General features: G+C 36.1%; 2 long non-coding RNA genes across 3 annotated transcripts; one reads left to right on the top strand and one right to left on the bottom strand.

Moving 5' to 3' along the window:
* Positions 1-24401: 24401 nt before the first annotated feature.
* On the top strand, positions 24402-39740 carry LOC138348530 (uncharacterized). The gene is made up of 3 exons (XR_011221187.1): positions 24402-24779; positions 36729-36885; positions 39532-39740. It is a non-coding gene; the product is annotated as an uncharacterized lncRNA (long non-coding RNA).
* A 1154-nt stretch (positions 39741-40894) lies between these two features.
* On the bottom strand, positions 40895-41494 carry LOC104647359 (uncharacterized). 2 transcript variants are annotated; one of them, XR_741437.4, is made up of 3 exons: positions 41396-41494; positions 41239-41316; positions 40895-41166 (listed from the first exon to the last, which is right to left on the bottom strand). It is a non-coding gene; the product is annotated as an uncharacterized lncRNA (long non-coding RNA). The 2 variants fall into 2 exon arrangements; XR_003246742.2 differs by lacking the exon at positions 41396-41494 and having other exon boundaries at positions 41239-41375.
* Positions 41495-72089: the final 30595 nt, after the last annotated feature.

The raw sequence follows: 72089 nt of genomic DNA, 5'->3' as shown, positions 1-72089 counted from the left end.
GGTTTACGTGTTCCCCATAGGTTCATAACTTGATAATTCTAACTATAACAATTCTTTTGCTAGTATCTTGCATGCAAAGTGACAAGTTATGTATTTCTAAATCATTGGTCCGGCATCTAGAGAATCTCACTCCGCACCTTGGTCCGGCTACGTGTGTTGCTTTCCTAACCCTTATCTTTACCTCATATTAAGCATCGTATTGGATATTTGACTAAGTTATTACCTCGTACCAATCAATACTAGCCTATTAGATAGTATACACTAAATCTATGCAAATAATTCTTTTCCTATTATCTACCTCCTTGGTCCGGCAAGTAGCATTAAGGCGAGGGTTTATCTCATTATTTGCCTATGGTTCCCACAACCCTAGTTATGGAGTTAAAAAGACTTCTAAGTGAAAGAATTATTAATACATGCAAGACACTATTCTAGAATTTTTATTTTAGCTAGGGTTTATATCATTATTTGCCTATGGTTCCCACAACCCTAGTTATGGAGTTTAGTTACACATAGCCATAAACACAATATTCAAATATGTTATATAAGAATTCATGTACTTACTTCAATGAGAAAGAATAAAGTCCAAAAATTTGCTTGATTAATCACCAAAAATCACTTGTAAGAATCTCCAAAAATCAAACACTAATACACAAAGTCTAATAATATGATGTCTAATCTCCCAGAGTCTAACCTCAAAAATGAGGTTTTTCGAACTATTTATAAAAAAAAAACCTAATTACACAAGGATTCTAATTACTGGAAATTTGCCAAAACGCGGCTGGGTTGGCGGACCACGCGACGGACCGTCGTGGTCACAACGGACCGTCGTGGACACCGTCATCCCATACTTGATGCAATTTCTTCTGCTACTTTCTTCATTCCCCTCGATGACATGTGTGACGGACCGTCATAGGCACAACGGTTCGTCGAGGGTCTTCGTTTAAAAATACTTCAACTCTTGGAATCTGGGTACTGGGATCACTTCTCTGATCTTCGCGACGAACCTGCAGGACGGACTGTCACAAGCTTCGTAATCCCATACTTGGTCAGACTTCCCCATCTTCCTTCAGCATCTTCTCTACGCTACCACCTACGGACCGTCACAAGCACAACAGACCGTCATAAGCTCCGTAGGTGGTCTCTTCTGCATTTTTTTGCTCAGAATCTCCGCTTTCAGCTTTTGACAGATTTCCTGCAAAACAAAGAGAAACTTATATCAAAATTAGCACAAAAAAGGCTTTCGGACACACTAAACTTAAGGCAAAAGTATTAATTATACCGTGAAACCACGGTATATCAACACCCTAAACTTAAATTCGTTGTTTGTCCTCAAGCGACGCACTATGACTCACTACACAATCTTTGTACAATAGTATTCATGTTTTATCCTTTGCAATCATTTGGCTATCAATCCCGATTAATCTCATAAAATCTATGCATGCTATCACTATTAGGCTTGAATTTTGTGGGATTCGAACATGACACAGACTCACCATGCACTAACACCTATCCTCTTCAATTTCTCACCGATGTGCTAACAATTCTAGTATTGCAACTAGTGTCCTCACTTTAGAACAAAATCTCATTTTTCACACAATGATTTCAGTTTGAGTATAAGGATTACTTTTCAACACTCGCTCTCAGAACAAAGTCACACTCATTCATACCAATTGCCATAAGCTTGCTCTTATTTTCACTGCCTTAAGTTCGCTGTACAACCCTTAGGATCACGATAGGACTTTCTTAGCTTGTAACATAGAATCAGAGTCAGGTATGATATATTTAGGTATACTTTAGTGACTTTTTTCCATCCTTGACATATCGGCTAAACCTTCCACTTTCTATCACTTTATCTCGCCCAGTTTCTCCCATTCTTTCACCTTGCTATTTTCCTTTCTTTCTTCATTTGTGTAAGTGACTCTTTTCCCTTTTTTTTCAACGAGTTCTTGAGTCACTTTACTTTTATTCTTTCTCTCTCTTTGTTCTTTCAACCCCACTTTCCAGAGCATTCCTCAAAACAGCCACCCTCAACTCATGGCTTTGCCATGAGTCAAGGTACACAATACCCAAAGTCGGGTCAGGCCGTAACAAAGGTTGTTGATGCATTAGCCACCCTCAACTTATGCTATTGGCATAAGCTGAGGTGCACATGTCCAAGGAGGGACCAGGGCCAACATATTGTTCCCAGAAAAGATAGGCTGGGGTGAAAAAGAAAGGTCTAATTTTAAGCTCAAATTATTTGGATCAAAGAAGGATAACTTTCATTTGGTTTCTTTTATTTAGTCTAGAAATGGGCTATCTTGAATAAGGGCCTATGATCCTTTCCTAATTGTCTGTTACAACTTACTTTTAGCAGGACTAACCAGGCAAGTTCCAGCTCAGTACCAGCAGTGGACTATTCAAATTTCCTCACACTCACTTGACATCTCATCACTATACAAGATTATCAGACACCTAGTTCGACTTGAAGATTAAGGGTAATGCAATGGTGTAACTCTATTTCATGTTTAGAGCCATACAATTATCAGTTACTACGCCTAGTCATGCAACATTTTCCAGTTTTATCAGGATATCATTTTAGCCATCATGCATCAGAGTTAAACTATGTACAAAAGATATAACATGCCGGTTCAACAGAAAAAGTAATCAGTCTTTTGGGGAAAAAGAACACAGGCAAGAAAACCCCAAAAGACGTGCCGGTTCAACAGAAAAAGTAATCAGTCTTTTAGGAAAAAAGAACACAGGCAAGAAAACCCCAAAAGAGGATAGTGAGTTTGGCTACTCAGACTTCACCCTAACACTCACTTTCCATTTACCCCATCCCCAACAAAAAAGCATGCAATTGTCCCCAATGCATAAAAAAATCTAAATATTAGAGTGGTAGGTGAAGCAAACCTATGGCGCAAAGCACCGTCAATTGAACAAGCTGGTGGGTCCGGTTCCCCGGAACCCACATCCTCTGTAATCTGAACACCCTCAGTGGTGTCCTCAGCAAAACCCGCACCATCAGTAGTGCCTCCTGCTATCGCTACAGTGCGGCAGCTAGACGCCCCAGCCGCTATCTGCGATGCTCTGATTTGGTGTGCCTCCGCCTCAGCAAGTGAGGCTCTCCTTGCAGCCTCCATCTCTCGGTGATCCTTCTTCCTTGCTCGCGCCTCATCCTCTGCTCGACCCCTACGCCTCTTTGCACTCTCTTGAGGGGGAGGTGGTGGAATTTCAGAAGTAGTAAACAAGGCCGCCAATACTGTGTCCTCAGCAGGCTCGACAGGAGGGACCTCAGAATCCGGCACCCTCGCCTCTAGTATCGTGTCCATGTCTGCACGAAGACTGTCAACTACAGCCTGAAGAGCCGACACATCTACCGGAGGGGCTGGTCGAGCTAACACTCTAAACTCAAAGGCATCTAGGCGCTGGTTAACCTCAGCAATCTTCCGCTCGGTAAACTGCTGCATCTTCCTCTCTAGACGCTCTTCAGACTCAGTGATCGACTTCTGCATCCACGGCTGGATATGATGCAGAAGAGTGGCCATTTGTTCCTCTAGTTTTTGGACCCTAGCAAGCGGGACCAATAATGGTAGAGGGGCGGTGCGAGATGAGCTCGGGGCTGGGCTACTACCCGGGATAGACTCGACTGGGGTAGTGTCAGTGGATGCCTGTGTAGCTGCGCGGGCTTGGGCCACCGTATCCGCAAGATCATCAGCAAGTGGTGGCAGCTCTGGACGGGGCCCTCGACGTGGAGCCAACTCATTGGCCTCGTCTCTGATGAGGCCGTCGTCAATAGTGCCCTGCGGGATCTTCAACTAATCTATGTGCCATATGGGCACACCTGCGGTCCTGCAAAGGGCAAAGATCATACACGGGAAGGGGTAGGTAGTAGTGACCTTTAACGCTCTCTCATGCATGAATTCCTGGAGAAGCCATGCAAAGTCGACCTCGAATCCGGCTATCATCGCCGCCATCAACACTGCTCGATCCCAGGTGACGATGTTATCAGCAGCTGTGGGGGAAAGGAAGTGATGGACGAGCAGCCACAAGAACTTCGCGACGAACGTGAGGTTGGCCTTCTTGATGGCCCCCTTCGGCTCAATGACCCAATCGACACCCTCTCCATCTACTGACAGGTGCTGGGCCATCCACCTCTTGGTGGTCTCTCTCAGTGCTGGCTCGCGCAAGAACTGTCCATCCTTTACTATCTGCCAGCGGTAGTCAAACTCGGCAGTGATGGGGGTCCTCGTAGCATCTGCACTCTCGCCGTAGAAGAACAGACGGATAGCTGGAAGGGAAATGTCAACCTGCACGCCCCGGACTCGAACCTGCTCCAGTGGGGCCTGTTTAGCGGGAGCAGCCCGCATATCGATCTGTGATTGGAGAGTCGCTACATAAGATGCGTAGAACTCTCGAACCATTTCCTCGCTGTATCGTCCCAACAGACGGGCTGTCCACTTTAAGCGATGCCTGGTGAAGAGGTTGTGGATCTCTGGCATTGATGGGAGACTTCCTGTAAGTACCCGCCGCTCCAAGGTGAGTGTCTTAGTCATTACTCCTTTATCAGTCAGGAATTTGGCGTCGGAGTAAACTTTAAACTGGCCTTCGACACACCACCGGTTTGGCTGGTCAGAGGCTCGGGTTGGGACCTGGGCTGGTGCACCGGGTGTAGAGTTTGAACTGTCAGCCTCATCAGACGAGGCCGACGCTGCAGCAGTGGCGGGTGCGGGAACCTCAGTAGAGCCTGAAGCTTCCTCGAACCATGATACTCCTAAGGAGCCAGACGCTCCTTCCTCATTTGTGGCTGACCCAGAGGGTGTGCTGGTCAGTGTGCGCTCCTCATCAGACTGGGAGGCAGTGACTACGCCGGATGCCACCGTCTTAGGTGTGGCTCTGGGAGCACGTGGAGCACGGGAAGGTGCGGAAGTGCCTGGGGGCACATATTCAGGGTCCCGCTCATCATCAGAGCCGATGATCAAGCGTGCAGATGGGGCAACAGATTTTGATCGCCCGCGTGCGTTGGTTCGGTCTTGCTTGGGTGCCATAGTAGATAGTACGTGCAAAGGATCACTATTAGTACGAGTAGTGGCAAACAAGACAAGGGAGCCCATATGACATAAAACATTGAAAATAGTGTGTTAGTGATATTGAAACTGTATCACACGACGGGTCAGATGAAGGCTCGTCGTGGCTATGACGGACCGTCATGAGGTCTATCCTGTTGTACTTAGTGTATGTATATGTAAAGAACCCTGAAGGAGGGGTCTCTGACCATAATGAAGGTCAAGCACGACGGTCCGTCATAAGAGTCCGTCGTAGGACACTTAGAAAATATTGGGAGACCCTTATCAGCCGGGTCTCTGACCATCATGACGGTTGTGCAGGACGGACTGTCGGGGGAACAACAGTCTGTCGTAAGTGTCCGTCGTAGGACACTTAGAAAATTTTTGGAGACCCTTAGTAGAGGGGTCTCTGACCATCACGACGGTCGTGCAGGACGGACCGTCGGGGGAACGACTGTCCGTTGTAAGTGTTCGTCGTAGGACACTTAGAAAATGTTGGGAGACCCTTAGCAGAGGGGTCTCTGACCATCATGATGATCGTGCAGGACAGATCGTCGTGGGTATGACGGTCCGTCTTAGGACACTTAGAAAATTTTGAGAGACCCTTAGAAACAGGGTCTCTGACAACCAGAACGGTTGTGCAGGATGGACCGACGTGAAGAAAACGGTCCGTCACAAGCGTCATTGGGACAGGGTGCTAGGGCTTTTGGAACGGACCCTACGACGGTCCGTCGTGTGTGCGACGGTCCGTCATCGGGGTCTCGTTTTGAGTAGCAGTGAAAGAACTGGGGCTGCCCTATGCATCCCCGATGAACCCACATGGTCTTGTAGTGTTGTGGACCTATATGTGTCTATCCCAACTACTTAGGAAGCTACCAATACAAAATCACCTATGCCTAGGGTTATCAACATGGCAAATTCAAACATTTTGAGCCTAGGTTTAATCATAATTATATAAAGGAAACAATATACGACTAAGAACTAAGCTAATACTAACTACTAAACAAAAATGCAAGATAAATGAGTATAAATTTAGAGACACATACCTTGGAAATGGAGAAAAAACAAGTGGAGAATGATTCAGTTGGCAAGGTAGACACCTACAGCAGCAGCACCGACTAATAGATGATAATTATAAGGCTTAGGAGGATTTTGGGGGCAATGATCAGTGGGGGGAAATGTGGAAGTTGAAAAGAGAGGGGAGATGAGAGGAATAAGGAAGTAATGGGGTCGAATATGGAGGGGTGGGGAGTATAAACAGTCAGATTTTGAAAAGGGTCCGGCTGGGTCGGGTCGGGTAGAATTCATTAATCATGCGACGGTTCCCCGACGACGGTCCGTCGCAGTTCTGAAGACCCGTCGTAGGTTCCGTCGTGTGTGCCCTAATTTCAAAATGACAGAAAAACGTACCTGGTGTGACAGATGCATACCACGGTCCGTTGCGTGAGCAACGGTCCGTCGATGTATCCGTTAGTGGCTGTTGCGTAGTAGTTTTCTGCAGAATTTCCTGGTGATGTGCCTGCAAATTTAAAACCCATTAATAGAAAAATGCTACCATTATTAAAAAGACGATAAGTATTGTGTTTCCTCCCAACAAGCGCATGATTTATTGTCGCGGCACGACTGGGGCCACTTGATTACTCAGACTTCATCAAGATGGTATGCCTCGATCACTTCATTCGCTGATTCAGCATGCCCGAGATAGATTTTTATGCGCTGTTCATTCACCTTGAACCACACACCCTCCTTAGTTTCCAACTCAACTGCTCCATAAGGGAATAGTTGGGTAACCGTATAAGGACCAGTCCATTTGGACTTGAGTTTGCCTGGAAACAAGCGCAATCTGGAATTGAATAAAAGCACCAAATCCCCGACCATAAACTCTCATTTTTCAATTTTGTTGTCATGATACTTCTTCATCTTTTCTTTATATAGGGCTGAGCTTTTATTGGCTTTCAAGCGAAATTCATCAAGTTCATTCAACCCATTTAACCGTTGCTCTGCAGCTTCGCTCCAAACCATTTTTAACTTCTTCATAGCCCACACGGCTTTATGCTCTAACTCAACCGGATGAATGACAAGCTTTCCCATATACAAGTTGGTATGGAGACATACCTATGGGAGTCTTATATGCTGTTCGGTAAGCCCAAAGAGCATCATCAAGCCTCCTTGACCAATCCGTTCTACTAGCATTCACTGTTTTGGACAATATCTGTTTGATCTCCCGATTCGATACTTCGACTTGCCCACTAGTTTGAGGGTGGTAAGGAGTGGCCACATTATGGCGAACCTCGTATTTCTCCAATAACCCCTTGAACAATCTGTTGAAGAAGTGGGAGCCCCCATCACTAAAAATAGCCCTCGGGGTGCCAAAACGGGAGAATATATTCTTTTTCAAGAATGCAGTGACACTCTTCCCTTCATTGGTTGCGAGGGCTAAGGCTTCGACCCATTTAGATACATAATCAAATGCTACTAGAATGTACTTCATTCCAAGAGAACTCACGAAAGGGCCCATTAAGTCAATACCCCACACATCAAATAACTCCATCACAAGAATAGGGTTTAGAGGGAGTTCCTGCTTTCTTGAAATACCACCATCTCATTGACATTTGTCACATGCTTTAGAAAACCCATGAGCATCTTGATGAAGAGTTGGCCAATAGTAACCACATTTCAATATCTTCTGAGCGGTTCTGGTACCACTGTGATGTCCGCCAACAGGTGAAGAATGGCATGCCTCCAACACACTAAACATTTCGCATTCTGGCACACAACGCCGAATAAGCCCGTCGGCACAACTCCTATACAAGTATGGTTCATCCCAAAAGAACTTCTTCATATCGTACATGAACTTTTTCCTTTGATGAAAGGACAAGTCTGATGGAACAATATCACTAGCCAGATAGTTCACAAAATCTGCGAACCATGGAATCAAGTCAAGTGAAGCAGCCAATACATGTTAATCGGGGAAAGTATCATCGATGTCAGTGTTATCCGCTAACTCTCTCATAGCTTCATCCTCTAGACGAGACAAATGATCAGCAACTTGATTTTCAGTCTCTTTTCTATCCAGCACATCAAAGTCAAATTCTTGCAGCAGTAACACCCAATGAATCAGCCTTGGTTTTGCATCCTTCTTCGCCATCAAATATCTCAATTTTGAATGGTCAGTATGCACTATAACTCTAGTACCTAGCAAATAGGGGTGAAATTTCTCAAAAGCAAAGACTACTGCAAGGAGTTCTTGCTCAGTCAGTGTGTAGTTCTTCTGGGCTTCATTTAGGGCTTTACTAGCATAGTAAATTGGGTGAAGGATTTTTTTTCTTATCTGTCCCAATACTACACCAATAGCCACCCCACTAGCATCGCACATTGCCTCAAATGGACTGTTCCAATCCGGAGAAATAATGATAGGCGCAGACACTAACTTTTCTTTTAGCTCACCGAATGCTTTAAGACAGGATTCATCAAAACAAAATTTACATTCTTTCTCCAGCAATTTGCACAATGGGTGTGCAATCTTTGAAAAGTCTTTGATGAATCTCCGGTAAAAACCTGCATGCCCAAGAAAGCTTCTCACACCTTTTACAGAGATCGGTGGGGGAAGTCTCTCTATTACCTCAACTTTAGCTCGATCAACCTCTATGCGCTTTTCTGAAATGCGATGACCCAACACAATACCCTCTTTCACCATGAAATGACACTTTTCCCAGTTTAGTACCAAATTGCAGTCTTCACATCTCTTAAGAACCTCAGATAAATTGGTCAAACACTGCTCGAATGAATCACCAACCAAAAAAAAATCATCCATAAAAACTTCTATAGTATCCTCCACCATGTAAGAAAATATTGACATCATACATCTCTGAAAGGTTGCGGGTGCATTGCACAACCCAAACGACATTCTTCTGAACGCAAAAGTCCCATATGGACAAGTGAAAATGGTTTTCTCTCGATCTTCTGGTACAATAGAAATCTTATTATACCCCGAATACCCATTAAGAAAACAATACAACCCTTTTCCGGCAAGTCTATCCAACATCTGATCCAATAAGGGCATAGGAAAATGGTCTTTTTCAGTCCATGAGTTTAGTTTACGGTAATCCATACACACCCTCCATCCAGTAACCGGTCTCATTGGAACAAGTTCATTCTTTTTGTTGGGGACCACAGTCATTCCCCCTTTCTTAGGTACACACTGAACCGGGCATACCCAACTACTATCGGCGATTGGATAGATTACTCCGGCATCCAACCACTTGATGATTTCCTTCTTCACAACCTCTTGCATAGGAGGATTCAAGCGTCTCTGGTGCTCAATACTAGGCTTATGATCAGGCAAGAGTTGGATTTTATGAGAGAAAATACAAGGAGGGATCCCAATAATGTCTGCAATGGTCCACCCAATAGCTCTTCTGAACCTTTTTAGTACCTTCACCAAACTCTGAACCTGTTATTCATCCAGGTCTGATGCAATGATTACCGGCAAAGTGTCACCCTTTCCTAAGAATTCATACCTGAGATGAGGTGGGAGATCTTTTAGTTCTAATTTTGGAGCTTCCTCTATAGATGGTTTAGCGGGTGGGGACTCGCGATTCTTCATATCAAGCTCAAATTTCTTCGGTTTAAACCGAACATCACCTCGGTCAAGAGCTGCGACTAATGACTTATACTCTTCAATGCAATCGCTATCAAAGTTCATTATCATTTCCGCTAATGCTTCGACACCTAGACGTTCTTCTATTTGTGTCTCAAATGTCTCACCCATGTTGTAGGATATAGCAGATGCCGATTGGATCTCACCACTCAACCTCATGGACCTAGAAATATTAAAGGTCACTTCCTCATTGTTAAACTGAAATTTCATCTGCCCCTTTTCCATGTCTACTAAGGCTCTTCCTGTAGCTAGGAATGGACTCCTTAGGATAATAGGCACTTCAAAATCAACCTCACAATCAAGAATAACAAAATCTGCCGGAAAGATGAGTGACTCCACTTTTACTAGCACATCATTAAGTATCCCTATGGGCCGTTTTACTATTCGATCAGCCATCAGTAGTCGCATCGCAGTGGGCTTTGGATCACCCAAACCCAACTTCGTGTAAATCGAGAGGGGCATGAGATTTATGCTTGCCCCTAGATCACATAATGCTTTCGCAAAATGTAATAGCCCGATTGTACAAGGAATAGTGAACACACCTGCATCTTCTTTCTTTTGGACCAGAGATCTTGTAGCAATAGCACTACAATGCTGCATTTTATCATCATCCTCAAAAGTAACCGATCTTTTCTTTGTGACCAAATCTTTCATAAACTTGGCGTAACCGGGCATTTGTTCTAAAGCTTCTACCAAAGTGACATTGATAGAAAGTTGCTTCAACATTGTTATAAAACGCCGATATTTTCCATCCTCGGTCTTTTTCACTAATCTTTGAGGAAATGGGGGTTGTGGCCTGGGCATGGGAGTTACCTTTTTAGGCACTTCAGCATCTTTTGCAATGTTATCCTCTAAATCAACATCAACATTTACCACTTTATCAGTACCTTTTGTCACCTTATTTTCATTAGATGGCATAGGTGGGTCAATGGTTTGCTTTCCACTGCGAGTAGTAATTGCCATACAATGTCCATCATTTTTCGGATTTTGGACAGTGTTGCTAGGAAGAGTGCCCGATTGCCGTGTGTTCATAGTTGCAGATAATTGGGCCAATTGTAACTCAAGTTGCTTAATCGATATTGCATGTGTATCAACTTTTTGCCCAATACCCGCTAAATCATTCCTCAACTCTTTATTGTGCTCATCACTAGCATCGAACCTCCTCATCATTTTATGGAACATATCTTCAACTCGCGACATACTACCTCCACCATAACTAGGAGTAACTTCACGATTTTGAGGAGGAACATAGGTTCCATTACTGTCATTTCTATTACCATAGTTACCCCTGTTGAAGTTGTTGTCGCGATTGTAGTTTCCATCTCGGACATAATGACCCTAACGATTGTAGTTACCATAGTTCCGACCTTGGTTCCCTTGACCTTGGCGCTAATTTTCCTTATTAGAGCCTTGGGCACTTGGTCGGAAACCCCCCATCTGTTCATTTACTGCATAGGAATCCTCCTCATAATAACACTCATCAATTGGAGGTGGTGTTTAGCCAAGTAGTTGACTGCATTAATCTTTTCTGCACCCCCAGTGACATGTTTTAGTACCAACCCAAGCTCAGTTCTCATCTGAGCCATTTCTTCACGAATATCATCTGTGGCTGGGTTGTGAGTGGACTGCACTGCGAAGGTGTTTCTCCCTGTATCGGACTTCCTAGTACTCCAAGCTTTGTTGTTACGGGAGATTTTCTCTAATTTCTCAGCAATCTCAGCATAAGGGCATTCTCCATAAGATCCACCTGCTATAGTGTCCAACACCGCTTTATTGTTATCATCCTGTCCCCAATAGAAGTATTCCTTCAGTGACTCATCATCAATACGGTGATTTGGGACACTTCTCAAGAATGAGGTGAATCTATCCCCAAGAACTACTAACTGACTCTCCTGGTAGTGCCACAAAGTTATTCACCCTGTCTTTGTGGTTTAATTTCTTGGAGACCGGATAGTAGCGTGCTAAGAAGACATCCCGTAGTTGGTTCCAAGTGAAAATGGAGTTGTATGGGAGCTCAGTAAACCACATAGCATCCTCTCCTGTCAGTGAGAGAGGAAACACTCTGAGACCTATTACATATAGATCCAAATCAGGCCTCCCCACACAACTTTTAGACACTTCCCTTACCTTAGCTATATGGGCATATGGATCCTCAGAAGGTAGCCCTGAAAACAAACCTCTGGCAGTGAGCATTTGCATCAAGCTACTACTTACCACAAAAGTGTGGTCTGTGGGTAGAGGGGGCAAGACAAGTGGCCCATCCGAGTCTGCTATGTTATCATACCCTCTGTAATATGCTTGGGGCCGTGGAACGGGATTTTGTCCCATCTGTTGATGTTCACCCGGAGCGTTGGGTAAAATCTGACCATGAACATCCACTAGATCTGGGATGTTCTTGTTTGGATCCTCATCATTTATTCCCAAGTTTCGATTCATATTGTGCAGTGTACGCTCTAGCTCGTGATCATAGGGAAACAAGGGTTCTCTTCCTCTTCGTGTATTTGGCATACAAGTAGGATAGTTCTGAAAAGAAATCAAAAACAATAAAACAGAGTAAAACCAAGAAAATATCAACTAAACTTTAGTAATAAGTTCAAGTTAATCTAAAAGCTAAATTCCCCGGCAGCGGCGCCAAAATTTGATACGCTCAAACTTACGTCTCAAATGAGAAGTAAAGCACTCGCGTCAAGGAAATAACCCAACTAGTGAGGTTGGGATCGTTCCCACGATGAAAATAGTCTAGACTTAACTTCAACTTGTTATTACTATTGTTCGGTTGATGACTTCCTTAGAAAATAAAAACATAAAAAGAGGGGTTTTATCTCTAAATAAGTGAAAATAAACAACGAACTTGAAAGAGACAATTAACAGCTTTTAATTTTGGGTTTTAATCAATTAATCAAAGTAACTAGGGTTTACGTGTTCCCCATAGGTTCATAACTTTATAATTCTAACTATAACAATTCTTTCCTAGTATCTTGCATGCAAAATGACAAGTTATGTATTTCTAAATCCTTGGTCCGGCATCTAGAAAATCTCACTCCGCACCTCAGTCCAGCTATGTGTGTTGCTTTCCTAACCCTTATCTTTACCTCATATTAAGCATCGTATTCGATATTTGACTAAGTTATTACCTCGTACCAATCAATACTAGCCTATTAGATAGTATACACTAAATCTATGTTAATAATTCTTTTCCTATTATCTACCTCCTTGGTCTGTCAAATAGCATTAAGGCGAGTTCTAACGTTGATCATCCATCAAAAAGACTTCTAAGCGAAAGAATTATTAATACATGCAAGACACTATTCTAGAATTGTTATTTTAGCTAGGGTTTATCTCATTATTTGCCTATGGTTCCCACAACCCTAGTTATGGAGTTTAGTTACTCATAGCCATAAACACAATATTCAAATATGTTAAATAAGAATTCATGTACTTACTTCAATGAGAAAGAATAAAGTCCAAAAATTTGCTTGATTAATCACCAAAAATCACTTGTAAGAATCTCCAAAAATCAAACACTAATACACAAAGTTTAATAATGTGATGTCTAATCTCCCAGAGTCTAACCTCAAAAACGAGGTTTTTCGAACTATTTATAAAAAATAAAAACCTAATTACACAAGGAATCTAATTACTGGAAATCTGCCAAAATGCGGCTGGGTCGATGGACCACGCGACGGCCGTCGTGGTCACAACGGACCGTCGTGGACTCCGTCGTCCCATACTTGATGCAATTTCTTCTGCTGCTTTCTTCATTCCCCTCGACGGCAAGTGTGACGGACCGTCATAGGCACAACGGTCCGTCGAGGGTCTTCGTTTCAAAATACTTCAACTCTTGGAATCTGGGTACTGGGATCACCTCTCAGATCTTCACGACGAACCTGCAGGACGGACCGTCATAGCCATGACGGACCGTCACAAGCTTCGTAATTTCACACTTGGTCAGACTTCCCCATCTTCCTTCAGCAGCATCTCTACGCTACCACCTACGGACCGTCACAAGCACGACGGACTGTCATAAGCTCCGTAGGTGGTCTCTTCTGCATTTTTTGGCTCAGAATCTCCGCTTTCAGCTTTAGACAGATTTCCTGCAAAACAAAGAGAAACTTATATCAAAATTAGCACAAAAAAGGCTTTCGTACACACTAAACTTAAGGCAAAAGTATTAATTATACCGTGAAACCACGGTATATCATATAGTCTTGTTCATCAGTGATGAGTTGTGATACATCTATGAGTGAGAGGCAATAGGATGATAGAATTTTCATTTTCTTAGTTACTCTTGTGCCGTGCCATAGAGTTGAGGTTATATGTATCTTTTCCTAATATCTTATATTGTGTTTATAGGATACAAATACAAGAAGGACGCCCATAATAAGAGTGGATGAGGTAGTGGTGAATGAGGGAGTTCCTCCCCAAGGTGACAAGTTCCTCAAGGTGGTCAAGTTCATCAATTTGAACAAGTACCTATAGCTAATTGAGGGAAAGAGGTTCTGGTGGTTCCCCCAGACATGACTAATGATAAATTTAGAGAAGCTCTTCTTACTCTATCCTGAGCCATGACTGATCCAACAAATCGATATGTAGGGCCTAGGATGAATGCTACTGAGATTACTATTACCTCTAGGTTGATAGACTTTGTAAGGATGAATCCTCCTACTTTTCTTGTATCTAAGGATGGAGAGGATCCCCAAGAGTTTCTAGATGGTATTTATAAGGTGTTTAGTGCTATGGGGGTGACTTCTAAGGATAAGGCAGAGTTATCTTCTTACCAATTGAGGGAGGTTGCTAAAGTGTGATACACACAATGGAAAGACAATATATCAATTGAATTGGGTCCCATAAAATGGGAAGAGTTTAAGGAAGAATTCTTAGGAAAGTACTTTTCTTGTAAGAAGAGAGAAGTTAAGGTTGAGGAGTTCATATATCATAGTCAAGGTAACATGAGTGTAGAAGAGTATTACTTTAAATTTAACCTATTGTATAATTAAGCCACATATTTAGTGTCTAATCCTAGATATCAGATGAGTAGGTTTGTGACCGGTGTTGCCGACCTTGTGAAGGAAGAGTGTCATACGGCGATGCTCCATAATGACATGAGTCTATTTAGGCTTGTGGTGTATGATCAATCCACTGAAGAATCTAAGCTTGAAAGGAGGGGTAGAGGTTTTAATATAAATAGAACCGATGGGAAAAATTAACCTAGGTTTAAGAAGAGAGCTCCAAACAAATATGTCCCTAATGCTCCTAAGGTTAACATTGAGAGGAGTGGTGGTTCTCAAAATTTTAAGTCTACTTGGTCTACTTGTGGAAGATGTATTTTGGGAAGTGTCTAGCCGGTGCTAGTGGGTGTTGTGGTTGTGGAAAGAATGATCACAAGGTGAGAAATTTTCCTACCTTGGGGATAAAGGAATAGAGTCCAAGAAAGCTCCTCCTAATGGTATGGATGTTAGTGAACAAAAGAATATTCTCTTTTATTTTCTCCAAGCTAATAAGAAAACGAACCCGATTGAAGGTGTCGGTAACTTATAGTTTTCCTTTTTTGTGTTGTTCATGATAGAGTTGATGGGTTCCTTCTATGTGGGGGAGAGTATGGTGAATAGTTGGGTTAACGGATTTTGTCTCTTCTACTATATTATATTCAAGGTTGAGAGTTAGAACTTTCTGGTAGCGTGTGCATGAATTGGGATTGTCTTATGAAAAATGAGTTTCATGTTTCCCTTACTATTTTTGGTATGTTTCCATGAATGTATGTTTATATGGTAAAATTAACTTAAATGATTTTGTCTCTCATGTTTTGATGCATCCATCATGAATTGCCTAAATGTTGCATGAGTGAGTTATTAGCATGTTTGACAGAGACTTTTTGGAAGTGTTGCATAATTGTGTTTTATGGGAATGGGCATAATGTGCTTATAAATAATGTAATGAGCATGATAACATGTAGAGAAGGAAGTTCCTCCTATGTGAAATGAAAAATGTAGAGTCTTATTCCATTATAAGTTGTAAATGTTGTTCCTACTTTCTTGTTGTGTGTTGAGTCCTTGATTTTGTGGAATTGAACTTCCTCAAAGCTATGTATATTTTGCATGTTGTGGTATTGTTATTAGCTTCTAGTCTTGAGTTTTTATCTCTTCAAAGTGTTTTAGTGTCATTTGATGATAAATCTTGTCCAAGTGGGGGAGATTCTTGCAACCCTCAAAATGAAATAGGATAAAATAGAGCCCATCATGTGTTTTATGAGTTAATAAGGTGTTAAAAGGATGAATAATAGTATTAGAAGTTAGTTTGAAAAGATTGGAAGTCAAACATTGAAGAACGACCAAGACGTTCGGAAACTACTCTTGTGTGTGAGTCACTGCATGTTTATGTGTTTTTTTGTGTCTAAAATTATGGGACGGGGATGTAAAATCTAGATAAGCCTATTTGGGGTCAAAAAGTCCAGGTACGACTGCCCAAGGACCACCCTATTAAAGGACCCAAACTTGGCGATGAAGAGGCCGAAGAAGTCCTATCCACGACCCTAAATGACGAATAGTAGGTCATTCGATGCCCCTTAAAAAGGCGGGATAACTCCACACTTAGTTATTGGAGACTATTACCAAAGTGAGGAGTCCCTGAAAAAACCACGGACAAGCAGGATGGTCTGTAGGTCAAGTGACGCCACCTCATAGTAACCATCGTTTGAGACCTGCAATTTCCTGCAGGGTCTCGACCAAGTGCGGGGTAATTTTAGAAATTGACCCCATGTCCTAATTAAGACATAGACGGTTAATTTAAGTTTTATAATGTATATTAAGTTAGTTTAAACACCTAGACCTAAGTTAGACCTAACTTTTCCAAATCAAAACCCTAAGTCCAAATAGAATTCTCTGTAGACTCCATTGAAGCTTGAACTGAAGTTGGAGCAAGGATTGAAAAGACGTTTCAGTGGTTCTCCATCAATCTCCTTGGATTTATACTATTAAGGTATGGTGATTTCATCATTGTCTATTCTTCCATTCTAGGATCCACTTCCAAAGGCTTTTCAAAGATATTCAAAAACCTTAAAAATCTATTTTTGAATTCTAAGCATAGCTTCTTGCATGAAAAGGTTTAAATTGACTTTTTATTAATTGATCAATGTTAATTATTGGTATTTGTATAAAAAAAATAACTCGATGAACTCATTTATTCTTTGTATTCCGAGTTTTGACTCTAAAGTGGGTGAATTGATCATGATCTAATTGTGTTGAATTCATGTTTAGATTGTTAGGGGATATTGAATTATATGTTGATAATTCTTGAAAATATTCATATCTTGTCTTGTAGTATTTATATTCATATTATGTTTTGTTGGATCATTGATATGCCTGAACCGTTTGCCTAGTCTTATCTACATTGTTGTTGGTAAAACCTGTTGTTGTGTGAATTTGTGGGAAAGGCTGAAGAATGTTGATGGTATCTATTGGAAGGTGGTGAGTTCTAATTCCTTTGTTTAGTATAAAATTGATATTGAATTGTGATTGATTGTTATGGTCTACTTATGGGGGCGGTGTTTAGTTGCTATAAATGTTGTGAGCATGACATTGTCATCATTATTATGTGAATTATGGTATTATCATGATATGGTACATGTGAAGGTACAAACAGAAGGTTCTTATGTGATGTCTATATGATCTTGTATGGGTGCTATAGTGATATAATTGAATGAACTTACTCTGTAGTTGTTGATATATGATGATGAAGGACTAGGAAGAACCTTTATACAATGATGTTGTCTCTTGTGTTAGTAGACTAGTTTTCCCTATTAGATACTTAAGTTTTATTGAATGAGTGTATGAATGAAATTCTAGTATTTGTATACCTAAAATTTGTTCCGTTCCTTGAATGATTAAATGAGGTGTTCTAGAGTATTTCTTGAACAGGAAGACCTAAGCATGGTTCCCCTTCTTGATTAGTCTAAAACCATAAGAGAATGTGGAATCCTTAATAAGAAAAGAAGGTTAGGAATGTAAAAACTTGAATATGAAAAAGAAGGTTAATAAGAAGCCTTAAAGGAATAGACATATATGGTACCTCCTTCTTGAGTGGAATGATAGACTTAGAGATAGGTTGGTCGGCACGACGTGTGACCATCTTTAAGAAAGTCATAATAGCTATCCTAATATACCTTGACTGGCAGCCCTAGGGGACATATTCTTGGAAATGGTATTATGAGTTGGTAGAGCTTAGTGATGGTACCTTCTCTAATACACATATGCGAATGAAATGACATCATGAGAACAAAGGCAAAGCACCGAGTGGATATGCTTGTGGTAGTAGCTCTACTTGAGTACAAAGAATCCATTGATATCCCTTAACCATGTGCCAACATGGGATGTGTCATAGTTCTACCCTTGGCAAGTAGAACACCTTCCATGGTACGCGGTATTTATGACACAATATTCCATACCTATCTAATGTTGTCTATGTCGGTTAAAGCTTATTCTCATCATGTGGGATGTACACTCTAGTATTAGATAGGTTCTTAAATGTGTAGGTAGTGGAATTTGATTCTATCCACACATTGCACGAGTAGACTTTGAAGATGCTAGAATAAGTTCCCTAGGTTTTCCAAGACCATTATGTGAAGTCCCCTAATTGATTATGTTGTTTGTTAATGGATAAATTGAACTATGTTAAATTACTTAAAGAACATAAATAGAAAGGTTTTATCTAGGGTAGCTTTGAGGATGATTTAGGCTTTGTTGAACAGGGTGTATGGGTATATTACTCTAATGAGTCTTAGAGTAACCTTAGTTAGGGGATCTAAATTGATGAAAAGGCTTACTTGTTTATTATTGAATATTTCTTATATGTTATTTTTGACTTGTATTATGTCTATTAAACTTTCATGTTGAAGGTTTATATCAAAATAAAATGAAAGTATAAAGTAAATGTCTTTTTTTGCATGGTTTTCTTGCATGTTCACCTTACACAGTGCATTCAATGTACTAATTTGATATGTTTCTCTATGTCCACAAGTGTAGGTGGCAAGTACGGAGTTTCTAGAAGTTGAAGCTTGGGAAGTACATTTCTCTCAAGATTGGTATATCCTCATATAATCAAAGACATGGATTATATTTTAGTTTCCTTTTCTAAAATACTTTGTAATAGACTATGAGTTTATTTTCAAATTGTTGTAAGGGTCGTGACCCTATGATATTGAATTTTGTCTATGATGGATTATGTTGAGACTTAGTTCCTTTTTATGTTTTATAAAGTTTTTGACTATTATTGTGAAAAGTTTTAAGTATGCACTACTTTTCACATATATGTTGGGAATGAATGCTAAATGCTTGTACAAGACCTCCGAGAGGTCAAGTAGGCCACATAGCTTCTAGGGGGTGCTCCTCGTTCATTACGATAACAACCATCATAACCACTCTGACCGTTGACCTCACTTTTAAACCAACACTTTTAAATGAAAACCTTTCTAAGATACTTCAACAATCAACACTTATCAACTAAAACTCAACCCAAGTATATCTTTTCAAATGATCAATACTTGATACAAGTAATCATTTTACACCTTGAAAATTCATACCTTGAAAAAATATATCACCACGAATGTAGACTTCCAATGGAAAATCTGAATTGTAAATTCAACCGTCTAACACAATCTCCATATCTATAAACATTAGCTTATGCATAGAGGATTTTTATGAATTCATGGATCCTTGCTTATCATTGATCGCATACCCATCAATATCACAATATACTTTTCTAAGATTCAATCGTACTTATTACTAAACTCAAAAAAAGCACTTATCATCACACTCAAGCTAATGTTTGTACACTTCTTTCTAAAAGTTCTTTTTCAACAATTTTTGACCAATTTGACAAACTTGTGACCCTATTACCATAGACACATTGTCATGAAATAAAATACATGTCATTGAACTTAATTATTTATGCATCTAAATATATATATCTTTAGCCTTTGCAGTTAATATGATATCCTTACTCTTGCCTCTCTCTAAAGGCTACACTCATCCCACTATTTTTCTTTATTATGACTCTAGCTCTTTTAAATTCTATTCAAGCTCGGTCCTGCCATCTTTTACAGAGTTATGTCATCTCTTATTATACAGTTGAATGTCATCTCCATCTACTATTAATCTTATTACCATTATATCCCGTCATCCCTGACTATCGCTACAAGTCATCATTTTCATCGACATAACCCTTAAACTCAGGTATACTCTCAAATTCGATGGACTAACACAATTTTTTGTATGCACTTTCTAAAACTTTTCATTGCATTCACCTAAATATACTCAATGGGACTTTCTTTATCCATAATCTTGTCATTCAGGTATTAATCCACTCCTTTACGGCTTAAGATAAAATAATGAGTCCTCATACTACCCTCATTCTTCATAACAACAAGAAAGGAGCACTTCACGAGAAAACACTAGGGCGGATAAAACCTTTATGAAGAAGACCTGGGATTTGAGATTTTAAGTCATCTCAATTCTAACTCCAAAAGAATAGACTCAATAGAGGCGGATTTGACCTCAACATCCAGAATATGAGCCAATTATGCCAAAAAATCCTACCCTAATAGTTTCTTAGCTCGAATGAAGTATATGATCTTAGCTAGCTTAGGCTTGTACACCCTTTCCCACTCTGATCTTTCTCTACCGAGGATCTAGAGTTACCATTTTGGCATCACAATTACGCCCCATATAATAGGGGAACAACCAAGTCATGCTTAAGATTATATTGAGTCAGTCATATCCATCATAACCGAATCAACATAAATCTGACAACCCACCACACAACAGGGTAACACGATACATGTGGGTGACTATGACGAACTCCCCAACTATGGTAGAAACATGGATGAGGACATAAAGTATATCACATAATACATCATATCCCAAGGCAATTGAACTTAAATGTATGAATAAGTAAACCTCGAATCGACAACACATTAGTCATTTAGTCGCAACAATTTTAGCACTTATGATCACTACATCCAACCCTCATATGTCCAGATTTTCCACAATTTTAACACACCTCATAAAATATATTTAATTGTTGAAAACTAAGGTACAGTTTGGGTCGATAATTATGACTAGGAAAATAGGGAAAACGGGCAAGGTTCTTCCTCTCCTCATCCTCCTCTAGCAAAATAAATCCCACTGTACCAGCTTTGACAGGTCCAAAACCCCGGAAAAAAAAATTCCTGGGGTTGTTCAATCATCCCTAATTGCACCGTGGTCCCAAATATACTTAGAATTTTTGGAATAATCTCCAAATCTAGGACAATCATTAGTTACCTCGAGTCAATCTAAACACTACACGTTCCACAATTTCCTTTATATTACATTAACTGTTACAACTCACTTGTTCCCAGGATACACCCAAACGTTCATAATATTACGGTTGCAACACATAACAAGATTTCTCTCTTACAAACCACATCGTATTTTATCTAATCCATTGTGCCTAATTTCATGATGATTTCCCTTTTACAATAAGTCCCACAATAATTAAACGGGTATAACTGGCCCACTTTCAACATTTAGACCCATACATTCCACATATAACATTAAGTCATGAAATATTGGGCACCTAAACATATCAAAGCATTCATGTAATACACCCTTTACATTCATAGTTAATATCAGACAACTAGAAGAACACATTCATCGTTCCAAGATAAAGTCAAAATTTTTATTTAATTATTTTGTTCCATAAACGACCATTAGTCATGCTTTATACGGTCCTTAAGGACAGATTCAATTGGAACCCTCTTAGTTCCAATTAACTTGCTTGTGTTCCATCTAGTTCACTTAGTAGAGACACCCATTGGAATCATATCATACCACAATCAAAAAAAATAGCTAGAGAGCCCCCCAAAACTGCTAATTTCAATCATAGAACTTGGTTGAACCAATTCATAATCACCTCAATATTTAACTGTTGGTAACTAGACCTTAACTCAATCTTAGAGAAAACAAATGCACCTTGCAATTGGTAAAAAATGTCATCCATCCAAAGCAATGGTTATTTGTTCCAAATGGTAACCCTATTCAGTTGTTGGTAGTCTATACACATCCTCTCTTGCTAGTGATGGTGTTACCAGTTTAGTTGCTCTAGTTCGTGCCATAGACTAAAGAAATAAAATAATTTGTATCACCCAGATACCAATTGGATTCAAGTAAAAGAATGAAGGAGTAGAAAGAAGTTAGTTTTTCCTAAAGTCCTACAGCCTCTAGAAGAAAAGTAAGGACGTCATTGTACCACTCCACAAGACTCCGTATGATATCAACTTGTCATGACCCAAATCATTGTGATTACACCTACGCACACTCTTCGGTGGGAGAATCACTACTACAACCAAAACTAAGCGACGAAACCAAAACTAAAGCAATTAAAGATACAAAAGCAGTTTTAAATAACTAAATTATTTATTAAGAAACTAAACAAATGACGTAACACGAATGTGAAAATACAACCCCTAGAACGTGAAACTAATTGCACCAAAACTCTACTGACGACAAGCCCAAAAACAAAGGGTACAACTCCAAAACTAAACAATTCCTTAAAAAATAGTCTGAGTCTTAAAAGAGTGGAATTAAACCCAAGAGAACTCAAGTAAACCCCGGAAGAACTAGCTAACCCTTGAATTCAGAACGGTCACTAAGCTTTTAAATGGGGTCTTTCAATAACGCCAGAATATGCCATGTACTCAACAAAATTAAGAGCAAGTGCAAGATCAGCACATAACCACCATGTACTGGTAGGATCACGCGGCTATCCCACTAAGTGAAACATGTATAATTAACCATACCATAAATAAATTAAGCATCTACCAAACATGTACAATATCATTATAATTTACATCAACAAATTGTTTCACCATTCTCAACAATATATAATTAAATAATTTTAGAGCAACAAATAGTTTTTTAATATCAATCATCGTTATATATGAACGTAATAATCATATGTCGATAAAAATACAATGAAATAGTTATCTCATGGAACCCAATTCAATGGTCCTCTAATGAAAGCCAAACCCAAAATGTTAACTTGCCAGAATGTGGCAATCCAATACACTTTTTTGTGGGAATGTTGCAACCCAATCCAATATTTATGCTGGAACGTGGTAATTCGATCCAAGTTAGCTTGTCGGAACATGACAATACGATTCCCATTCACGTAACACAATAACAATCAAAATTACATCATCTAGATCATACAAGAGGTGATTTATGATATATAATTATTCAGTTATCCTCAATCACGATTATGGTAATCAATAATGAAACATTCCCATAAATGTGTGCATTATAACGAAGCAATTACAACTATATATTTTACCAACATGAAATCACAACAATCACCTACCTTTATTTCAATCTTGAACCCCCTACACTTGAATTTTCCCTTCCCTTTCTGGATTTTTTCTTCTTGTTCTTGGTCAACAAAAATTATGCATGAGGATCAACAATCAATGCTCTAATTATTTGAATTATAGCCAAACCAATAACCCTATACCAACCCAAGATCCTAATACCCAAATTATCGCTTTTTCCACCACAATTCTTAGATCAAAACCCTTTCTCATCGATAATAACAAGAAAATAGGTTTTGCGGATCAAAAATCAATTTGGTGTGTCAATTCTTACCTTTAGCCTCAAGAATGGTGAAAAACTGCTAAGGACATGTCTAGGGTTGCCTCCTTCGCCCTATAATTCAAAAAGTTTCAAATATGGTCATTTAGGGGTTTATTAGAAACTTAAAGTTGTGTATGTCCTGCTACAGCATGCCCATCCATCTACAATGACACCGCTACTATGGTCAAAATCCTACTCTACTGTAACAACCCTAGAAATGGATATGCTAAGTAATGCTAATGTGTCTAGAAATGCCTACGATTAGACCTGGTTCACACGAATTAATGCATGTAGAACCAAACCTCTGAATTCTTGCGAAATCTAACCCAACTAACTTGGGGAGTTACTTGATCTAGTATAGGTTGGGTCCATCCATGTAGGGCTCCCGAATATATAAGATTTACTCAGATGAATCTTTAACGGACTTAAAAAGGGGAAATCTTAAGTTTGGTAGAGGTAAAATGGTCTATTTTAGGTTAAGAGTAGTATCCTAATTACCCTAAATATGTAATTAATTATTTAATTTATAAGGTGGAGGGGCATTTTGGGTAAAAAGGGCCAAAATTGCCCATTGAGCAGAATCTTGCTCCACCTGGGTACGAACCTAGGTGGGAGCAATGATTTAACTTGATTATTTAGATTGGTGAATTAATTTAATTAATTAATATTTAAATGATGATTTCAGAAAAAGTAAAATCAAGTTATTATTATTAATTAATTAATTAATTAATGGGGCCGTTTGGTCGGGTCGACCCGGAGGGACGTATTTTCGTGATGGGGACGTCACAGGTTCGAACCCAGACGAAAGCAACATTTGAGTGGATTAAATTGAGGTTTATAATCTAATTTTCTGAGGGCATTATGTTCATTTGACTAAACTAATTAAATCATATTTTCAAAGTTTGAAAGAGTCTTATTTGACTAAGTCTAAACTACTTTACCTAATCCTATGCCACGATAATTAGTAATGAAGTATTGTGTTCTTTGCACATTCATGTTCATTCACTAAAGAACAAAAATAAGGACGGGCATTTAAGTAATTTAATATATAGATTATAATCTGACTTTATCATTTAAATTGCGTAGAATAAGTCAACAACAAACTCCCATGGAAAGAGGTACACGACCTCCACTAGGAGTGTACTCACTGTGCACCCTTAATTCATTATCTCTTCTAAAAACGTTTTTCATCTATATTTTACAATTCAAAAACAGAAAAAAAAAAGCTTACTGATTCTAATGATTTCTAGGTGGCATTCATCAAATACAAAAACGAAAAAAAAATTTACGCCTAAGTTCTTTAAGAAATCACGTAAAGAACTTCACCTTAGAACAAGAATCAAAGATCGAAAGAAAGGTTTGTGTGCAGGTGGAAAGGTGTGGTTATCGCTGGTTGTAAAGGCTGAAAAGGTATGTGTTTTCTTCTCTCTTGGTCCCTTTCGAAAAAGTTCCCAAGGTTCAGTACGTATTTCAATCTAAAAAGTAAAGTTGTCCCCGTTCTATGCCCCTGTCATTAGATCCTGAGAAAAGTGATGTTTGCGTTGGTATGATTGCTGGTAGACAATCTTAGGAACGTTTTTAATTGTGTGAATGTGATGTTTCCGGAAAGCGTAGGATCATTTTATGTGTGTCCGACTGTATGTATGTTTTATGTACGCAATATGCTAATTATCATGAGAAGCATATTACAGATTGTTTTCAAGAAAGTGGTGAATTAGGTTCTATGCATTTGTTGTGTTATTAACATATGATGATTAAATCGTGATGTTCATGAACAAGAAAATAAAAGTAAATTCCTTAACGAATTGTTTAAAAGTTTATGTAAAACTCTAAGCCAAAACGCCTAAGCTAAATGCAAAGAAAGTGAAGTAAAGGCATATGTTAATAGAGTATAGTTTCGGCTATTCTCTTGTAAAAATGAAGAAAAGTATATGCTGCCATTGAGGGTAGAACTCGAGACCTTAAGGTCCTAATATTAAGAGATAAAGCCTTAAAATAAAGGAGAAAAATAAATGTGTTGAGTGGGGATTGAACCCATAACCTCTTGAATAGATGAAAGAGTTAGGAGAAAAAAAAAATCTTGTGAGTGGGGATTGAACCCACAACCTCTTGAATGGATGAGAAATTAACGAGAAAAATAAATGTGATGAGTGGGGATTGAACCCACAACCTCTTTAATAGATGAGAGAGTTAGGAGAAAAAAAGAAGAAAAATAAATGTGGTGAGTAGGGATTGAACCCACAACCTATTGGATAGATGAGAAAGTTAAGATATAAATTAAAAGAAAAATAATGATCTTGTGGGGTATTGAACCCACAACCTCCTTGCCTTAGAACGAAAAAGGAGAGGAGAACAAGAAAGAAATATTATGGGGTTGATGGGAATCATACTAGGGTCTCCCAAATCTGAAAAATGCAATTATCAAATTTAAAATAACATTAAGTGTTGTTCTAGGGATTCGAATTGGGTTCCCTTGCCCGATTCCGTATTGACACATAAGTCATACGTAAACAAATATAAAATGAGTGTTGCCTCTAAATATCAGAATCAATACCTTGGCATATCTACAAGATGCATAAGTCATGTACCACATAAGCTTGGGTAAACATGAATCACTTAGACAAACTATGATTGAAGCCTCATGGCTTATACGTATGGACTCATAGGTATAGCATACGTTTAAAAGTAAGTGAGTCTAAGATGTATGTGATAAAATGATGTAACCCTAGAACGTTTATGTATGAGTGTGAAACACGCTAAATGGCCAAGTGCATTGTCATATGATGATATGAACATTAACGTGAAGGGGTGAGTAATTATGAAGAGCAAATGTGTTAAAGAAAATGAATGAAGTGACAATATGATTAGAGGCCAATAGGAAAGATGAGAGAAATCTTAAATGAGCCTAAGTAAATGTTACCAAAATGTACTCACCTATGAGAGTGTAAAGCTAATGAAGAGATCAGTCTCTATGGACACTCTAAAGAATGTATTGAAGCTAATGCATACTTAATATTAATGATGAGATGAGAAATCATAATGAGCTATGATGTCCTCATGCTAGAAGCCAACTTCCATGATGTATGAGTTGAATATAATTGAACTTTATACTAAGCAATGATAGGCTATCTATGAGCGGTGATGCCTTTCTTCGGGAAGGGCGGAGCTTCACGTAACTCTCATGAGATGAGACTGTCCGGCATGCCTGGTATCCTAGTCCTTGAACCTATACTTCCAATATAGGGATCTAGTAGGGTTCAATTCCCTATATACACTAGCATGTTTTGGTTGACTTTGGCCGGTGATTTCACCTCTTTTCGGTGTGGGGATTACACATTGGATTTCATGATGATCACATGATCTATGTCGGTTAAGGTTAAAGTTCCCAAAGAAAGAATAAGTTCAGACTCAAAGAGTACACATAATTAAATGAATGATACCAAAGGTGTTAGGATAGGATAATCAAGAGGTGAGCTAGACTTAATTAATGACAGTAGGTTATTCATTGTCATTGCATAGTGAACCCAATGAGAGTCTTAAACTACATCCTAGGTATGACTGGTGTTTGCACTAGTATATGAAAGAATGAAGTACTTATGAATGAACGAATCAGACTCTTTGTTTGTTAAAGAAGTCTCCCTAGTTGAGGTCTGATATATTGAGCCCTTATTTTGGAAAGTCATAATGTCAAGGCCATGATTCCAAGGTCTCGTGGCACATGAAAGAATGATATGAACTATGTGATATGATATGTGTAATACGTTATGTGTTGTTTGCAAAATGATAAGTATGATGATGCATGTTACTCTCATAGCATGACTTTCCTAATCCGAATTTGGCAAGTCCACTGACTTGACTTTCCATAGCTCATATTATTAGGACAGAGATTTTCTTAATCATGCATGTCCTTGGTGTGTACTTGCATATACTCATACTTAGTACAAGTGTGCTATTTGCAAAATGATAAGTATGATAATGCATGTTACTCTCATGGCATGACATTTCTAGTCCAAATTTGGCAAGTCCACTAACTTGACTTTCCATAGTTCATATCGTTGGGAGAGAGCTCTTCTTAATCATGCATGTCCTTGGCGTGTGCTTGCATATACCCATACTTAGTACAAGTGTGTACCGAGTATGCTTTCGAGGACGCTTGCCCATTATACTCTAGCTTTGATATAGGTTTGAGTTAGTGGAGTATGTTCCACTAGCTTTTATTTCCCATTTTATTTCAGACATTGTATTGGTGTCATTTTATCAAGTATACACTTTATGCAGTATTAAAATATTTCTTTCATTTGATGATCTTAATAATAGATGGTTGATTTTGAACATTCATGAGTTTAAGTAGAATGTCTTATATGAATGTAAAGTAACAAAAAGTTCAAATTTTTCTCTAAAATTAACCTAGATAAAGTAACGATGACGGATGTAGGCTTGTCTGCGACCTCGGAAAAGTCAACGACACCGGTCTCGTCTGGGGTCTTAACTCTGGTTGTGACATCTAGCGCCCTCGATGGAGGCAGAATGTACCCATTCATGAAAAGATCGAGTTTGATTTCGTAAGGTGGTACGGGTTCCTTATCGTCTTAGCTATCCACTAATGTAATAATGTTTACTATTAGATCTATCATTCATTACTAGATTCCATACAGCTTAATGTCTCTGATTTCATCCAAATCTGGACTAGATTGGGAATTCCAAGTTACTATAAAAAAAATTGGCCCCCATTCTTTCTTCATTTCCTTTCATAACGACGAAATCATTTCATTACATATATATATTTCATGAATCCTTCAATCCTTGTCTTTAAAGGTTCAACAAGTTGGACAATGCAACAAGCCTCGAAGCAGGAAACATTTGTATAGAGTTAAATTTTATTCATAAATCCATACAAAATTTGGATTAAATTTTGAATTCATGATATGTTAATCAAGTCAAATTACTGGTTAATAAAGTCAGATTAAGATTTAAGCCAAAATTATATGATTTAAATCAAGTCAAAATTGTATGATTTAAATCAAGTCAAAATTACATTTGGGTTAGTCTATTAAGTTGACAAGATGAGCCCAACTCATGTTCTTCAAGCCAGGGGTTAAAATTGCTCGGACTAAAATACCCCTAAAATCCTAATTCAAGTCTATATAAAGAGGTCTTCATAAGACCAGAATACACACATACATTCGGACAAATGCATAAAGAATCCTTGATCTTCAGTGGTGATATGCAAGTATTTCACACAAAAAGAAGTCTATAAAGACTGTAAGCATTCGCATATATCCAAATACAAATATTTTTGTTTGCTTTTTATTTTGCTTTCCTCATTGTAGTATTCCGTGGATGAAACTTTAGATCCATACATTATTGAGAAGCGACTAGTGTCCAATACTATATTTTAGCCGTGATGCGCCGCGCCACAACACTATATGTTATCTTATTAGTAGGTTCAGTACATGAAAAGCCTTATTTATGCCCATCATTTAGGGACAAGCTAATAATCTCATCTCTAAAAGTATATGTGTTAGGAATCCTTAATTATATATTTTATTAGGATCAGGTCCCTAAAGAATTTAGTAATGGTTCCCAAATTGCACTTGAAGAACTTGAGCGGGAGATACCTATGCAAAATTCAACATTAGATATTAAAAAAAATTAACATAGTTTATTTAGAAATAACCCAAGAGCCAACACGTTTCATACAGAAGTAAAACAAGACAAACTCCTGTCAGCTCTTGGCAAATTGCTACGGTTTCTCTTGAAACTAGTGAACTTAACCGCACTTTGCGCGGTGATAATTTTTTATATAGTTATCACTTATTAAAATTCAAATTTTAATCTAATCGATTGTTAATAATTTGTTTCCACTGAATTGTATCATTTGAAAGTGTGATATAATTGAAGAAATATTGATCCCTTATATTATCCTATGTCATATATTTACTCTACTTGAGCATGTGAAAGTAAACAGTAATACTTGATTTTTTTCACAGTATCTCTTTAATGGGTTTTTTCTATATAGTTTTTATCTTCCTTTATTCCATATTTTAAAATTATTTTTCTCTCTTTTTTTGTTGACTTTTGTTATCCTTCGCCCTTTTACCATATTGTTCATGATATATTACTTTCTTGAGAGTTAAATTCCGAAAGAAAATGAGGTTGGCAGTAAAAAAAATTATCCTTTAGTAAATTCACTTTAAAGTTGAATTTTAAAATTTTAAAAATCAATAAAAATATATTTCACCTATTCACTTTAAATTATTATAATTTAAAAAACTACTTTTATTTATGATCATAAAACAAATTTAAACGATTAATAACTTTGAAATAATTATTCTTTATAAAATTCACAATTTTCACACTAAACAATCCATTAATCCTTGTCTTTTTTCGCATCATTCTTTTTACCGTTACTTCTCTGTTTTTTTTTTAAAATAAATAAGTATTTCCACAAAATAATATATTATATTGATTACAACATTACAAATTAATGATTTTATCATATGGCTATTTTGTGGGTGTCTATTCATCTACTATTTTGTCCATGAGTATTACTGTACCTTATTCTTTATATAATTATTTATTTTTTAAAAAAATATTATATGACAAATGTTTGTAGCTTAAAAAGATAAAATTGTTAATACCTGAAATTAATTTATACTTCACAAAGAAAGTAGTTGTTTGGTAACACTAAATTAGTAGGATCCGAAGAGAAATCGGTAAAAGATATCGTAATTAATAATATATGAAGGATAATTACCAAAAAATTGAATGATTTTTAGTAGAGTCTTTTTCTTCTTTGCATCTGTTGTAAAATCAAACTTTGTCATCTTTAATTTTTACCTCTCAAAAAATGTTTTGAATCCTTTCACATGTGGTAGTTGTCAATACTTTAACAATTTTAAAGTTTTTGATAATAAATAAAGAACCTTCAGTCAACCTGATTTGAACCTGCTAACTTAATTTCTTTTGACCATATGATTCATCGAATTATAATCATAAGTAATTTGAGAATTTAAAAAGTTTTAAAAAGAATGTGTAGAAAAGTCTGATATTCATGGAACAAGATTCCTTTTTGTCAACAAAAAATTTATTCAAATTGATTAGTTCGTCATGTTCTTGAAAGTAATAACATTCCACAATTTATAAATCCTAACCATTTATCATCAAATTGTCTTTATGTGTAATCTAAGTCTGAAAAAAATATGGCATGCTAACAATCCAATTGAAAGCGAGGTATATAGATTAAGAAAGCTACATTAGGAAAGGATAAACATATGATCTATGTATAGCACAAAATAATAGACTACGAAAAGACAAAAAAAACTAATTTAAAATGTATTTACTCATATATTAATATACACATCCATGGCCATTATAAGTCCTTTTATTTAATAGATTGATTATATATTTAAAAAAAGTAAAAATAAAGATAAATTATAATGGCAATCTTACAAGAAAGTATGACATCAATTCGTCTATGTTTCACTTTATTTTATATATATAGATTTCAACACGTCTACAGATTTAGTATTATAAAAATATGTAATAAGTTATTTTTTTAGTCAATACGAATTATACCCAGATTAATCAATTCGCAACTTTACTTGAAATATATTGCACTTCACGTTCTTCGACTTTTATTACTTATCATCAATTCATCCATATCAATAATGATCTACACTGAAAAAGAAAAAAAATATGTCAGATTAACAATCTATTTAGGAGCAAATCAGTAAGCAAGCTACAACATAAAAAGGAAAAAAAATTCCTTATCATCCAACGATCTATATAAGATCAATACCGTAATAAAAAGGAATATGCTAGATAAACAATCTAATTAAAAGCAAAATAGAGTAAGAAAGTTACAACATAAAAAGAAAAAAGAAATCCCAATGTATATAACATATTTGTTAGTCAATAAGTATTATTGCTAGATTAATCAATTCGCAACTTTTCTTGAAATATATTACATTTCACGCTCTTCAAATTTTATTCCGTATCATCAAATCATATATATCTGTAATGATCAACACTGAAAAAGAAGAAGAATATGTCAGATTAACAATCTAATTAGGAGCAAAATGAGTAAGCAAGCTACAACATAAAAACGAAAAAAAATAATTCTAATCATCAAACCATCTATATCAGATTAATATGGAAAAAAAAGAATATGCTAGATTAACAATCTAATTAAAAGAAAAATAGAGTAAGCAAGTTACAACATAAAAAGAAAAAAGAAATCTCAATCTATATATATAGCACAAAAACATAGACTATGGGAAGACACAAAATTTAATTAACAGATTAATACATATTAAAAGCCATTATATGTACAAATTAAAAATAAGTAAAGGTTGATTGAAAAAACGGAAGAGTAGATACATTTCTTTATAACCATTACACAACTTAATTTGGAAGGAAGGGTTAAATGTTTTAAATGCTGTAAATACTCATAATGAGGGGAGAATATTTTTTTAAGAGATTTTTAATAGAAAAAAGATGATAAAATTTGAAATTATGGAAAAATACATAAATAGTAATACTGGTCATTGAGGTATGACACATCAGCAAACTGAGATTCAGCTTTATTTATATATATATATATATATATATATATATATATATATATATATATATATATATATAGAGAGAGAGAGAGAGAGAGAGAGAGAGAGAGAGAGAGATTGCTTCCTTTCACGGCATCTCTGCCATAATCTCAAAACAAGTGTCTTCTTGGCTCCTTTTTTCTCTTTTATTTATGCATATTTTTTTGTTGAAAACAACGTATGTAATTGAGAAAATATCAGACATCAAGACATTTGGCTTTGTGGATATCCATTGCAGCTCTACCGTAAACTCAGAGTAGGTATCCTCTTATGTAGTTGTTTTGTTTATTCCAATGATGACATTTTTTATTTCTTTATTCAAGTTAATCCTCTTCTTATTCCTAATTTCTATCATTTGATAGTTTATAAGATTCATAATCTTGTCTCATTCTTATGAACAATCAATGTAATTATTGTTGGGTTGAGATTTCTAATAATTGATTGATTCTGTGGAGTGTATTATGTGTTTGAAGATTCATAATTTTTTAGAGTGCATATTGAATTTGAAAAAAAATTATTGTTTCATGATTAACATACTAGTTTTATGTCTTAGATGTGGAGATTTTGCAGACTAGTCTGATTAAGTCCACTAATTTTTCAGAATATGAGACCGTCTATGTAACAGGGCTTAGTAGAGTCTTATGTTGGGATAAAAATTAAGTAGGTGTAAACGCGGAAGTTAGCGAAGCAAACCTTGAAAGATCACGAGTAAGAAGACAATGAGAAATATATCAAAAGACACAAAGATTTAACGTGGTTCGATCAATCGACCTACGTCGACAAAGGAGATGAGCAATCCACTATAAATATTATAGTACTAAATACAGAGAGAAACAATCTCAACCAATTCACTCGGAATACATGGGATGTTCTCACAAGTGATAACGTATCAAGCTTGTGACCTATAAATTCTCCCCCTAACCAAAACTCTCAAAGTCATACATTGTGAATGATGATTAAGTTAAAAGGAACATTCTTCTATTCATAGAGTCCTAAACCTTTTCCTACACGAAATGGATTAGCCAATCCAAAACTTTTTCCTAAAAGGAAACCTATTTATGGTAAGAAATTTAGGGCAAATAAAACCCAAAAAATCTCCCCTTTGGCCTGAATTTCTGACAAAATAAATTTGTCCACCTTCTTTACTTAATCTTCAACAAGTTGTTTCTCCTCTCCATAATCTCCTTTGCAAAATTTATGTCTCAATACAGAGAAACTCTTTGAAACAATTTCTCCAACAAAAACTTCATTACTGTCAAAAAAGGTTGCGGCTAGAACTACACCCGTAAGATGAACCCCTTCTTCTAACCTGGTTTAATCATCGATTATCAAACCAATAAACCTGACTCCATCATTGAATCTGGCTCTGATACCACTTGTTAGGACCGGAAATAAGTAGGTGTAAATGTGGAAGATAGAAAACCAAACCTCAAAAGATCACAAGTTAGAAGACAACGAGAAATATACCAAAAAATACAAAGATTTAACGTGGTTTAATCAATCGACCTACGTTCACAAAGGAGATGAGCAATCCTCTATAAATATGAGAGTACAAAATACAGAGAGAAACAACCTCAACCAATTCACTCGGAATACATGGGAGGTTCATACAAGTGATGACGTATCAAGCTTGTGACCAACAAATTCTCCCCCTAACCAAAACTCTCAAATCCCTTTAAGACTACATTGTAAATGTTAATTAGATTAGTAGTAACATATTTATATTTATAGAGTCCTAAACCTGTTCCTACTAGAAAGAGGATTAGTCAATCCAAAACCTTTTTCTAAAAGGAAAACCTATATATGGTTAGAAATTTAGGACAAATAAAACCTAAAAAATCTCCCCCTTGGCCTGAATTTTTGACAAAATAAATATGTCCACCTTCTTCACTTAATATTCAACAACTTGCTTCTCCTCCCCATAATCTTCTTTGCGAAATTTATGTCTCAACGCAGAGAGCCTCTCTGATACAATTTCTCCAACAAAATTCTTCATTACTGTCAAAAAAAATGTTGCGGCTAGAACTACACCCTTCAAGATGAACACCTCTTTCTAACTATGGTTCAATCATCGATTATCGAAGAACTGAACCTGACTCCGTCATTGAATCTGGCTCTGATACCACTTGTTAGGACCGAAAATAAGTAGGTGTAAATGCGGAAGCTAGCTACACAAACCTCGAAAGATCACGAGCAAGAAGACAACGAGAAATATACCAAAAGACACAAAGATTTAACATTATTCGGTCAATCGACATATGTCCATAAAGCATATGAGCAATCCACTATAAATATGAGAGTACTAAATACAGAGAGAAACAACCCCAACCAATTAACTCGGAATACATGAGAGGTTCACACAAGTGATAATGTATCAAGCTTGTGACCCATAAATTCTCCCCCTAACAAAAACTCTCAAAGTCATTAAGACTACATTGTGAATGTTGATTAAGTTAGAAGGAACATTCCTCTATTTATAGAGTCCTAAACCTTTTCCTACAAGAAAAAGATTAGTCAATCCAAAGCCTTTTCCTAAAAGGAAACCTATTTATGGTATGAAATTTAGGGAAAATAAAATCCAACATTTTTTACAAAGGAATAACTTATAAAAATTTACATTTTCCCACTAAAACTCTCATCCGATGTCACTTGAAGTTTGAAAGAGACAGAATAATCTAACACAATGTCAACAAAAGATAGAAATTGTTTGTTATCCTCTTGTAACTTGTATGAGTTAAATTTACATTTTTAACAAAAGTCCAGATTTTAATCTCTTATTATCTACATGTACTCTTTTGCTATGTCATGTTAATTGAAAATGTTAATTGTTGTTTTCTTGTTGTGAAACAAGTTCCTATTGCTAGCTCGATTGCATAACTCAACTGTTGATGATAAAAGTGGACGAGATCATCATAGCTATCTTCCTCCTCATGAAATTCTTCAACATATTTAGTTAGGATGTCTTTGATACATATAACTTTAAAGTAATATATATTTGCATCTCTAAGAAAAATGTTCACTGTGGGGAATGAGCAGAATGAAGAGGAAAAGTTGCAAAACTAGTTGCAATATTTATGTTGAGTGTCTCCACATCCACATGAAAAGAGGGAAGGTGAGTCTCGGAAAGGGATACATTACATCTATGTGAGTTCTATAGTAGATTATTCAGATCGAACCAGTATGATTTATGCTGCATCATTGTAGATTTTCTACCTTAAAGAGAGTCCATAGTTAAAAAGGAGCACTTGCAATTTATTTTGTATTACGCTCTATTTTTGTATGTTTCACAATCTAATCTTCTTTGCGAGCCCTTGTCATTTCTTTCCTATTCTCGCTGTCTAAAGCATTGTGCTAATGTATTATTGCTAATAGGATTTGTTTTTTCCAGTTTCTATTGGGAAAGGTCGAGGTCAAGGACGTAAAAAAGCCTATTTTGTTTTCTAGTCAAGGGAGGAAAATACCACAAAGGAACTCCATGGATATTGAGAAAGAGAACATGTGGATTAACACTTCAGCTCTTGCATCTACTAATCAAGTTAAGCAATAGCCCAATAAGTTGAAACAAGTCATAGTTTGCAAATCTGTTATGTTTTCAATGTTTTTGCAGAAATCTTTTTTTTTTGGAAATCTGTTGTATCTGAAAATACGTTACGTTTACAAAAACAAAAGCGAGTTTCTATGTAGAAACTTTGAACTATTTCAACTTTCTTGCTTTCGAAATATACTACACCCTACCCCCCATAGAGAAGCCACCACTTCCTTATTCAACTAATTCTAGTTTTTCCTTCTAATCATCTACACTGTAGTCTTAAATTATCTTGTATGCTGTGAGATGCTGAACCTTTGTATAAAAGTTCCGCTCTACACATTGCAGAATAATAACAATCTACAAACAAGTGTTTGCTTGTCTCATCTGTAATGGAGATGAGCAAACACTTCTTTGTAGACTTCAATTTTTAACTCTACCTAGTCAATGAAAATTCGATAATGCAAAACGGGCGCTTCAGGCCGATTTCTCTTCAAACAACTTTTAAATCTCGTCCTTGTTATAGAAGAGACAGAAAGATGAGCAGAGGACTACATTTATTCTTATCTGATAGAAACTATTCTTTGGAATTCATCGTCCATTGAGTGAATGATATAGCCGTGAAAATCATAGTTTGATGCAGGGTTAGATTTTATTATGAAAAGAAGAGAAAGGTCGTAACTAGTAATCTATAACATAAATATTTATCATATCTAAAGATATTCATGTGATGGTAAAGAAAATTGGTAATACACCATGACAGAACTCAAAAGGATTCTTATATTAAAGTTCCTAACGACTAGGACTTCCTACACAGTGTCCTAGTCTTCGTGATGGACGAAAACATTGAACAATATTTTATGTTTTCTCTTGAATTACAATGCCTATAATGGAAATGTACCTCAACTTTCTGAGGTGAATTGATCATGTTCCTAGTCTTCTTGATGGACGAAAACATTGAACAATATTTTATGTTTTCTCTTGAATTACAATGCCTATAATGGAAATGTACCTCAACTTTTTGCGGTGAATTGATCCTGTTCAGTTGAGTACTATCAGGTGACAAATTGACACCTCTTATGATATACCAGTAAGTATCATACATATTTTCTCATTGACAAAATAACATTCATCAGGGCTTATCAGGCAACAAGTTGACACCTCTTATGATATAGCAAGAACATATGATACATATTTTCTCATTGAAAAGGGCTTATCTACTTGCAGTGCACTTATGGATGGAAATGTCTACAATGCACTGGATATATTTTAAGGTTTAAATTTTGCGGGTACCTCTAAGATCACTTATTTGGTTATTTGGATCAATTACATGTACGACATCGCCCATTTCTACTGCATGAGGACTATTTTTTCTGCTGACCAAGTAAGTAAAAATATACCTCACCTTTTAATTTATTTTTTTTAATTGCATATAGTCATTTTCTACTTAACTTTCCAGCTAAGGTACAATAAACATTTTAACTCAGGTACAATTAGTTGGTAGAAAGAAAGGACTTAATTAGAAAATCTAATTAGTTATATTTAATAGTGTGTTTGGTATGAAGGAAAACATTTTCTGGAAAATGTTTTCCAATTTTCTCATGTTTGGTTGGGACAAAAGTTTCGGAAAATGACTTCCCTTCGAAAATTAAGGAAAACATTTTCCATAACTCTCCTCCAATTTCAAGTTATATTTTTTTTTTTGGGAAAAACATCAATTTAAATAAATATTTTAAATTTCAAAATTTTATTTTTTCACCTGATCCTTGACCCTCCCCCACGAGCCAGCTCCCCAACCCCAACCCCTCCCTAAAAAATTATTTTGCTTTTTAAAAATATTTTCAACTTTAAATTTTTATATTTAAACTCCTACCCCTCCCCCCCCCCCTCCCGGCCAGCTCCCCTACCAGCCCCCAGCCACTCCAATCCCCAAAAAAAATAATTTTGTTTTTTAACAATACTATCAACTTCAAATTTTTATTTTTTCACTTCTATCCCCTTCCCGCACCCTCCCCCCACCCCCACCCCCACCACCCCCCAAAAAATAATAATTTTGATTTTGAAAAATATTTTCATGTCATAAATTATTTTTTACTCTAGTAAAATTAAAAGATGTCTTTCAAAAATATTTTTCATTCATAAATCAAACACTAAAAATCATTTCCAGAAAATATTTTCTACTCACCAACCAAACATAAGAAAATAAGTCAAAAATCCACTTGTTTTTCAGGAAAACATTTTCTAGGAAAACATTTTCCATGGAAGACATTTTCCTCCATACCAAACACACCCTAAGTCCAACTAATTTTGCAGTCCTCTCTTTATATTTTTTCATAGTTTTCAATAAATTAAAAAGGAAAAGAGAAGTGGTGAAGTAGTAGTAACAGTATCCAACCTTGCAGTCCTCAGAGGTTCTTCTCATTACATGACTGAAACCATTTTTTTCTTTACTTTGTATTTCTTTCCCAGCTTCAGCTTCCCACTCTCCAAAACACTGTGCTGAAGAGTTAAGTATTGGTAACATGATTAGTGAAGGTCCATATAGTGTAACCCCAATAAGCTTGGGATGGTGGGTAGTAGATGAATTGCAGTATACCAATCCAAAAAAAAAACTATCAGACTAATGTTATTTTCAGAGTGGGGCTAACTTAGACAATGACCTTCAAGGCCAAGCAACCTGTCAAATCAGTCAAATACTATAACAACATAAGTTAAGTTTTACAATTAGAAGCGATTATTTGTAGATGCATCATTATGAAAATTAAGGCACAATATTTTTATAAAATCCATCAGTAGGACTCAATTTGCCGGTACTGTTAGCCTCCAACCACAATTTTATAAAGTGAATTCATTTGATCACGGATAACCCCTGATGTGTTTTTGTAGCACAATAAGATTGAATATCAGACATTAAACTAGTTCTCATCACAGTTAGAACTAAATATGTTCTCCTCACAGTTAGTACCAAGGATCCGTGTTTGTCATTTTATGTTTATGTTGAAAGTGAAAACCGTTACCTTTCTTCACTTTTTTGTTCATCTTTACTCTTTTTGGTCTCTTCTAATATATGGTGAGTGTTACTCCATTATTCGGACAAGACTTCACCAAACTGGTTGATGAAATATGTGGACTTACTTTTGGTTTGAAGTTATTAATTTTAAGCGCATACATGGAGCTTACTTTGTGTACACAATTATTAGAATATTCTCATCGCCTTTACAAGTCTATTGTTTCTCATGTCCATATAGTATATGTTTTGGTTGTAGTATATAGTTTCTACAGTTGCATTGATTCCATCAAAGAGCACTAGACTCTCAACTAGTAGCTCCGTTACTACTGTAAATTCTTATGAGGTGAGGCAACATGAAAAAATGAGTCGAGAGACTGATGCTGTCACCTTTGAAAAAAATAATAATGCAACATTTGGAACATAATGCATTAATTTTTTTAACTAATGATTTCCATTTTAACAGTCTTTTGACGTTAACAACGACACAACTTTTCCTCTGTTTTATTTTCCGCACCATGCGTGGGTTTACTGCTTAAGACTAAGCTAGTAATGAGGCAGATGAAGATATATCTAGGAAAAGAGCTATAGAAGATTACAGGCTTTAGAATGCCATGTTTTATCACCATAAAGTTAAATTTTTTAGTTCTTGCTCTGTTACAAGGGGAAAATGAAATATCAAACATCATAAATGGTTTTCTTTCTTCTACTGTAAATTGATGAAACCATAACTTCTATTGCTAAATGAAGTTGTGGAATGTTAAAAGTATAATCTGTTCTCATTTGAATCATTGTGAATGCTTCGGCAATTAGTTCTAGAAGAGGTTTTCACACACCAGAAATTTTGCCAGTTTATATTCTTTCTATTTATATTTCCCTATTTTTATTTGTTCCAGATCTTCTTCCAGCTTTTTATATTTTCTTTCCAATTCATTTCTGATGAAATTTTTCTATTTTCTTGAAGCTTTTGTTGATATTTTTGAGAACACTTGATGAATAATGAAACTTTAAATTTATGCCCAGCTTTTGTTCATCCTTCAGTCAAGATACAAGTTTAAAGGAAGATGCAAGAGCTCATTATTAGTTTCCTACGAATGTTATGAAAAAATTGAGACGATGGTTTATCTAAGGTGTTGGTTATGCTCTTTTATTAAGCAAACACTGAAACTAATATTATTGGATCATAAACTCTTTATCTCTCTTCCCCACTCTGTATATATTGTATAAATATATTTTTTTGTATCAAGATACAATAATATGATATTTATTGACAATTTATTCTTGTGATATTAATTGTTGTGTGAGCATTGGTGGTAAAATAGAGACTAAAATAATTGCTCGTCTCTAAAGATCAATCTAGGAATACATATATTTCTCGTCTCTCATGCATAATCTTGGACTAGAAATGATGTTCGTCTTCAAAAGCTATTTGTAGGACCAGGCCATTGATATATTGTCTATTTGTGACCAGAAATGTAGTGTTTAAAAGGACTTAGTGACTATACCTTTCGCTTCGATTCGGCTTTATGTGTTATAGGTTCAGTTTTTTTTTCATCAATTTTGATTATTATTGGTTCAGTTTTTGATGTACCCAATAAGAAAATGTCCGCAAAATATTATGTCTTTTCTCGTTCTAAATGTTTTGATAAAATGAAACAAGAAAAATAATGAGAAATTATATCAATAAGATAAAATGTAGTGTGGAGGCTATAATTACATATTACCACCAAAAAATAGTATGAAATCTTTTATGTTAATAAAATTACGGACCTTTACAAACTTACAAGTGCTACAACTGACAATTACAAACTAAAAATAAAATAAAATAGTCCAAGACTAAAACTAAAACTAAAATCAAATAGCTATAATTGTGAACCTCCACTTTAATGTTTAGGTTTTGATTAAGAGTAAAAACTAGTTAAGCGGCCTAGTGTGAAGTTGGTAAGTACTAATAATTTGATATAGTTATAGTCTCTAATTATATATTAAATTATTAATATTTAATAACTAGAAAAGATAAAATAAAAAATTATTACCGTATTATTGAGTTATCGGTTTACCTAATAACCCAATAGTAAAAACCGATACCGAATCAATAACCCAATAATTTTTTTATAAGCACATTAAAAATCTAATAACCCAATAACATTTTTTTTGGTTCGATTTTTGCCCATTCCTACTTTTCTCATCACAAAATAATTTAGGGACAAGTTTTTTGAACTCGTCTTTATTAGCGAATAGAGACGAGGCGACCAACTTTTTCAGGTGTCATTTGCGACCAGATTTGTTTTAATATGAAATACTCAAATTAGTGATTAAATTTTGGAAGACGAAATAAAGAATTAAGCATGAATTAAGTTTGTGGTGCTTGTAATCAAAAGACAAATTAAAAGAAATGAGATTAATTTGGTATTAATTGATTATATACAAAGAAAGAAAGCATAAAGTTTTTGAATATTAGGTAAAAGAAGGTAGTTTACGTGGGTTGCTGATGCATCTAGTCAGGGTCAAGGTCAGGTTGTTGGGGTAATTGAATGTCCAAAATCTCTACTCTCCGGTTCATTTTTTTCCTTATTCTTATGGCTGTATCTGCCGGATCTAACCTTCCCAATATGCTTATTCTCTTCTCTTGCGTCTCAATCAGGTGCATCTCTATTTCTACACATATATACATAATACAGTTTAATTTAATTTGGATCCATCAACCTAATTCATTATTAACTTAATTACCTTTCATTCGCAGAATTATTCTTCTCATTTTCTTACAACAAGGCAATCTAGATTAACCCGCATCACCATGGATACCTTCTGCGATTATATATCAATTACAATTACAATTATATATGTACGTACCTTCCAAAAATTATGATACTGGAGTAGTAGTTACCTGTCCTGACATGAAATAAAGCTACAATGTTCTGTTATATTACGTTATGTTGTGAAAATTTTTAGTGATAGATATATGAACCATAAGCCTTTTGAAATAATAGTTATAATATGTATACTAGCAAGAGGAATCAATCTATAAATTAGTTGGCCCGTTAAGAAGCCTTTGGAATGAAGGTTACATCATACTACAATTATAATTTACTAGGGTAGGTTTTACCTAATATTAGATTCATCAAAATTCCATTCTTTTCTTGAGATCTTCTTAAACTCAAACCACACCAATTAAGAAATGTGACAGGCTCATTTTACCTAATTCTTACTTCTATTTATCGTCTGTGTTAAATTAAAAATATTTAGTTTTGAAATGTATAAACATATATTTATAGGACAACTTTAAATCCCATCCATCTCAAATATATGTCATTTCAAATGCTAATGTATAACAACTATATTCCGGAATATGGTTCAAATATAACTGAATTTAATAAAACAAAACAATGAAACTAACCTTCATAAGTCATTTCTGTAACTTGAATGATTGGAATAATCCCAATAGGTATTCAGAAGGTAAATATAACCTTAATCGTAGCATAAAGAGCATCCCGATTCTGTGTGTGCTTGAGACTTGATAAACGTATTTTGAGCATAATGCTCGAAATTAGAATTTGACTCAAAAAGCACTTAAAACTTATTAAAGCTTTTGGAATGTCAATCCTTAATCAAATTAATTTTCAATCCTTACCCTTTTTTTGGTCTGCTTTCGATTTTTAGCAAACGGAAAAGGGCCTAAATATCCTCGAAATATTGAAAATGGTACACAATTACCCCCATCCACCTATTGGCCCCCAAATACCCTTCACATCCACCTTTGGGTCCAAATTTACCCCTTCATTAACGGACCAAAATTAAAAATAATTAAATAATAATTTTTAATTACGTGGTACTCAACCATTGGTTGTAATTTAATTATTTAAAATAAATTTAAACCCACCCATTTTAACTAAAACCGCCCCACTTGACCCAATTTAAAAAAAAACCATCTAATTAAAATACCCTAAAACCTTATTCCTCCAATTTTCACAACTTTCATCGACTCCATTATCTTCTTCTTCTTCATAAAGAAAATATCAGCTTCTTTTTCGATTTCTTCCCGTGAAGAACTTCAATCTCGTACATGTAGTTGATTGATGAACTTCAATTCAGGTGTGTATTTTGCCCAGTTGTTATCAGATTGCACTCCTCTTACTTTGTATGATGCTCAGCTTTTGGTGATTTTCAATGAAAATTTTACTAATCGCATCATACCTAGTTATTAGTACATTAAATAAGAACATTGAACATACATGCTTCATTTCATTTGTCAGTTGCATAGACATACATGTCTCTTTTATTTGCATGTAGAGATTGGTTTGTTCCATAGCTTGTGATAGAGCTGTTTGGCAAGCCATGATGAGAAACAAGGCAGTTCAAAATCTTCAAGGCTCAGACATATCTGCAGGTTTATATTATTAATAACTCCTCCCTCGTTGGCTGGTACTTTTTCGTATTTCAATTTTGATGTTATTCCCTAGAGCGATGAAGATATACATCTTACACAACTAGTTTAGTCTAAGGCGCCTATTTTTTTGTGATAAAAATCCACACTTACATGTGCGATATTGAAGTTCTTCAAGGGAAGAAATCAAAGAAGAAGCTGACATTTTCTTCATGAAGAAGAAGAAGAAGACAATGGAGTCGATGAAAGTTGTGAAAATTGGAGGAATAAGGTTTTAGGGTATTTTAATGAGATGGTTTTTTTTAAATTGGGTCAAGTGGGGCGGGTTTAGTTAAAATAGGTGGGTTTAAAATTATTTTAAATAATTAAATTACAACCAATGGCTGAGTGTCACGTAATTAAAAATTATTATTTAATTATTTTTAATTTTGGCCCGTTAATGAAGGGGTAAATTTGGACCAAAGGTGGATGTGAAGGATATTTGGGGGACAATACGTGGATGGGGGGTAATTGTGTACTATTTTCAATACTTCGAGGATATTTTAGGTCCTTTTCCGTTTAGCAAATGATCTACTTCATAGCTAGGCCAGAAACTATCAAATATTCCAAATGCTTTTAATCGGGATAGATGCTAAGGTAAAAGCGATTTAAAAAATTATATATGTCTTTAAAGACTTTGGGGAATAACAAAAAAAAAGGAGATTACGGGGGTTTTTGTTATGACGGAAATTATTTTTCAAAAAAATTGAAGTAATTTTTCTATTTATTGTGTTAGATAATATATACATAAAATATAATATAGTATAAATTAAACCATCGAGGGTGAGGGATTGGGGTCGGATGGTGGAGCTGTTGGAGAAAATACTACAATATTAATATTATATTACTCAGTCTGTTTTACAAAGAACAATCTAGTTTGACTTGACATGAAGTTTAACAAAATAAAGAAGACTTTTGATTATGTGGTCCTAAATAAAAGTTATGTCAAATGTACAAAATTATCCTTGAAATATGACTCGTGGAAAGTTCTTACAAAATAAATGAAAGAGGTCATTCTTTTTTAAACAGACTAAAAAGGAAATGAGGTCATTCATTTTGAAACAGAGAAACTAGTAAATAACTTATCACAAACACTGTGTCATAGTGAACCATTGCCTTGAAAGTGATTTCGGCTAGACTACGATGCAAACCATTTAAGCATGTCGCCCCTCAAGATTTCATGGTTACTCTCAAATACGAGCACTCGTGACTTGGAGGTTGCCCAAAAATATTCTATAAGTATAGGAAGAAATGAGGTTTTTGTTGGTTGTCTTAGTATTCACAAAAGACACTATTTATATAGGAAGCTTTTGTAGAAGTTATTGTAGACTCAAGAGTTAATTTTGATAACACAATGTGAATGTTAATGACATTAAAGGTCATTACATCACATTGAACAGAAACTTTTGTTTTGTTTTGGGACGAACAACTTGTTCTCTTTGTAACATATTTTACTTAGTATTCTTTGCATTACAATAAGTGAATAAGTGAGAATTAATATCACCACATTCCACTAATGCAAAGACGAAGGGTAAGACAAATTTTGGACAAAGGAAGGAACATGTACATAAGTGTCAATATCTATCGGTTTGAGTTGACACGTAGTAATATGAGGCAATAACTCAATATCCACAAAGTGAAGTACTCTTAAACTGAGTGGATATAAATTTAGATCTCCATAAAACATATCATATCCTTAAATTTAAACAACCCCTAGATATAAAGCGCTTTATGGTCATGCACACACACCTTTGGTCTTATGAGTGCTCCCGAACGACGGCCCAAGTCTTTCATAAAAGGCGACCACACCCTTAAACTTACGTAGGTGCTACCATCAAGTGTATCTTAAATAGACCACCTTAAGTCTATATAATTCTTAAAAGAAAAATAAGCTCAAGCTTGTAAATTTCTGCCACATGCCATATGCATAGAAAATGTTGTGTATATTGAGGCTCAATGGGTCTGCCTCAATACCTCAATCAATGGGTTTTAGCCCCATTCTCCTCGAGGTTTCCAATATTATTTTCTTGCCTAGTGCTTGATCATCGAACCCACAAAATTTGTTTCAGACCTTACATATTTAAAGAAAATAATATCCAGTTTCAACAAGTGATTAACTGCCATATTTGATGCGAATATGTCTCTTTATTCCACCGTGGAAACTATTTTTGGCAATTTCAAATTATTTTATGTGAGACACAATGAACAAATATTGATGAAGCTTGTTTTCCCCACAAAGGCACATCCGCCAAAAGGTTTCTTAGCCAGTTACCTTCGAGCCCTGTCAACTCTGGAAAAATGAATTCAGATTCCATAGTAGGACGTGCTATATAGGTTTGTTTGGAACACTTCCACAAAATATCCCTACAACAAAATTAAGCACATATCCATGGTAGTGGATCTAGCTTGATTATTGTATGTTACTCCGCTTGCATCACAAAAATCATCTAAAAAAATAAGGAAATTTATTAGATTGCAAACAACAATTCATTATAACTCCCAAAATACATTATGTCACAATCGGAATCTAGACAGCAAACGAAATCAGCGTCGTTTACCTCTCAGAGGTCGTAGACAAGCCTACTTACGTCATTCTTACTTCATCTCGGTTAATTTTAGCATAAAATTTGAAACTTTTTGTTTCTTAAAATGCTTACTAAACATTCTACTACATACGTAATTGTTAACCATCAACCATCTAACATTAATATCATCTAGTGAAAGGAGAAGTATATTATAACGATTAAGATGTACTTGCCAAAATGGCACCAATACAACGTTTGAACAAAATGGAACAGAAAACACTAGTGGAACATACTCTACTAGCTCAATCCTAAAACTAAGCTAGAATGTAAATGGGCAAGCGGCCTCGAAAGCATGAGGGCCTACCAATTCCGGATGAATGCACGACGTCCGGATAGCTGCAGCGTCGATACTATAGCTCTAGCGTCCACCTGTGCCTGCACATAAAGTTGTTTAGTTGTATAGGGTTAGTACACACTTGTACTAAGTATGGGTATATTCAAGCACATACCAAGGACATGCATGAGTAAAAATATCTCTTTCCTAGCAACATGATTATAGCAGGTCAAGTCAGTGGACTTGCCAAATTGAGATTAGGAAAGTGAGTGAACTTTCCATATTTGTATTAGGAAAGTTATTCCATGAGAGTAACATGCACCATCATACATAACATTTTGCACACAGTTCACAACAGCGTACACATAGCACATATCATAATTCATCTAACACATAACGTTGTTCATATCATTTATTCATATGCCATAAGATCTTCGAATCATGGACATGACATTAAGACTTTCCAAAAATAAGGGCTCAACATATGGGACCTCAACTAGGGATTCTTCATTAGCAAACACGGAGTCTGCTTCATTCATTCATACGTACTTCATTTCATTTCGTTCATAGACTAATGGAAAACCAACTATACCTAGGATGTAGTTTAAGACTTCCATCGGGTTCGTTGTGCAATGACCAAGAATGACCTAATGTCATTTCTTGAGTCTAACTCACCTCGTGATCATCCTTCCTTAACACCTTTAGTAAAATTCATTTCATTATGTGCATCACTTGAGGCTGGCCTCATTCATTCATTCATTGGAAACTTTAACTTCAACTGACATAGATCATGTGAGCATCATGAAATATACAGTCATGAAACCTCACTCCAATAAGAGGTGGAATCACTGGCCAAAGTGACGCAAAACATGCTAGCGTACATTGGAATTGAACCCCGCCAAATCCCTATATTGGCGGTATAGGTTTGAAGATCAGGAGATATAAGAAGACCCATACCCGACATGCTGGACAGTCTCATCTCATGAGAGTTAAGTGAACCTCCACCCTTCCCAAAAGAAGGCATCACTTCTCATAGCTAGTCTACCGGTAAATTTTCATTACATTCAACTCATACGTCATGGAAGCTGGCTTCTAGTATGAGGCCATCATAGCTCAATAGATGATTTCTCATCTCATCATATGTATTAAGTATGTTAATCTCAATACTTTCATTAGAGTGTTCATAGAGACTGGTCTCTTCATTCACTTTACACTCTCATAGGTGAGTAGGTTTTGGTAACATTTACCTAGGGTAATTTGAGATTGCTCTCGTCTTTTACATTAGCCTCATATAAGGTTGTCACCACATTCATTAACATTAACACATTTTTTCTTCATAATTACTCACTTTTTTTACGTGAATGTTCAATTCATCATATGCCAATGCATTTGGCCATTTAGTGTGTTTCAAACTCTTAGTTAACCCTTCTAGGGTTTCATCATTTCATTGTTAATTTCATCATTTCTTTGTTCCTTTCATCATTTCATTGTTGATTTCATCATTTGCCAATGCACTTGGATATTTAGGATGTTTACACTCTTTCGTAACTTTTCTAGAGTTTCATCATTTCATTGCGTACATTTTAGGTTCACTTGTTTTTAGACGTATGCTAGACTTATGGGTCTATACATATAAGAAGTGAGGCTTCATTCATAGTTCATTTAAATGATTTATATCTTCCTAAGATTATGTGGTACAAGACTTATGCATCTGGTCTGTATGCCAAGATCTTGATTTCGATTTTAGTAGGCAACCTTATTCTTGAACATATAATTCACGTACGACTTATCTATCAATACGGAATTTGATCAAGGGAATCCGATTTTCAAATTCCTTAAACAATAATTATATTTTTTATTCATTTTGGTTTGATACATACGGCTCGGGGACCCAAATTCGATCCCCAATGCCTTCATTTTATTTTTCCCTTAATTTCTCTCTTCATTTTTCGCTTAATGGAACTAAGAGGATGTGGGATCAAACCCCACAACCTCATTTACTTTTTATTTTCATTGTCGTTAAAATTCTCTTCTTTTGTCGAGGGGTTGTGGGTTCGAACCCCCACAACCCCTCTTTAATTTCGTTTAATTTTCTCCTTAAATCTGCCTAGGAAGTCGTCAGTTCGATTCCTATGCCTCACATCTCTTTTCTTTCATTTCCTTTGACTCTCCTTCACTGCCTAGAGGTCGTGGGTTCGATTCCCACGCCTCACATTTTATTTTATTTTTTCTTTTACTCTTCCTTAAATCTGATTGAGAGGTGGTGGGTTCGAATCCTACTCCTCTCTTTTCTTATTTTTTTCTTTTAAGTTACATTTTCCAGCCAATACCATGGTTCAAATCCCATTCACCACATTTCTTTTTACTCCTTTATTTTCATGGTTTTTAAAATGGTGAAGTCACGGGTTCAATCCTCCATGATCTCACTTGTTTTAATTCATTTATTTCAACATTTTGAACCCTCTTTGGTAACCCAAATTAATCAACAGAAGATGGAAATTTTCTTTTCATTTTTCAGCATCTTTTCATCAAGTTACACCTTAGTTCTTAGGGGAATTTCATAGTGCATTTAGTACATTTTAGGTGTGCCTTCATGTATTCGTTTAGACAAGACATTGTCCGTCAAATAAGCCACATTTCAACTTATATGAACATCACATTTACATCAAATATGCACATGAAATATAAGGAACTATCATGCCATTTCAAGTCCTAAACCATGAACAATAGCCACGACAACACACATATAAACATGTAGTTAGATTTCGGAAACATTAACATAAGTCACATAATTCCAAACGTACCTATAAATACATAATCATCACGAAAACTCATTTCAACACTAGTTTTCTACCAGCTAACATAACCAACCTATAATTCAACGGGAGCTAGTGACACGGACATGCAATGGGGAACAATCCTAGTTTTCAGAATGATTATTCTGAACCTTAAGTGGTCTCTTTGAAAAGTGACCAAGAGAGAAGGGAACCCATACCTTTTTTACATTAAACTCATGACTTTCTGCCCAAAAACTTCACCCAAGAACACGTCTAAGCCTCCTCAATATCAACTCCACTCGAATGACAACCTCCCTTAGCCTAGTGTGCAATTAGCGTTTGTTTTCTTGTGATTTCATCTGAGTTCTTCAAGTGTGAAGAACTTGGTTTAATTTTCTGCTTTTGTATCTTATTTTCGCAGAGAAAATGTGAGATTGAGCGTGAGAGTGGAGAGATAAACATGAGAGATTGGGAGTTGTAGGAGGCTTATGAGTCTAGTTTTAGGACTTAGTCAATAAATTTTTGTTTATTTAACAAAAATCAGATTTTTATTTTATTTTGAATCAGCTAATGAATAATAATTATTAATTAATTACATTAATTCAATAGCTTAAATAAAAAAAGTCACTTTAATTCAGGCTTCCACCTAGGTTCGAACTGGGTGGAGCAAGACTTCACTTCAAGAGCCCAATTTCATCCCTCTCTCCCCAAAATACCCCTCCGCCTTATTAGTTAAATAATTAATTGTATATTTAGGGTAATTACGATATGGACCTTAGCATGGAAACAAACCATTTTACCCCTAGACCCTCCAAACCTATGATTTTCCCTTTTTAAGTCCGGTATAGACTCCTTCAAGTAAATCTTTGTATTCGAGAGCCCTACATGGTCGGTCCAACCTTTCCAAGCTCAAATAACTCCCTAAGTTAGTTGTCTTGGCTGTAGCAAGGGTTCCGAGGTCTGGTTCTACGCGCATCGATCCGTGTGAACCCTGGTCTAATCATAGTCATTCTTGACACATTAAGCATTTCTTATCTTATCCATTTTAGGGTTGTTACACATTAGCAAGTGATGAAGAGCATTTCAGGTTCACTAATTAATTATGAGTATATCCACTTACTCTACTAAAATATAATGAAATAGTACACTTTCAATTATTTTACCATATTTTATTTGAGAAACACTAGATTATTTATTCTTCGTCAAGTGTATTATAGGATTAAAAGGAGTTCTCACTACAAATACATCAAGGAAATCAAACTTTTTCAATATATTTTCAACATAAAGAGACTGAAACAAAGATAAATCATTAGCAGTTCGTATGATTTTAACTTCCAAAATTACATTTCCTTCACCAAGTCATTTCATTTAAAATTTAAAAGACAAAAATTTCTTGGTCTCATTAATAATATTTGCATTAATTTTAAATATTAACTGTCATCTACATATAAACACATGTACCAGATGAATTTACAACAAAATCATTATCCATTAATTTGATAATTATTTTTCATATCACTCCCTAGGTGCCTTTTTTAGTCATACAAAGACTTTGTCAATATAAATATTTTGTCTTCTTCTCGTGGAATCACAAAATCTTCAAGTTGAGTCATATAGACCTCTTCCTTTAAATCAATATTTAGAAATTTTTATTTTCACATCCATTTGATGGACAACTAAATCATGAATAGCGACTAAAGTAATAAGAGTCCTAATGGTCCGTATTTTAGTCATTGGAGAATATGTACCAAAGTAATCAACACATTTCGTTTGGTAAAAACCCAATATCATAAGTTTAGCCTCATAATTATCAATTATACCATTAGATCTCAATTACTTCCTTAATATTCACTTGCTACTTATGTGCTTATAACCTATAGGCAAATTATACAAGTCCAAAATATTATTAGAAACTATAGAGTTTAATTTAATTATAGCCTCTTTAAAAAAATATAACATTTAACGATCCCATTACTTCATCATAAATATTAGGACCTTCTTCTATTAAATATCTAGATACTAATTCGTCATTTAAAACAGTAATATCAAAATTTTCAGTCAAGACAATAGTGATAAAATAAGGATCAAAACTAGTCTCAACTCTATTTCAATTACTCCTTCAAAGTTAATTTTCATGCTCATTAGAAATAACATAGAAGAAGGTAAACATAAGAATTAAAATACAAAGATTTAGAAACATTATTTTTCACATCACTCAACACATTATTTATCAAAGGAAAAATATGCTCAAAAAATTCTACTTCTCTAGATTCACAAATAGAATGATCACTTACAGACATAACTATGTATACGAAACTAGTTTGAGCATAACCAATAAAAATAGCATTAGAAGTCTTAGAACCAATATTTACTCGTTTAACATTAGGTAGACAACCCTACCCGAACAACCCATGCTTTTAGAAACTTCAAATTAGGAGGAAACCATTTCCATAACTCATATGAGTTCTTGTCTGACATCTTATTTGAGACTCTATTACGAATATAGCTTGCAGAAGAGACTGCTTCTCCCACTAAGCTTCTAGATAGAAAGGGATGTACAAAACATTGTTCAAGGATAAACAAAAAGTCATTCAAGTAAAAATATTCCTTTACCCATAAATCCAACACGAGTTTAGTTACCCATGTAAAAGCACTCTCCATAAGTGGAATCCTGAAAGTCATGGAATAACACTTTATTGGTACAAAAATTCCTTGAAACTCCTGTATTTAGCACCCAGTAAATTTGGTTAGCCACCACATTTGCCTCAAGGACTAACAATAATCACTACATTACCCCCATCAAGATGAGCCGGAACATCACTTTGTCGAACCTGCTTTGAGTCCTACCATTTTCATTGATAGAACTTGGAAGCCTCGTGACCATGTTTTCCTAAAACAAAACAAGGACCCTTAAATTTTTTAGCTTGGCTCTCTGGTTTGTTAAATTTTGATTTTTTTTCCTTTTTAGGTAGGACTTTCTTCTATTTTCCTTTGAATTTGTCTTTCACAACATTACCAGAAGTCTCACTCCTCGAAATTACCCCCTGAATGTTAACATGGGACGTAGGATCATAAGTGACCCAAGCTTACTTTGCTGGAACATAAGCATACTTATAGATTTTCTAAATAATAGACATACTGGCGAAGGCTTAAAACATACCATAAAATGAAATGATGGGGGATATCCATTCTAAGTCTATATATATAAAACTAAGTTTAATGACGACTGAAAGATCAAGCTCAAACTAAAAACTAACTGTAAAATATATCTGAATAAAAGTCTCTATTTATTAGAGAGACTCGGACATGCCCCAACTAACTCTAGCAAAATTAAAGCAAAAACAAAACGACTGCATAAAAGACATGTCAATCGTCCTCAAAGAATGAGGACTCACCACTGATGCAGTTGAATTGGAGATTGGGAACCTATCTATGCGTGATTTAAATATGAGGAACTAAACCTTCGTCATGATAAGATGTAGAGCAGAGAATGTGTCAGATTAACATGAAGAATGTACTGAATATACTGAACATGAACTAAACTGAATGCAATGACCAAGTTTATAACATACCGATTTATTACTTAACATATAACTAGTAACCTGGTCAATGCACTAGAATCTGAATGTAGGAGCTACTGTTAACCAACATAAACCACTAGAGTTATTTGTGGAGTCCGATGTATCGCCACTTCAAAAGGACCCAATATACCTTGGCAAGGGTATCAAGGCATGCCTGACGTGATTACTAAATAAGTTGCTCACAGAGGGGACTAATACTACGGGGGCACGTAGTTTTGGGACTATAAGGGCGACTTAACCTTAGTCCACCTGATATTAAGCCTACTTCCAACTGATTAACACTTTATGACAGAATTTAAGTAATACAAAATAACTAAAAAATACTGATATACTAATGGAAAATGTAACATTAATATACTAATAATGCAATATTCTTAACTAAGGCTTTGTATCTGAATAAACTGACCTAGCAAGTGTAAATCATGAACTAAATAAATCTACACAACTAGGGTTCTTATTTTCAAACAAGAATAATTCAAGAAACAATTACATGAAAACATGATAATCTAATTTGGATTTGTCTAAAACCTTAATCGCAACATAAATTCTGAAATTCTAGAAACCGTAGGTCAAACATGATATGTAAAATCAAATAATTTTATTGATTTATAGGGATCTAATGGGTGAAAGGAACCTACTAGTGAAATACGACATATATGTTGACGAAAATCATGAATAAATCTTTTGATTTAGGGTCTGGAACTCAAGAAAACTTGCTATGTTCTTGGAGAGGGCTTTGTCAACTACTTCTCTTTCCTTTCATCCAATTTGATGAATTTTTGGAGATTAAGTTAACAAACGTAAGTTCTAATTAAGTTACTAGGCTAAAACTGACAAAAACAATGTAGTTTAAGGGTTTAATTCATAAGGAAAATACCAAACGACCTCTGAGTTAAAATTTGTCAGGGACAACTAATGGACCGACCGACCGACCGTGGATGGACCTATAGTCCGTCTTTTCAAATGTCAACGTGCTTTAGAGTGATTAAATATGGGGTCTAACCCAAAACCTGGACCACATGATTTGGTCCCACCTACAATCTGTAGGTCCAGGTGTAGGTCTTTTCCTAGACAAAATTTATCTTAATTTCTAGGAGGGGCTGCAAATGGTCAACCACAAACCACACATATGGTCCGCGGGTCACCCTACGGTCTGTGGGTTGTGCTTTCGTTGGCACAAGCTTGTCATTATAGCATATGGGGTGTTACATTATCTCCCCCTTGGTAACAATCATCCTCGAATAAAGACTAAACAAACTGGAAATGAAGGGAAAGATTTGTAAACCCTACCACTAAGTACTAGAAATTGGATTATGACCGAACTTCCCAAGAACATGAAAATACGCTAAAAATGCAAGTATAACTGAAGGAACATGATACTAAGATTGAATCTATGTATGAGTAACAGAAAGGCTAGAGAGGAACTATTACCTCAAGCTGGAATGAAATTGGAAGGAAGGAGTTGAGGATACTTGGCTTTCATATTTGCTTCTTCTTCCCAAGTAGCTCACTCAACAGGCTAACTCCTCCACAAAACTTTAACTGAAGTGACTTATTGGTTTTACAACTTTGAACCTCACAATCAAGAATATCAACCACCACTTCTTCATAAGTGAGACTATCCTTTACAACCACACTTTCCAACGGTACTATGGATGTTGGATTACCCACACACTTTTTAAATAACATAATGTGAAAGGTCGGATGACTTCTATTAGTTCTGCTAGTAACTCTAACTCATAGGGCACGTTTCCAATTGTTTTTAAGATCCTGTAAGAGCCTACATATCTAGGACTGAGCTTCACTTTCTTGTCAAATCTCATCACCCCTTTCTAAGGTAACATTTACAGGAAAACCCAATTATTGATTTGGAACTACAAGTCCTTTGACAATCCTTCACAACCATACTTTCCAATGGTATTGTGGATGTTGGATCACCTACATACTTCTTAAACAATGAAATGTGAAAGAACGGATGACTATTTTTAGTTTTGCTGGTAACTCTAACTCATATGGCACCTTTCTTATTCTTTTAAAGATCCTGTAAGGTCCTACATATCTTGGAATAAGCTTCCCTTTCTAGAGAAATTCATCACTCCCTTCTTCAGTGACAGTTTTAGGAAAACCCATCATTAATTTAGAGCTACAAGTCATTTCTTCTTACATCTGCATAGGACTTCTCGCGACTTTGAGATTTCTTAAGTCTATCTCTAATGAGCTGAACTATTTTGATAGCATCATGAATCGAATCTGGGACTAACAAGGCTTTTTCACCTAATTGAAACCACCCAAATGGAGATCTACTTTTGCACCTATACAATGCCTCATAGGGGGACATTTGGATATTGGAATGGTAACCATTATTGTAAGTGAACTCTTCAAGAGCAAGGTGATCATCCCTACTACCCTTGAAGTCGATCAAGCAAGTCATCTACATGTCCTCTATGGTCTGAATGTTATGCTCTACTAGACCATCCATCGGTGGATGAAATGTTGTGCTAAGATAAACTTGATTACCAAGACCTTTTTGAAATGACTTCCAGAAATGAGAGATAAACTGAGGACCTCCATATGAGATAATAGATAAAGGAACCCCACACAACTTGACTATATAATTAATGTAAAGTTTGGTGTAGTCCTCTATCAAATTTGTAGTATTTACAACCAAATAGTGAGCAGAATTAGTAATTCTATAAACTATCACCCAAATTTAGTCATGTTTCCTGCAAGTACAAGCTAAATCTATAATGAAGTCCATGTTGAGAACTTCCTACTTCGATATACGAATGTTAATATCTTTAGTCATACCTCCTTCTTTCTATTGTTTTTCCTTTACTTCTTGACAATTAGGGCACGTAGTCATAAAATCTGCTATATCCCTCTACATGCTATTCCACAAATAGAATTCCCGTAGATCACCATACATTTTAGTGGTGCCTGGATAAATAGAATAATTGGAGTTATGGTCTTCTACAAGAATCTGTTGTCTCAACTAAACCACCTTAGGAAGAATAAATGACACTAATAGCTAAACACACTATCTCCTATTTGGTAGAAACCATTAACCCTCTTTTGATGAAATGCACCCTTCAGTTGAAGAAATATAGAATCATTTATTTTTTCATTAACATATGCTAAGAATGAAGATTCTGACGTATTTTGAACTTTCAGATCATCCCATGATATGTTCATAAGGAAAACTCCTAACGGATCAAGCCTGTGAACATCTTTCGCTAGTTTTTCTTTTTTTCCCTCAACATGCGCTACACTACCCATAGAGAGTCTGTTAAGAGCATCAGCTACTACATTGGTATTACTAGGATGATAAAGCACATTCATATCATAGTCCTTGAAGAATTTAAGTAATATCCTCTAGCAAAGATTCAACTTTTTATGGGTGAGCACATACTTCAGGCTTTTATGGTCTATGAAGACATCTAGTGAACACCATACAAGTAATGTCTCAAAATCTTTAGGAAAAATAGTAATGCTGCAAGCTCGAGGTCATAAGTTTGATAGTTAGTCTCGTGCACCTTAAGTTTTCTAGGAGCATAAGTTATAATCTTACCTCAGTGCATCAACATACAACCTAGGCCAACTCTTGATGTATCACAATAGATCACATAACTATTTCAACCCTCTGAGATGCTCAAAATAGGATTTATAGTCAACCTAGTTTTCACTTTTGAGAAACTCTTCTAACAATCATCTGATCCCTAGAACTTAATTTTTTTCTGAGTCAACCTAGTCAATGGAGAAGCTATTGCTAAAAATCATTCCATGAACCTTCTGTAATACCCGCTAGACCCAAGAAAATTCTAATATCTATAAGAGAGGTAGGTCTTTGTCATTATTTCACTGCTTCTATTTTCTAAATATATACTCGAAGTCTTTCGCGAAACACTATGTGATCAACGAAAGCAAAATATTGCAACAAAAGTCACATTTGTTAAACTCAGATTATAACTGGTGATCATTGAGAGTTTATGGGACAACCCCAAAATTAGTCGCATGTTCTTCCTCATTCCCAAAATAAATGAGGATATCATCAATAAAAATGATAACAAATAAGTCCAAATACTTTTTGAAAACCCTGTTTATCAAATCCATGAAAGTTGCATGAGCATTGGTTAGTCCAAATGAAATAACTAAAAATTCATAATGAACATACCGAGTGCTCAAGGTTGATTTCAGAATGTCACCCTCTCTGACTCTGAGCTAATGATAACCAAATCTGATATCTATCTTCAAGAAATGACTAAAACACTGAAGTTGGTCGAAGAAGTCAACAATCCTGGGGGTGTGTAGTTATTCTTGATTATCACTTTGTTTAACTGTAGATAGTCACTGCAGATAGTGAGAGAACCATCTTTCTTTTTAATGAACAACACTAGTGAACTCCATGGGGAATACTAGGTCTAATGAAGCCCTAATCTAGGATATCTTTGTACTGCTTTTTCAATTACCTAAGCTCAGCAGTAACCATCCTATAAGGAGGAATAGAAATAGGCTGGGTATTTGGAAAGAGATTAATCCCAAAGTCGATTTTCTCTTTCAGGGGAAACTCTAGGAAGATCTTCTAGTAATACTTTTGGGAACTCCTTTACTACTGGAACTGACCCAAGTGTTGGAGTTCGCAACTTGTATACTCAACCTGAACTAGATGATAGATATAACCCTTAGATATCATCTTTCTGGCCTTAAGGTAAGAAACTAATCGACCCATAGGCACTAAGCTACTACCCTTTCATTCTAAGATTGACTTATCCTGAAACTAAAAACTAACGATCCTAGTTCTACAATTGATTGAGGCATAGCAGGATGTAAGCAATCTATGCCTAGAAAAATATCGAAGTCCACCATTTCTAAATCTACAAAATCTGCTGATATGACTTTCTCTAAGACTGTGAAAAGACAATTTCTATATTCCCGTTTAGCTATAATTGGGTCTCCTACTAGAGTAGAGACTTATAAGGGTTCTGAGAGAGTTTTTGGACTGACACCGAAGTTTACTGGAGTTACAAAGGGAAGAGTAGCCTCTGGATCTAACAAAGAATAACATCTAAATGAAAGTGTAACAATCCTAATATACTAAACCAAGATTTGCATGTCGATACACCATGGCTTAATTACTATAAGGCGTTTTATTCTCATTTTGCGAACTTGAAATTTTGTGATAATTGAAAACGTGCTTAACATAAATTTTTATCTTAATTTAAAGTATTGTATGGGGGTATTTGCATGATATTCTAATTAGAATTACATATAAATTGAAATTTATAGTATCAGGCATGTACATATAGTTATATATGTATGTTTTTTGGGTAGCCTACTTTTGTCTAGGCAACACCTATGAAAGACATGTGTACATTTGATGAGGATCACTTTTCTATCTATATATTTTACACCTCCTTTTATTTAATTCCTTTTACATCAAGTCTAAGAACATTATAACATTATCTAAACAGTTGTTTTTGAAAATCAAGAAAATAACTAGGTCAGTTTTGCTTGAATCAAACACACACACACACCCTTTTGGTAAGTGACAAAATCTGCTTTTAAGATAGGTAGTGTTTTGTATTTTATGCATATCTCTTTTTATAGAACTTAGTTTACAGTTAATACATATGATTTGTAAGTCTAATTCATGGACCAACAACTATTATGCTTATGTAAAACACTAATTTTGTTGTTATGGATTTTAAATATGGACGCAACATAGGACAAGTTCTATACAGATTTTGGAATTAGAAATCATGTATGTTCAAGTGTTAGTGTTTTTAATATTTATTTTTTGCACAAAATATATTTTGCTGTGATTATTGTTTATTTGCAACCTTAAAAGAAGTGCCTACATCTTTCATGAAGGTTATAAAGTCCATTTTTGCCATTTCTCTTTTCAAATTTAAGTTGCGAAATGAGATATTAGGCTAGCCAGAATCACTGTTCTGGGAGCATAGTCGTATTTGTAAAGGCTAAAAATACTTGTGATGATTATCCTATTTTACATACACATTATTGATATACTAGGAACTAAAAAGTTATTTAGTTGTATTTTCACGGTTGTATATGATATAGCGTGGTTTCACGGTACTTTTAATACTTTTTCTTTAAGTTTAGTATGTCAAAAAGCCTTTTGGTACTAATTTTTATGTAAGTTTCTCTTTATTTGCAGGATATCTGTCTAAAAGATGAATGCTGAGGCTTTTGAGCAAGAAATACAGAAAAGTACCACCTACTGAGCTTCTGACGGTTCATCGTGCTCGTGACGATCCGTAGGTGGCATCGTAGTGCAGCTGCTGAAGGAAGATGGGGAAGTCTGACCAAGTATGGGGTTACTGAGTGCGTGACGGACCGTTGTATCCATGACGGTCTGTCCTTTTGGTTAGTCATGAAGATTAGAGAAGTAGTCCAGTACCCAATTTTCAAGAGTTCAAGTGTTATGGAACAGAGACCCCCGACGGATCGTTGTTCCTGTGAAGATCCGTCATACCTGCCGTCGAGGGTGATGAAGAGAGCAGCAGAAGAAATTGCACAAGTATGGGATGACAGAGTCCATGACGGCCCGTCGTGACCACGACAATCCATCACGAGATCCGTCGACCCAGCCGCGTTTTGACAGATTTCCAGCAAATAAAGTCCTTATTTAATTAGGTTTTTATTTTTTATAAATAGTTCGAAAAACCTCATTTTTGGGGTTAGACTCTTGATTATTTTTAGATTCTTTGTTAGACTCTTGGTAATTTGAGCTTCTTTTGTGGATAAGACTTAGTGATTACTGTTACACTTTTGGAGAATCTTTAGTCTTCAACTAATTTCAGTAATTGATTGTTGGTGACTTTTGTTGATTAATCAAGTGATCTTTTGGATTTTACTCTTTCTCATTGAAGTAAGTGCATGAATTCTTATATTATATATTTTAATATTGTTATTATTACTATGGGTAACTAAACTCCATAACTAGGGTTGGGGGAACGATATGTGAATAATGAGGTAAAACCTAACTAAAATAACAATTCTAGAATAGTATCTTGCATGTATTGATAACTCTTTCGCTTAGAAGTCTTTTTATCGTATGGCCAATGTTAGAACTCGTCTTAATGCTATTTGCCGGACCAAGGATGTAGATAATAGGAAATGAATTTTCAACATAGATTTAGTGTATACTATCTAGTACGCTAGTATTGATTAGTACGAGGTAATAACTTAGTCAAATATCGAATACGATGCTTAATATGAGGTAAAGGTACGGGTTAGTATATCAATACACGTAGCCAGACGAAGGTGCGGAGAGGAATTTTCTAGATGTCGGGCCAAGGATTTAGAAATATATAACTTATCACTTTGCATGCAAGATACAAGGAAAGAATTGTTATACTTACAATTATCAAGTTATGAACCTGTGGGTAACACGTAAACCCTAGTTACTTTTACTAATTGATTAAACTCCATCATTTGAAGCTGTTCGTGTCTCCTTTAATTCAGCTAGTGATTTTCATTCATTTAGAAGTAAAAAACACCCCTTTTTATTATCTTTGCTTTCCAAGGAAATAATTGACTAAATAGGAGTAATAATAGATTGAAGTTAAGTGTGAACTATTTTCCTCGAGGGAACGATCCCAGCCTCATTAGTTGGGTTCTTCACTTGATACGACCGCATTATTGCTTATTTTAGAAGTAAGTTTGAGCCTGTCAAATTTTGGCGCCGCTGCCAGGGAAAGTATCTTTAAGATTAACTTACACTTACTGCTCTAGTTTAACTTATATTTTCTTGATTTTACTTTGTTTTATTATTTTTGATTCTTGCACAACCATCCTCCTTCTATGCCAAATACACGGAGAGGAAGAGAACCCTTGTTTCCTACGATCTAGAATTAGAGTGTACACTATGCAACATGAATCGAAACTTGAAATTAATGATGATGATCCAAACTAGTATATCCCAGCTCCGGTTGATGTTCATGGTCAATTGTTACCCGATGCTCCGGGTGAAAACCAACAGAAGGGACAAATCCCGCTCCACAACCCCAAGAATACTACAGAGGCTATGACAATATAGCAGACTCCGATGGGACACTTGTCTTGCCCCCTTTACCACCAGGCCACACCTTTGTGGTAATTAGTAGCCTGATGCAAATGCTCACTACCAGAGGTTTGTTTTCAGGGCTACCTTCTGAGGATCCACATGCCCATATTGCTAAGGTAAGGGTAGTGTGTAAAAGCTGTGTAGGGAGGCATCACTTGAACTTGGATATAATAGGGCTAAGAGTGTTTCCTCTCTTACTGACGGGAGAGGCTGCTATTTGGTTCTCTAAGCTGCCTTAAAACTCAATTTTCACTTGGAACCAACTAAGGGACGTTCTCTTAGCACGCTACTACCCGGTCTCCAAGAAAGTAAACCATAAAGACAGAGTGAATAACATTGTGTGACTACCAGGAGAGTCAGTTAGTAGTTCTTGGGATAAATTCACCTCATTTTTGAGAAGCGTCCCAAATCACCGTATAGATGATGAGTCACTGAAACAATACTTCTATCGGGGACAAGATGATAATAATAAAGCGGTGTTGGACACTATAGCAGGTGGATCTTATGGGGAGTGTCCTTATGCTGAGATTGCTAAAAAGTTAGAGAAAATCTCCCAGAACAATAAAGCTTGGAGTACTAAGAAGTCAGATACCAGGAGAAATACCTAAGCAGTGCAGTCCACTCACAACCCAGCCGCTGATGAAATTCGTGAAAAAATGGCTCAAATGAGAACTGAGCATGAGTTTGTATTAAAACATATCACTAGGGTGAAGAAAAGATTAATGTAATTAACTACTTGTCTAAACCACCACCACCAAATAATGAATGCTATTATGCGGAGGATACTATGTGGTAAACGAGCAGACGGGGGGTTTCCGACCGAGTGCCCAAGGCTCTAATTAGGAGAATTGGCACCAAGGTCAAGGGAACAAGGGTCGGATCTATGGTAACTATAACCATGAGGGTCATTATGTCCAAGATGGAAACTACAATCGCGACAACAACATAAATAGAAGTAACTATGGTAACAAAAATGATAGAATGGGCCCTATGTCCTTCCTCAAAATCATGAAGTTACTCCTAGGGATGGTGGATATAGTATAGCGCAAGTTGAGGATATGTTGCACAAAATGATGAAGAGGTTCGATGCTAATGATGAGCACATTAAAGAGTTAAGGATTGATTTAGCAGGTATTGGGAAGAAAGTCGATACACATGCAATATCGATTAAGAAGATCAAGTTGCAAATGTCCCAATTATCTGTGACTGTGAACTCACGGAAACCGGGCACTCTTCCTAGCAACACTATCAAAAATACAAAAAACGATACACACTGTATGACAATAAGTACTCGGGGTGGTAAGCAAACCATAATCCCACCTATGTCGTCTAATGAGGAAAAGGTGAGAAAGGATAATGATAAGGTGGTATAGGGTAGTGGTGAAGCAAAAGATAGCACTGGAAAAGATACAAGGATAATGATAAGGTGGTATAGGGTAGTGGTGAAGCAAAAGATAGCACTGGAAAAGATACAGAAGTACCTATAAAAGTAATTCCCATTCCTAGACCCCACCTTTCCTCAAAGATTAGTTAAAAAGACCGAGGATGGTAAATATCAGCGTTTCATAACAATGTTTAAGCATCTTTCTATCAATGTCCCTTTTGTAGATGCTCTAGAAGAAATGCCCGGTTATGCCATGTTTATTAAAGATCTGGTTACAAAGAATAGATCTGTCACTTTCAAGGATGATGATAGAATGCAACATTGTACTGCTATTGCTACAAGATCTCTCGTACAAATAAAAGAAGATTCGGGTGCATTCACTATTCCTTGTACAGTCGGTTATTTCATTTTGTGAAAGCATTATGTGATTTGAAGCAAGCTTAAATCTCATGCCCCTCTCGATTTACAAGAATTTGGGTTAGGCTGACCCAAAGCCCACTGCAATACGGCTACTGATGGCCAATCGAACAATAAAAAGGCCTCTAAGGATACTCCATGATGTGCTAGTAAAAGTGGAGTCATTTATATTTTCCGCAAATTTTGTTAATCTTGATTGTGAAGTCGATTTTGAATTGCTTATTATTCTTGGGAGGCCATTCCTAGCTATGGGTAGAGCCTTAGTTTATATTGAAAAGGGGCAGATGAAATTTTTGTTGAATAATGAAGAAGCGACCTTCAACATTTGTAGGTCCATGGCAGAATGGTGAGCTCCAATTGGTATCTGTCATATCGCACAAAGAAAAGATGAAGAAGCATCATAACCTACAAAGTGAAAAACGAGAGTTTATAATTGGGGATTTTGTGATTTTATACAATTCTAGGCCGCGTTGGTTTCAGGGCAAGCTCAAGTCCAAAAAGACTGACCCTTACTTGATTACCCAACTACTCCCTCATGGAGAAGTTGAATTTAAAGCCAATGAGGGTGAGCAGTTTAAGGTAAATAAACGACGAATGAAACCCTATTTTGGGCATGCTGAGTCGGCGAATGAAGGAATCAAGGCATATCATCTTGATGAAGGCTGAGTATTCAAGTGTATTTAGTCGTGCCGCGAGGTTAAATCAGGTGCTTGTTGGGAGGCAACCCAATACTTATAGTTTTTCTTTTTAGTAATGGTAGCATTTTCTACTAATGGGTTTTAAATTTGCAGGCACATCACTGGGAAAGTTCTGCAAAAAATAACTCTCCAGCAGTCACTAACGGATATATCGACGGACCGTCATGCATGTGACGGACAATCACATGAATCCGTCGTGCCAGGTACGTCTTTATGTTATTTTCAAAACTAGGGCACACACGACAAAACCAATGATGGACCTTCACAACTGCGACGAACGGGTTTGAGGTGGACTTTTCTTGGCTTCTACAGGCAGTCATGCACGAGAGGGCTTTTTAGATCACAACTACTTACCCTTTCCCATGCATGATATTTTCTCTATGCAGGTACGCAGGTGTGCCTATATGGCACGTTGATCAGCTCAAGACCCCATTGGGCACTGTTGATATCGGCCTCATCAGGGATGAGGACATTGATTTGGCTCCACGAAGAGGCCCCATCCAGAGTTGCCTCCACTTGGGTACAATCTAGCTCATTCGGTAGCACATGCCCGCACGGCTACAGAGACGGATTCCTCTAACACTACCCAAGTCGAGTCGATCCCAGGTAGTAGCACTTCCCCGAGCTCCTCTTGCTCATCCCTTTTCCTCACTCTGGTCCCGCTTGCTAGGGTCCAAAAATTTGAGGCACAGATGGCTACACTTCTGCATCACATCCAGCCTTGGATGCATAGGTCTATTGCTAAGGCAGAAGAGCGCATGGAGAGGAGAATGGTCCAGCACACAAAGCTGAAGATTGGTGAGGTTCATCAGCGCTTGGACGCTTTTGAGTTGTGGGTGCTAGCCTGGCCAGCCCCTCAGGTCGACCCTTCAGGCTGCAGTCGACAGTCTTCACGCATACATCGATATGATCTTAGAGGCTAAAGTGCCTCAGTCTGAGGCCCCTACTCAAGAGACTGTTGAAGACACAGTGATGGCGGCCTTATTCGCCACTTCTGAGATTCCACCACCTCCCTTTCAAGAGCATGCAAAGAGGCATAGGGGTCGAGAGGAGAATGAGGCTTGAGCACGAAATAAGAAGCGTCGTAAGATGGAGGATACGAGAAATGTAGAGATAGCGGGAGGCAATGGTGAAAGTGTTGTTGATGCTATGGACACTACTGAGAGTGTCCATTTTATAGAGGTAGTGGGTTCAGGGGAACCGGACCCACCAGCTTGCTGATCGTCGGCACTTTGCGCCCCAGGTTTGATTTACCTACCACTCTTGTATTTCAATTTTTTTATGCATTGGGGACAATTGCATGTCTTTTTGTTTGGGGTAAGGTAAATGGAAAGTGAGTGCTAGGGTAAAGTCTGAGTAGCCCAATTCACTATCCTTTTTTGGGGTTTTCTTGCCTGTGTTCTTTTTCCCCTAGAGACTGATTATTTTTTCTGTTGAACTGGCATGTCTATATCTTGTGTACATAGTTTATTTCTGAGGCATGATGGCTAAAATGATATCCTGAGAAAATGAAAATAATGCATGACTAGGCATAGTAATTGATAAATTTGTAGCTCTAGGCATGATATAGAGGTACAACACTACATGACCCTAAGTCTAAAATTCGAACTAGGTGTGTGATAATCTTGTAGAGTAATGAGATGTCAAGTGAGTGTGAGGAATATTTGAATAGTCCACTATTTGTATTGAGCTAGAACTTGCCTGGTTAGTCCACCTAAAAGTAAGCTGTAATAGACAATTAGGAAAGGATCATAGGTCCTTGTTCAATACAACTCATTTTTAGCCTAAATAAAAGAAAAACAAATGAAATTAATCCTTCTTTGATCCAAATGATTTGAGCTTAAATTAGACCTGTCTTTTTCACCCTAACCAATCATTTCTGGGAATAATGTGTTGGCCCTTATCCCTCCTTTGACATGTGCACCCAGCTTATGCCAAAAGCATAAGTTGAGGGTGGCTAATGCAGTAAACAATCCTTTTTATGGCCCTGACCCAACTTTTGGTATTGTGTACTTTGACTCATGGCAAAGCCATGAGTTGAGGGTGGCTATTATGAGGAATGCTATGGAAAGTGGGGTTGAAAGAACAAAGAGAGAGAAAGAACAAAAGTAAAGTGACTTAAAAATCAGTTGAAAGAAAAGTAAAAAAAAAACAAGAAATACAAGCAACAAAAAAAGAGAGTCACTTATACAAATGAAGAAAGAAGGGAAAATAGCAAGGTGAAAAAATATGAGAAACTGGGTGATAGAAAATGATAAAAAGTTGTATGTTTAGCCGCTATGTCAAGGAGGGCAAAAAGTCACTAAAGTATACCTAAATATACCCTACCTGATCCTGAGCCTATGTTACGAGCTAAGAAAGTCCTATCGTGATCCTAAGAGTTGTATAGCGAATTTAAAGCAGTGAAAATAAGGGCAAGCTTATGGAAATATGTATGAATAAGTGTGAATTTGTTCTGACAGTGATTGTTAAAAAGTAATCCTTATACAAAGTAAAATCATTGTGTGAAAAAATAAGGATATTGTTTTGAAGTTAGGACACTAGTTGCAATATTGGAAATATTAGCACCTCGGTGAGAAATTGAAGAGGATAGGTGTTAGTGCATGGTGAGTCTGTGTCATGATCTGATTCCACATAATTCAAGCCTAATAGTGATAGCATGTATAAACATGATGAGACTGATCAGGATTGATAGCCAAATAATTGCGAAACATAAAACATGGATACTATTGTACAAAGATTTTGTATTGAGTCATAGTGCGTCGCTTGAGGACAAACAACGAATTTAAGTTGAAGGTATTGATATACAGTAGTTTCATATTATTTTTACTACTTTTTCCTTAAGTTTAGTGTGTCCAAAAGCCTTTTTGTACTAATTTTTATGTAAGTTTCTCTTTATTTGTAGGAAATCTGTCTAAAAGATGAAGGCAGAGGTTTTTGAGCAAGAAATACAGAAAAGTACCACCTACGGAACTTGTGACGGTTTGTCGTGTTCGTGAAGGACCGTAGGTGGCATCGTAGTGCAGTGCTGAAGGAAGATGGGGAACTCTGACAAATTGTGAGGTTACGGAGTGCGTGACGGACTGTTGTAGCCATGACGGTCCGTCCTGCTGGTTCGTCATGAAGATCAGAGATGTAGTCCTAGTATCCAATTTTCAAGAGTTCAAGTGTTATGGAACAGAGACCCGCGACGGCCATTTGTTCCTGTGAAAATCCATCATACCTGCCGTCGAGGATGACGAAGAGAGCAGTAGAAGAAATTGCACAAGTATGGGATGACAGAGTCCATGACGGCCCATCGTGACCACGACGAGCCGTCGCGAGGTCCTTCGACCCAACTGCGTTTTGAAAACTTCCAGCAAAAGAGTCCTTATTTAATAAGGTTTTTATTTTTTATAAATAGTTCGAAAAACCTCATTTTTGGGGTTAGACTCTTGATTATTTTTAGACTCTTTGTTAGACTCTTGGTTATTTGAGCTTCTTTTGTGGATTAGACTTGGTGATTATTGTTACACTTTTGGAGAATCTTTAGTCTTCAATTAAGTTCGGTAATTGATTGTTGGTGACTTTTGTTGATTAATCAAGTGATCTTTTGGATTTTATTCTTGATCATTAAAGTAAGTGCATGAATTCTTATATTACATATTTGAATATTGAGATTATGACTATGGGTAACTAAAATCCATAACTAGGGTTGTGGGAACCATAGGTGAATAATGGGAAAAACCTAACTAAAATAACAATTCTAGAATAGTGTTGCATGTATTGATAATTCTTTAGCTTAGAAGTCTTTTTAACGACTGCCCAACATTAGAACTCGCTTTAATGCTACTTGCCGGACCAAGGAGGTAGATAATAAGAAAAGAATTATCAACATAGATTTAGTGTATACTATCTAATAGGCTAGTATTGTTTGGTTCGAGGTAATAACTTAGTCAAATATCGAATACGATGCTTAATATGAGGTAAAGGTAAGGGTTAGTATAGCAACACATGTAGCCGGACCAAGGTGCGGACTGAAATATTCTAGATGTCGGACAAAGGATTTAGAAATACATAACTTATCACTGTGCATGTGAGATACTAGGAAAGAATTGTTATAGTTAGAATTATCAAGTTATGAACCTGTGGAGAACACGTAAACCCTAGTTAATTTTACTAATTGATTAAACTGCATCATTTGAAGTTGTTAGTGTCTTCTTTAATTTAGCTAGTCATTTTCATTCATTTAGAAGTAAAAAACCCCAATTTTTATTGTCTTTTCTTTGCAAAGAAATAATTGACTAAATAGTAGTAATAATAAATTTAAGTTAAGTCCGAACTATTTTCCTCATGGGAACGATCCCAACCTCATTAGTAGGGTTTTTTACTTTATAGGACCGCTTTACTTCTTATTTGAGAAGTAAGTTTGAGCGTATCAGTATATATTTGTGAACGAGTTGAGGAATTTCATATGTTGGTTGGTCTACGGTTTGAACTCTTGAAGTGCTGTTGGATTTATTATTGTCTAAAGAACTGATGTTTGTGTATAAACTTATACTTGTACTATTTTTACCTGCTGTTATATTTCAATGTTTATCGTGGTACCTTGGTTACCTCTTGTCACTTTGCATTGTTGTGTTGCTGTCATTTAAGGCGTTAAAGACTCTTGTCACTTTTACGGATTATTTGATCACTTGGCAATCTTGTTTTGACCTTGTCCTTCTTCTGTCTGTGACTTTGTCACAATTTGCATGCCTCTTGATTCATATCATTTTCTATTTTGACTATGTATTTTTAGTTCGTCTTATGTATGGGATTTGTCCATTTTAACTACGAACTAGAAAGCCATTTTTAATATGGTTGTTGGTTCTCTTGATTATTGTACTTTAACCCTTCTTGATACATGCGCGTGCTTGGTGTGACGACATGATGTATATATTGGTCGAATCTTGTTATTAAACCTCTTGGGAAATGGTGTTGTGAGTGTCATTTTTGAAGTTAAATATCCAACTTTATAGTCTTTGTATATTGTTTACCTAATTTACTTTTTTTTGTTTCAGTTAGGCTGCCCTTGACTTGATAATGATAACTTGGTGAATCTGAGGGCTCCTGATCTATAGTTCTTACACCACGAAGCTATATGCTTAGCGATAGTTGTTTCTCTCGTAGGAAATCTTCGAGATGACGCTTGAAGTTGGCCACTGAAGATGGAGATTTTGAAAGGCTTAAGGAAGATCATACTTGCATATATGCATATGTATTTTGTATAAACCTTGAGACTTATACGTGATCTATGTGTAGTATATTTACATGAGATTTTGAGGGCTTATTTGGTCATGTCACTGGTTTGTGATATAAGTATGACTATACATTTTATTGTTATCTTTTTGGGGTGTGTAAACCCAAGTGTTATAATATACTAATTTTTTGTATGTTTTGAATGTTTTTGTGAAGCATGGACCAACTTATTTTTCTATAGAAAAGATGGTAATATTCTTGATATTTCGTCCTTAAGTGTGAGGATAATATATGCATGAAAAGCTCATCGGTTATTTGCTTAATAGATTTTGGGAGGGTTTTTCGTCATAAGTTAAAATACTGTGCCATATCAATTTGAACCTCGAATAAATGTATAAATGGGAAAGATGCACATCCCTGAACCTAATCCTTGAACTAGATTAAAATCAATATTCCCATCATTACTGTCTTTCAATGGTCGGAAGTATGAAATTAGGTTTCTTATCAATCTGTAGTATCTCTCAGGAATGGTCACTACAAGTGTTGATATCAGAACATAGGTTTGTAGTTCTAGGGCTTTTTTGTGAATTAGTTGTATAGTTATTTTCTTTCGGAAAGGTTTTATTTAGAATTCATGTTCATTAACATGGTTTGCCATATTCTTACTGCATGTAGAGTTCACATGCATAATTTGCATGTCCCTAATGCAATGTGATCTTAACTTTTGAAGGAATTAAGTTATGACCTCTTCTTCTGGCCGACCTATGGAAGTTGCTCGTGAAGGTTCGGGTACCTTTGTTTCCCAACTTCAAGTTTCGGATACCTTTGTTTCCCAACCTCATGCACTAGAAGGGGTTGGAGAATATATCTTGAATGAGTATGTTCCCCACACCAGTGGGTCTTAAATGGTAAACCATCGACGTGTAAGAGTTGGTTCACATCCTGACATGAGTCATGGTACTCAAGCCATGAATCCTTCTTTTCAACAAATGGCTGACTTCTTCCATCACAAGGCTGAATCGATGCATTATTTGAGAAATTGAGGAAAATGGGAGGATAGGATTTTAAAAGCATTGTTGATCCTACTGATTTTGAACAATGGCTAGATCGAATGGAGAGGGTGTTTGAGTAGTTGGAATGCTTAGATGTTGCAAAATTTAAATATGCTATATCAATATTACAAAAGGATGCCTATTCTTGGTGGATAATTGTTCCGAATGCCAAGGTACAACCTCCTGTTCCTTACTTGGGATGATTTTCTTAAAGAATTTTGTATGAAGTATTTCCCACCTTCTTATTGTGATGCAAAGAAAAAAGAGTTTTGAATTTATGGCTATCTATTGCTGAATATGAACAAAAGTTTCTAAGGCTCTCTCGTTATGATGGATGTATTATTATATAGAAAAATGATAAATGTAGGAAATTCGAAGATGGTTTAAATGATTATATTAGGAAGAATTTGGCGATCCTGCAACATGAGAACTTTTGTAAGTTAGTGCTGCTGCTTTTACTTTGGAACAACGTTTTAAAGATAAAGCTAGTCGAAATGAAAACAAATTTCGAATGTCTAGACCAGATATTGGGGGTCCATAAAAAAGGAGAAGGTTTGATGATTCTAAGGTTTGTAGTGATAATCGGCCACCACATCAAAAGCAAATTAGATTAGACTATTCTACAATTAGTATTCCGAATTATGACCACGACAAGTCTCACGTTCCTACTTGTGCGCAATATGGGAAGAGTCATTTTGGTACTTCCAAGAAATCCTCTGGTGCATGTTTTAATTGTGGGAGCTTTGATCATAAGGTGAGGACTATCCTAATCCTAATAATGCTTCTTCATCGAAAACTAAAGGCTTAGTTTATAGGCATCTATTAATCCTCCTCAAACTAATAAAGCTGCAAGACCTAAGAACATCCATGAAGCAGGTACAAGTGGAGCTAATAAAGATCGGGACAAAGAGGTATCGCACCCGCTTATTCTACAAGGCAGAGGGATGATCAAGATGGACAAGACGTGGTTATTGGTAAATTTCACTTATTTGGATTTTGTGTGTTTACACTGTTTCATCCGAGTTCTACACATTCCTATATTTATTCATCACTTGTTCATCCTGAAAATATGAAATCTATGAGACTTAATTATGATATGCTGGTTGAAAGTCCATTGAGTTATCAGGTTGTGTGTACTCAAATTTATTGTGATTCAAAACCTAGTCTTCCCTGCTTATTTGATTGAATTGCCCTTCAAGGATTTTTATGTTATTATTGGGATGAATTGGCTTTATTAATATCATATAGATTTAGATTGCAGTTCAAAGCATGTGAATTTTAAATATCCTACAGGTTCACACATCATCGTAAAGGTGAAAGATTATTAACATCTAATATTATTTTTGCAGCCTTGACAAGAAAGTTGATGCTACAAGGTTGTAAGTAGAGCCGTCAATATGAGCTAGGTCCGTTGGGCCGGCCTGGCCTAACCCGAGATTTAGTAGGGTTGGGCTAAAGTTTTTGGAGCACATTTAAGAAAAAGGCTTTTTAATTTTTCCTGAATAAGTTTGTTGATTTGTGGGGCTTGAGAAATATATGTAAGGATGGTCCGAAGGCCAATATAAATTAATTAAAAAATATAATATAATATTAAAATTTAAAATAGAGAGAGTCTAAACTCAAAACAATTAGGTTAATATTTTAATATATAAATTTTAATTTTTTCTTGGGAAAAAACTTAATAAATACTATAAAGATAATTAATGGGATAATTTCATAGACCTCCCTCCATGTTTCGCTCTATAACGCTGATCTCCCCTGTGATTTACGATATTACGTTTACCTCCGTAATATTGATTTACTTGTAACCATTCTCTAAATCTATTTAAGATAAATATAAATTAGTTTAGATTTGATAATTTTACCCTGTATACATAACTTCTTCTTATTAATAAATCTTATATAAAAAGCAACTTATTTAACAATTTTTTTAAGAATAAATCAGTACAAATATAAAGTCTTCATTCAAGCCGACTCACCATTTTCACCAAATATTAACTCTTCATATTCATTTCATCTTTATCAACTCATGTAGATTTCCCCCCTACAATAACCCATCATTTTCCGGCAACAGTTTCTTCAAATAGAAGATAAAAATGAATTCCTCAAGAGAGAAATTCGGTAAGAACGATCATATTTTGTTCTAGTTAAACATTTTTACGAGAAAAGAAAAAACATAATCGAACGAAAAGAGATATATCATTGAAAATTAGATCTAAACTTGCATCTATAAGGGTAAAATTGTCAAATCTAAATTAATTTATATTTATGTTAAATAGATTTAATGAATAGTTAGAGAAATGAAAATAAGGGAGGTAAACGTAATATCGTAAACCACAAGGAAGGTGAGTGTTATAGAGCAAAACCTGGAGGGAGGTCTCTAATATTATCCATAATTTTATTTGTGGATTTGATTAATAAGTAGTAACAATACCATAAAGTAATATCTTTTTGTCGATATTTATGATAATAGTTATGAACCATAATTTATAATTTAATTTAATCATTATAAAAAAAATATTTTTTTAAAAGTGGGCTACTCCAGCAAGCCTATAGGCCACTTAAATGTGGGTTGGGCAAGCTGTTTCTTGGCCCACGTCAAAAATGGGCTAGCCCGGCCTGATCCGTTAAATGTCAAAGCTTGTATATGTTAGCTCGGGTGGGGTGGGCTAGCCCATATTGACAGCTGTAGCTGTAGGGCAATACCTTGCTCACATAGTTGATACACAATTGAAGAGTCCTTGTATCAAAGACATAACTGTTGTATGTGATTTTCACAATCCTTCCCAAAAAACCTTCGTGGATTGCCCCCAGAAAGAAAGAATGAATTTCCAATCGAGGTTATTACTGAATCTACCCCTATTTTCACCACTCCTTATAGAATGGATCCATCAGAATTAAGAGAATTGAAATCTCTATTGCAAGAACTTCTTGAGAAAGGTTTTATTCGACCTAGTATTTCTCCTTGGGGAGCCCCTATTTTATTTGTAAAGAAAAAAGATGTAATTTAGGCTTTGCATATACTATAGACAATTGAAAGAAATAACAATAAAGAATAGATATTCACTACCAAGGATTGATGAT

This window comes from Solanum lycopersicum, chromosome 5 (genome assembly GCF_036512215.1).
Source record: "Solanum lycopersicum chromosome 5, SLM_r2.1".
Classification (NCBI taxonomy): Eukaryota; Viridiplantae; Streptophyta; class Magnoliopsida; order Solanales; family Solanaceae; genus Solanum; species Solanum lycopersicum.
The sequence above is the reverse complement of the archived record's forward strand: the minus strand, read 5'-3'. Positions and strand labels throughout refer to the sequence as shown.